The sequence below is a fragment of the Andrographis paniculata genome, unplaced genomic scaffold (genome assembly GCF_009805555.1).
Source record: "Andrographis paniculata isolate CXL003 unplaced genomic scaffold, ASM980555v1 Contig12END, whole genome shotgun sequence".
Lineage (NCBI taxonomy): Eukaryota > Viridiplantae > Streptophyta > Magnoliopsida > Lamiales > Acanthaceae > Andrographis > Andrographis paniculata.
Window position 1 is genome coordinate 1,740,765 of NW_026137402.1, and position 71,662 is coordinate 1,812,426.

Sequence of the window (71,662 nt, forward strand, 5' to 3'; positions counted from 1 at the left end):
CGTGCTTTAGCCTCGAGGTCATCAAAAAATCATCTGGCTCCACAGGCGATTGTGCATCTAGTTCCATTGCTTCTTGCTCCAGTTGGCTCGCAGTTGTGCGGTTGGCGGATGGGTTGGCTCTTGTTGCAGTGGCGGCTAGAGATCTTTATCTCCCAACCCCAACTGCTCAAGGATCGGCATATCATCCCTTTCTTGGGATAAATGTTGTTGAATAGGTAGGGTTGGTGGTGATAGTTGAGATGGTTGCGATTCAAGCTCCCTTACGATGATCCCTTCTCTTTCTATGTAACGTTTGTAGAGAGCTCTGCAGTATTTCTTGTTGTGCCTTTCTCTACTATTTTTTCTTTCTCTTTGGCTTTTGAAGAAGATGGATGCTTAACCACTCTCACTTCATCTGATTCTGTTCCTGAGCTATCACCCCTCTCCTTATTACTCAGCTTTCATAACGGAGAGGGTATGGCAAGTGACGATTCAACTTTCTTTGCTTTCTTCTTCTTTGGTTGGGTGGCTTGACCGGTGGCTGGTGTGTTTCTCTTCGATATTGTGGGAAATTTCATTGTGACCTGCCAGCGTCAGTGAAATTTGAATAGTGCTTGCGGGAACATATCAACGAGTCATTGCTCAACTAGGATTTCTATGCTTGCTGCCCAGCATGATTCGGTTATTAAATGGCCATGTCCCAGGTCAACAATAATTAGTCCATATAGGCTGTGATGTCGTAGTTGATTAACTGGCCGATGTTGATAGAGTGATTGCATAGAATTTTTGCTACTACAAATAGGTTTTTCGCACTATCAGTACAATGTGTGGTGCAGTAGATCTTTGTAGCCGCCTATTTAAGAAATGGTTTGTACTCATCCTTGATGACCTTTTAGGGTAACTTTTTGTTACTTCCAACAGTAGAGCTGCTAGCGAAGACTGAGAACAATCACTTCATATAGTCATCTATCGCATCTCCAATGATTTGCAAGAATCCAAGGACTTTCCGTAGGGTAAGTCTTCTCTCAGTGATAAGTGCTTTACGATCACCCTTGGACTCCCATCAACCCTGACTCATCTAAAAAATGTTGTCTATCCATTTCTCCACGTGCAAATTTGTATAAAATTCTCTAACTATCATGACGTTAGCGTACTTCACTGGATTTAGTAGCAGCTGCAACAAACTCTTTTCTAACACCCATCCAATGAGATCATCATTGTAGTGTTGTGCTTCAAATGCTTTTTCGATGATAAGGCTCTTTGATAAAAAAAAAAAAAAAGCTCGTGCTGAATGAATGCATCTATATTCACAAATTGCGTTTGGTCAAATGTATTGAATTATGATGCCAGCCTCGTAGCCTTGTCTGTTTCACTTCTAGTAAGCTCACCGTTGTGTGTTGCTATAGTTATTTTTCCTTAAACACTTCACTTTACTTTTTCAAAACCAAAATCATGCTCTCCTACCAATTTAAATTCTGACCACACGCGATTGAATTGTTCCTTTATGTAAATGACCAAAATATCTGGGGATAAGTAACACTGTGCAATTCACACAAGATACCTTTAAACTTCTACCCGCGGATGATAGTCCTCCAGAATCGACTTTTCTTTGCATGATATAGATCATTGGAGAGTCTCTCAATCGTTGCCCGGTTGTGAGTTGCGAACAAATAGTTCATTCACCTATAGTGTGCAGTAGGTGGCAGGGACTCAAGTAGCACAACCTTCTTCTCAAAGATTTGGTCAAGTTCTACAAAATCCTTCTGGAATTTCTTTTTCTTCTCCTCCTAAAAAATCCGCCTTAGGTCTTGGACGGAAATCACACATTTTTGGATGCCACAACTGGTAAGTCTTGCGAGTAGCCTAGTTGTCTTTGAATATGTTTTTCTATTATCAGAAACTCTGGTGTACACACCCCTACAAAATAATTGCAACAGAATGTCTCAATGTTATGATTTGATCCTAAACGGGTGGCGCTAATAACATTTTGGAAACACAATGCTAAGAATAAATTTTATATTTAAATATTACATCAATATCTATTTATATCACATGAAACAACTATTCAAATTTAAACTTTACTATTCAAAAATTCAAATCCAAAAATCAAATCCACAAACAAACATACTATTCGAAATGACTATAAGGGTGTGTTAATTTTATATTTAAATAATATTTTATTTAATATTATGTGAGAAAATGTTTGTTCACATTGTGTTTTTAGATGATACAATTCTTCATAAATATTATAAAAAATACAAGATATATATATCAATACAATATGTAATATATACACTTTATCCACTTAAAAACTCTAACAATTCAACACTAGATATTATTTTATATTACCGATATAATTTCTCATATTTAATATTAATTTATTTTTTTTTATCTAAAAACACTAAACGAACAAACACAATGTATATTTTAAGGCCTAAGATACGGTGCTAAACCGCCACTTTCAACACAGAGAAAAATCATTCAACAAGATCTATGGACGAAATCGATGGAGGCGAGCAAAATCTATTTGTCATTATTTCAACCTCAACCAATCCTTCAAAAAGTAAAGGAGATATCGAAGAAATTGAAGTTCTAGATATTTTATCTCATTCGCCAATAGTGGATGACAAAGTCGAATTATTTTCATAGTTTTTCAAGATCTGAATAATAGCCAAACTATTAGAATCTCGTTGGTATATGTTAAAAATTTGTGTATTAACAATTATTTTTGTATTAGAATATCCAAATTACTATTAATTAAAATAAATTAGCATTCCGTTAGGTGAGTTTAGCATTTATGCGTTCATGGGGAGCATTTCATACTATATTATATAACTTGATACAGAACTTAGTATTTTCTAAATTGTGTGACATTATTTTAATATTCAATTAATAATACATTGTTTGATAATTTTCAGCATCTAAAATAAACATGATTCAATGAATAACATATAATGGAACACATAAATTCAGAGAACGCTTACATTTTTATTGTGATTATGCACGTACTAGAAGGTTTGTAATTAGGATTAGATGCAAAAAGAAATTAAAAAAGAACTTGTATCATAAACAATCAGAGGCGGCTATTAGCAGGAGCAAAGTGAGCGACTGCTCAGGGCCCAAATTTGAGAAGGGCCTATATTTTTTAAAATTTTAATAATATTATTGTTAGATATATTAAATTTTTCAAATTTCAATTTTAATATGAATTTATATTTTTTCTTCTTCATGATTATCTAATTTAATTTTAATTATAAAATTATTGTTTGAACTTTTATCTCAAATCCAAACGTCGCGTTCACAATCTCACTTTCTCTTTTATTTTTCTTTTTTCCCTTCTCCAATCTAACGAGATATACAAACAATCACCAGCGACTAGCGTTCACAATTCCCCTCCTTCTTCTTCTTATTCTTCTTGTTTTTTCTTTTTCTTTTCTCCCTTAGTTCAGCGAACTGCGAGATAGATAGACCGCCGACAGCCACCAGCTGCACTGCTTTGGCGCCTTCCATTTTCTTTTTCCGGTATTGATTAATTTTAATTCTCTAATCTATTAATTCTAATTCTTCCAATTCAATTTTTGGGATAAATTGTTGGATTATGGATTGTAGGACTGCACACTGTACGCTACTTGTGCACGCGCCATGTTGTTTCTCCGGTGCAGAGGATTTCAATCCATGTTTTATTGTTCCTTATTTTTTACAATTTAAAAATAACAAAATAAATTATGTCTCCTAAAAAGAAGTATGAGTCTGGATATGAAAAATGCAAAAAGAAAAAAAGAATTGATGAGCTAATTCAATCTCAGAGTTGAGCAATTAATAAATTTGTTATAAGAGAACCACAATTGAATTCCGAAATGATTAATATGTTAGCAATAAAGGGTTCTAAAAGAGTTTTGTCTATTGTAAAAAGCACTAAAGATAAATTTGAAAGACAATTTTCTATCACATTCTACACTAGAGTATTGCCAAATAAGAAAAAATGCGATAGAGATTGGCTTGTATATTCAAAAGAACTTGATAAAAAAAAATTTTGTTGTTGTAAGTTGTTTAAGAAAGGTTGTGATAGAGGCTTATTGGCAAATGAGGGTTTTAGTGATTGGGTTCATCTTTATATTAGAATTAAAGAACATGAAATTAGTATAGAACACATTCAAAAGATGGTCACTTGGTATGAGTTGCATTAAGACTTCAAAAGAATAAAACCATTGATAAATAAAATCTAAAAGAACTTGAGAGAGATAAAGAATACTGGAAAAATGTTTTGTTAAGAATTATTTCAATTGTGAAGTTTTTTGCAAAACATAACATTGCATGGTTCTAATGAGAAATTATATGAAAATAACAATGAAAATTTCTTAGGATTAATTAAAATGGTAGCTGAGTTTGATCCTATTGATGACATTTATATTCATTATCCTAGTCACAACATTCAAAATGAGTTGATTCTTTTGCTTGCTTATGCAATTAAATTTGAAATTATTAAAGAATTAAAAATGGCTAAGTATTTTTCTGTAATACTTGATTGTACACCCGCTGTTAGCAATCAAGAACAAATGTCTTTTTTATTTGTAATAACAAATGTCTTTGATTTTAAGATATTTAGATATTTCTTCTAATTGTGTTTGCATAAAAGAATCATTTTTAGGATTTATTTAATGTGAATGATACAACTGGACAAGAACTTTTTTATATTTTTTTACATGAATTAAGTGTTCTTGAACTTGATGTAGATGATGTGCGTGGACAAAATTATGATAATTGATCGAATATGAAAGGAAAAAATCAAGGAGTGAAAATAAAACTTTTGGATTTGAATCCTAGAGCTCTTTATACTCTTTGTAGTGCTCATAGTCTTAATTTAATGTTGTGTGACATGACCAATAATTTTCGAAAAGTTAGGGATTTTTTTTTGTGTAATCCAACGCATCTATACTATATTTGCAAATTCTTAAAAAAGATGGCAAATTTTAATAAATAATGTGAAATATTTAACTCCTAAATCATTATCTTTTACTTGTTGGGAAAGTCGTGTTAATAGTGTAAAAGCAATTTTATTTCAAATTCCAGATTTTAGAGAAGCTTTGCTTGAAATTGCTGAAAGTAATGGTGATTCTAAAACAAGAAGTGAGACTAAATCTTTAGCTAATGACGAGCTAGGAGATTTTGAATTTATTGTTTTGATTGTAATTTGGTATAATTTGTTATATGTTGTTAGTTAATAAAAAATTACAATCAAAATACATGCTAGTTTGTGTTGCTAGTTTGTGTTGTCATTGAAAATGTTGAAAAATTGATTTTATTTTTTTGAGGAGTATAAAAATAATGATTTTACAAATGTTATTGATATTGGCACAGAAATTGCACTTGAAATGGATGTTGATCCAATTTCTCCTCAAAAGCGTCAAATTAAAAGAAAAAAAATTGATAAAAGTTTACTAAGTGCAGAACAATCTTTAAAATTATTTTTTTTTTAATTGTATTATTGATTAAACAATTGTTTCACTTGATAGAAGGTTTGAACAATATTTAAAATGTTTGGGTTTTTTTTTTTCTTATAAAAAATTGCATTTATTAGATGATATTAAAAGAAAAAAAATTGATAAAAGTTTACTAAGTGCAAAACAATCTTTAAAATTATTTTTTTTAATTGTATTATTGATTAAACAATTGTTTCACTTGATAGAAGGTTTGAACAATATTAAAAATGTGTTTGGGTTTTTTTTTTCCTTATAAAAAATTGCATTTATTAGATGATATTAACTTGAAGTCTTGTTGTACGAATTTTATAATAACTTAAAAATGGTGATATTTGTGATATTCACGAATATAATTTATATGGGGAGTTGAAATTGCTACAAGAGTGTTTACCTAAAAAAAAATTTGATGTTTTAGATATTATAAATTTTTTAAAATATGTTGATTGTTTTTCCAATGCAATTGTTGCATGTAGGATATTGTTAATCATCCCAGTGACCCTTGCAACCGCTGAAAGAAGTTTATCAAAATTAAAGTTGCTCAAGACTTACTTGCATAGTTTTATGTTCCAAGAAAGACTAAATGATCTAACTTTAGTAGCAATTGAAAATGAAATTTTGAACAAAGTAACTTATAAAGATTTGATTGACGAATTTGCTTCAAAGAATGCACGAAGGACAAGACTTCTTAAATAACAATCTTGTAAGTACTTAAAATTTAGTATTTTATAATTTGTTTTTATTATGTTATTTTTTAAATTCATTGATTTTTTTTTTTTTTTTTTTCAGTTGAATCCTCTTTTGATAAGCATGTCAAGTCGGCTATAATTTTTGGGAAGCTTGTTTAAATCTGGTTTATTCTTACTTCTTTTTAGCTTAGTTATATTATATTATACTCCCTCCGTTCGGAAAATTTAATCCACTTCTTTGTAAAAATACAAAGAAAATGGACTAAATTTCCCGGACGGAGGGATTATAATTTTTTGTGCAGAGATTTGTAATGAATGATGTATTTATAGTTTCTAATAATAATAATAATAATAATAATAATAATAATAATAATAATAATATTATTATTATTATTATTATTATAATTATTATAATAGTTGTTATTATTGGATTATTATTTTTATATTAGTTAAAATATTGGTATTCTTTACCAATAATACACTTTTGTTAATGAACATTTATTGAATATGTGATCAAAATAATTTTTTTTTTTTTTTATGGAGTTTGTTATTATAGTTGTCGGTGATATTATTTTAAAATACATTTAATTATATATTTATAGGGCCTATATTTTGTTTTTGCTCAGGGTCATAAAAAAGTTCGAGACGCCCTGTAAACAATACATAAAAAAAATTGTTGCAACAAAACATGGTACAAAGAAGACAACAATATAAAACCAGTTCAAATGCAGTTCATCCAGAAGAATACAACAAAATAAGAAATATCCAAACAATATGTCGTAATAATGAGACAAGAATATTGTAACTCAAACATACATCTTCAACTAGACCGACAAAGTGGAACACTACTTTGAATGTATTAGTCACAAAGTTAAAATAGTTAAACTATTAGCATTTTTTTTGCTTCAATATAGCATTTCGGTAACATGTATTACCATTCATTATTATATTAAAATACTCTAATTATTGATAATTAAAATAAAATAACATTATGTTCCATTAATTTCAATATCTACATGTGCACAAGAGCCGTTTTACCGTTTTTAAAGGTCACATTTACATTTTACGTCATTATGTTTAACATTGAAAATATTATTATATTTATATAATTTTTTTTACAAAATGTCCTTTTATTAGTATTATAAGACAGTAATAAAAATATTTTTACAATTTTTTTTAATTTGTATTAATATTCAAAGATCAACACGTAAAAAATAAAAGAGACTCTTAGAGCCGGACGAAAGTAGTACATTATTGAATGGAACTTTTGATGAGTAGAATACAAAATTCTTACGTTTTTTACATTATGTGAAAATATTTTAAATTTAAATATAAAGACATGTTTGTTTGATGTTTTTCTACCTCTAATATATATACATGATTCATAATTTGACATTTAATGGAATTCCTAATTTAAATTATGTATTAAAATATCTATACTATTGTTAATTATGTGAAAGTATTTCAATATGTATTAACTACTCATTAATTTATTAAAATATTCAAACTATTGTTAATTAATAAATTAACATCCCATTTCATTAATTTCAACATATACATATACATTAAGAATTAATTTATACTATAATATTCAACATGATAGTTGATTGGATTAAATACAGAATTTAAAATTTTTTATATCTTCAACTACCCCAATGTGCCAAAAAGGCAATTATATGCCAACTCATTTAAATAATCTATTTATTACTCTCTCTTTCTCATATAATTTTTTCATATTTTCTATTTTCGTCCGTTTCATATAATTTGTTCATTCTTTTTTCGGAAATATAATTATACACTTTAATCTCATTTTAAATTTTAAATTTTATAATTTTTTTAATCTTAATTAAACTATTTAGTTATATTAATCTTAATCCACAATTATTTTTATTATAAGATAATTATTTTTACTAATACACTTCTTAATTACTTTCTAACTACACTTTACCTAAATTATCGTATTTACAGTAATAGGCCCATAATATATGGGACGAAAGGAATATTAAGAAAAATTGGCAGTACCGATTCAACGGGAATTCAACCCCATATTTTAAAATACAAATATCAAATAGTAAAATAAAAAAAATTACAGTAAATTTAACTGGCCTAATTAATACCAATGACAAATCAAATCATATGTGACCCAAAGAAAGTTCAAAAGTTCAATTGATCAATTAATTTATTTTTTTGTATGTTGGGTGTGCTTGTTTGTTTGATTTCTAAAGATTTTGCTATTCATAACTTTTTTTTTTTTCTAAAATTAAATGAAATCTTTATTTTTTATTATATATATTATATTAAAATTTAATTTTTTATTTAAAATATAAAAACAGCACATTAAATAATTCAAATTCGAATTCAAATTAAAAAAAAAAAAAAAAAAAAAAAAAAAAAAAAAAAAACACACATGTTCAATGCCAATCAATTGAAGTTATCTATCTTTCTTGAAAATTATGGCATATCACCGCCGGAGATTAATAATAATAATAATAATAATAATAATAATAATAATAATAATAATGGGCTTTTGTAAGCCCAATATAAGATATAAGCCTTTGAGGTCCACTATTATGCAATGGCCTAATGTTTGGGCCGATAACAGCGTAACCTGAAAAATCCGTAAACATGACCAACGAGGGAATATTTGGTCGTGTGTAAGAACAGCTGAGTCTAGGGTTTCTCCGGTTCGTCGCCTCCTCCCATGGTAAGTGCTGCTTCTCCTTACGTTGCGATTTCAATTGCAAGCGTAATCTGTTGCGATGTGATTTGATAGCTTGTGAGTGTTGCTTTTCCTCTGTGCGTAATTTCTGCGGTGTTAATCTCAATGGTGTCTTTATTTGTTTTTCCAAGTTCTGTTTATATATATATATATATCCTCTGGAGCCTGTTGAATAGCGTGATTGCACATGTCGTGATTTTATTTATTTATTTTGTGTGCGAATGTAATGTGGTATACCTCGCCATGTAACCTGCATTGATTTGATTTATGTAGAGATGTTCATCTGCAGACAATCAGATGATTTTTGTACTACTTTATGTTGTCACTTTAACTATAGATGACAAACGCTTGGTTGTTGTGCTTTAGGTTATCTGTGCGATGATTATGGTTTTATCGTAACAGATGACTTGTAATTTTGTAAGATTGCTTTTCGAAATGTTTATAATAAATTCAAGCAAACCATATTTGTTAGGGTTAAATTCTTACTTGGAATATTTGCATCTGCAATTCATGCTGTAGGAAATATGAATAGGATCGAGGTTCTCATAAAAGACTTAAGATATGATCTCATGCAATGCGGTGTGATTGATTTATCCATATTTTTCAAAACCAAAAATTTCAAGGCAAATATCATTTCTATGTATAGCTCTTGTATAATATTTACTGTACCTTTAGTTTTCATAGTTAAGTATTCTATAATAATCGTTAGATCAATAGACATCTGAAGTGATCATAACTTCCCAAAAGATTAGTATATCACCTAAAACACTTAAGGTGCCTTAAACTAATTTAAATTAATCTATGTTTTTTGCAGGCCAAGAGAACCAACAAGAATGTGTTGGTATTGTTGGGAGTATGGTATGTTCTTTGTCCTTATAATTACTCAATTTTTACATGTTACTTAAACTGCTCTGCCTTTTCTGCTGTTTTCACCCTATCCTGAATGTAATATTTGAGCATGTTACATTTTTTGCCAAATCTCTTGTGGTTTTCGGCATCTCAAGGATGTAACTGTTTTTCATATATATTATTTGCAACATTTCATGTAAGCATGCTAAATTGTTCTAGAAGGAATGGGCCTATTAATTTTGCCTAATTATGAAGAATGGTCTATATATACACACATTGGTGGATACTCTAATTCTGAATTCTCTTATTTAACTTATTTCGTTTTTCTCCTCCGCAATGATTTGTTGCAGCCTGCAGCGCTTATGAATTTGATTGAAATTAGGGCGTGGCAGTGATGATAGATGTTAATCCCAGCTCATTTTGAGGCCTTTCCTGTGTGAGGTCAGGGAAATTTACATTTTTTTCTCACGTACATCGTCTGATCTTCACCCTACTTCTTTTCTGATTTTATTTTGGATTTGAGTTATTTTTATGTTTTTTGTTCTTCTTTGGTTTATTTTGGAAGTGTTCCTTGTGATGGTTGATTCGAAAAAATCATGCTAATTCTGATTGTTTTGTGATTAAGATTTAATTCACTTCTACCGAAGGAACACTGATGATTTTTCTTTTCTTGTTTTTTTTTGTTTTTCCCTATACATATAATACTCTTCTTTATTTTGATATCAATTTATCTGTTGCAGTTTTGATTTATTTTAAAAAAATTTCTTCAGATAGGAATTTGACTATTGTAGTTTTTTTGGTTGTGTTTGTTTTAGGATTTTTAGGAAATTTTACTATTCAATAAAATTTTTCTTGAAAATTAAAATCAAAATTCTATATTTATTTTAATATTATACTATTAATTCATTTTATTTTTCAAAACAATATACTCCTACCATTTCATAATAGTTGACATTTTTTATTTTAGTATATTTCATAATAGTTGACAAGATTATATTTTTAGTAAATTATCAATTTTAAATATATTTAATATATATAAAAATTAATTTAATTAAATTTCTAACCTCTCAAATATGTAGAATCTACTGAAAATTAATTTATTTTTATCTTTATCTTCAATAAATAAATATTTTTATTCATATTTAAATTTTTTCATTTTCTTAGAAAATTAGTTTATACTCCCTCTGTCCCACGACACGGTATTTAAGACGAGAATGTTTAATTAGTTAATAATAATTAATTATGATATTATTATATTTTTTTATAATTAATAATATTTATAATTTTAAAGTAAATTTAATATATATGATTAAAAAAAATTAAAATATATGTTTAAATATTTAAAAATTATATAGCAATATGAATATAATTTTGTAGAGAATAAAATTTTCTATAATATAAGTAAATAAAAAAATATTTTTGTTTATTTATAATTAACATAAATCAATTTTATAAAAGATGTATAGTTTTAAATATAGATAAAAATATTTATTTTTTTGAGGAGAGATGTAGAAATAAAGGGGTTTTAAGTGGGTCTTACGTCATTTATGATGTTGTATATTATGTAGTTAATTAAGTTGATTTATATTTGTTAAATATATTTTGAATTAATAATTTTTACCAAAAATAGAAATTTGTCAATTGTTATGGGACAGACAAAAATGGAAATAGTATCAAATGTGGTGGGACGGAGGGAGTATTAATAAACAAATAAATATATTTTTTATTTAATTGTAACATATATTGTTTTATTCTCCGTGAAAAGGTATCCATATTATATACTCTTTCCGTCCAAAAAAAATATTTTGTTGGAAGTGGGCACGAGAATTAAAGAATAATATTATTTAATTGAAAATAATATAAAGTAGAAGTTAAAAAACTAAAATACGGAATGATTTTAAAAGTAGGTTGCAGTAGTAATTAGAGGTAGTTTGAAAAAGTGGAATAATTTTGTTATAAAATGGAGACCACTGTTACTAAATAAAAAAAATATTTTTGAAAAAAAAAAGTAAGAAACAAGATAATTGTTTTGGGACAAACAAAAATAGAAAAACAAGACAACACTATTAAGACCGAAAGAGTATATTTTATTAGATATAATATTTAAAATATTTAAACTCATTTCAAATTTCTTTTAATTATATATATTGATTTTTATTTTTAAAATATCAACATCACTTTCATAATAAATAATAAAATAATATCATAACATACTATAATTTATATATTAAACTCATTTTTTTAAATACTTATTGTTTTGTGATAAAAAATTAACCCACTTGTTTTTTCTTAAGGAACATCACTATTTTTTTTTTTTTTTTTTCTGCTCTCTTCGTATACATATAATATCCTTTATTTTTATATCAATTTATCTCTTGCAGTTCCCATTTATTTTATTAGTTTAGATAAAATAAAAAATCTTGTTTAAATAGAAATTTGACAGTATTTGGCTGTGTTTGTTTTAGTATTTCTAGGGGATTTTACTATTCAATTAAAATTTTTTCGAAAAAAATATAAATTTTATTTTTAATATTATACTAATAATTTATTTTCTATTCAAAAGATTATATATAATATCTATTTCTAGCCAACCCAAAGTATGTAGATAAGTTTAACCGAAAGTATGGTCCAGAGAGGTATGAAGATTTTAATAGTCTCCAGTCCACCGTAAGACACATAATTATATGGGATTGAAAGTCATGGCTCTTGCTGTTCTTGGGAAAGAGCTCAAGAAGCCTTTGGAGGGGATAGTTTTTGAGTAATTGGGATGCCCTAAATTATATAACAGATAGAGTATGCTATGCTGCTTTTGATGTATTTTTATGTTCTATCCGGCCTATATACTATACAACCTAAAATCTTGCAAGATGCAGGGAGGTAATTTTTGTAGGTTTTGAAGTTGACCGATGATAAAGTGTAAGGTATGAATGCTATGATCTAATAATTTAAGTTTTATGCTTTTCTGCTTAAAAAGTATGTGCTATTGAGGGGTCGTTCTTGTTGGGTTTCGGCTCCCAACCATGTGAATTAAAGGCCCAAATTTAAAAGGTAATTAGTTTTAATTGGATGACTTAATTACCCCCGAAAATAATAATCAGCAACAGCAGCTGCGGACAGTGATATATCCGAAAAGAAAAACAGAACAGTCCCGAGTTGTTCTTCTCCCTGCGAAGTTTTGGAGACTGGATCAATCGGCATAGGAAACGTTGTCTGATCGGCTTGAAATTTTTACTGAAGTTAGGGGACATCTATATCTTCATTTTGTTCGGTGGAGATCTTTTTTCAACGGTCCGATTTTCAGATAAAAATTCGGCAATGAACCAGATTTTTGGCTCTGTTTTTGTTCGGTTTTTTCGTTGTTTGTGAGATCAAGATTTCGGTGACTCCCTGTTATTTAGGCCATATCTCGGGTTGTGATTTTGGATCTGATTTTTGTGATAGTGGAATTTTTGGGTGGGCTTAAGAGCCTCGTGGTTTTTCCTCTTTGCATTGGAGAGGTTTTCCACGTAAATCGGCTTATTAATGCTCCTGCGATATTTTAACAATTAGGGAATTTTATTGTTGCGTATTGCTATTATTCCCAACAGTTCTATGGATATATAGACATCTATTTTGCCAAAAACATTAAACGGAAATTGTAATGTATGTGTTTAATATATAAATTGTTTTGAGACATTAATTATTGGGCGGACTACCAATAGGGATGTATGGGGCGGGGTAGCCCCGGATCCGGTCTTAATGGGGCGAATTAGGGTAAAAAAATTTGGTTCGGGATGGGTTATAGATTTTGAGTTTTAGACTCTACTGGGTTCAGGTTTTACTAAAAATTCGCCCTTCTGGGACCCGAATCCGAACCCGGATATTTTATTAATTATTATAATTTATTTATATTTTTATACAATATAAATTATATTATTTATTTATTTAAAAAAATTAAATATAAAATAAAACTTTAATTCTAAATCAAATTTCATTTTGCATTTGTTTCTCATATAATTCTAATTATAATAGGGACTATTGTTGACCTCATTACTGCGGACTATCGTCGATATTTGATTTTTCTTATTTTTGAACTATAATTTTTTGATACTTTTACGCATATTTTTTTTAAGTATTAAATTATTTAAAAAAATATTTTATTCTTAAAAAAAAAAAACGGGTTTGTCGGGTTGGCTCCGAACCCAGAGGTTCAAGGAATGGGTCCTGGTGTGGGGTTGAAGTGGGACGGGACGGGTTTTGAGTCATAATATTTTCTAGTGAGGCAGGTGTCGGGGCCTGCAAAACTCGTCCCAAACCCGCCCCGCTGACATCCCCCGCTGCCAATTTATTTTGCGTTATTAAATATGCTTGTAGAGACTTGTTGGCTAATTTATTGGCAATAAGTGAATTCAATATTTAGTCGAGTTTGGATCCTATGCTGATGTATTAAATTAATTCAGCTTATGCTGAATTAATCTTAACCATTCATTTATTTTAGTTAAAAACAATAATTTAATTAATTTAACTTATCAATGACTAAGATTTAGTTTAGCAGTGCTGAATAATGAAATTTCAGCATGCTATCCAAGTTGTATTTAGTCTGTTCCCTTATGACCCCTTGTAAGCGTGCATTTTACAAATAAAGTCTAAAGGAATTTGGAAAGTCTGGTGCATGGAGGAGCTATAATAGTTTAATTGTTAAAGTTAAAAAATTATTTGAAATAATGATAAGAATACGAATGTGATAAAAAAAGAAAAGAAATGTCATCTTGCAGTCTTCTTTAACTATTGTATATTTAAAGGAATATGAGAGCCAGTTTTGAGCGAAACAATCTGAGCAATTGCTTAGAGCCTTTACTTCAAGAGGACTCAAAATTTTAAAATTATTATTAAATATTTTAAAATTTAAGTTATATGTTATCTCATATTTTTCTCAACAAATTGTCTCATCTCTAACCAAATTTTTTCTAAAAATTAATTCCATCTTCCCGGCTGTTTAGAATTTCTAAATATTTTTAAAGTCCATTATTATTATTAGATATGATAAAATTTATTATAATTTTTATCTCGTATTTTTCACTACAATTGCCAATTCAATTCTAATTCTAATAAACTATAACCATAAATTTTTTAAAAATTAATACCAAATCCAATTTTAATTCTAATAAATTTTAACTAAATTTTTCTAATATTAAACATATGTTCCTTACCTTTATTGAACAATTGGTTTTATAATAGTCAATATATTGTCAATTTTTATAATAATCAAGAACTAGACCCTACAGGCCACCATAGCAGTCTTATGAACACATATGTCATTGATTGTATATGTGATTAATATAAATTTTACTTTTGTAGAATTTATTATTATATATTTCGTTGGTAGTATATTTTTTTTTTTTTTAAAAAAATATTTGTATATAGGGCCTTTTATCTTTTTTTCGCTTAAGGTCCCAAAAATATCCGAGACGGTCCTGAGGAATATACAGTCGAGGATTCCGTTGAGCCCCCTCTAGCTTTGCGCGAAGCATAGGGAGGAATTTGTCCTGCTTCAGCAAAATTGAAAAATCACTTTACAAGAATGCTGTCGACAGGAGCGAAGGTATACTATTGAATTGTAGATACAGTATGGCAGCATTATTGTCCATTGTGTTAGACCTAATCATTGGTTGATATTGAATTAAATTTCTAAAATTTTACAACTGCACATCCCTGCTTGGCATTCTAGTGTGTGTTAGAAATAGAGGTTTCTACCTTAACCAGGGAAAAAATTGAACTCAAAATCATGGTATAATGAAAACTACCACAATACAACCACTACAAAAAAAATAGTATATTTGTAACGGAATTCCGTCCCTAAAGATCACGTAGCTAACGTAATTCCATCATTAATTCCGTCTCTAATATCATTAGTAACGGAAAAAGTAGATTTAAAGACAAAAAAATCTCGTTACAAAAATGATATTTTCTTGTAGTGAACCAAGGACATATATTTTACGTCCCTCAAAACTGTGAGCTTTAAATGTTGAAGGGAGTAGAAAGTGGTGGAATGCATTAACAATTTGTTCAAAATCTTACATGCCAAAAGAGAATATGGAGACATGGATCAAAAGCTCTCGTACTGATGTCTTAATAAGGCTATGCAGTTCCTAAGTACATAATCTAATTATGACATCGGACCTTTTTAGTTGTTGCTCTTCTCGGCGGTCATTCGGCTTTTTTTGTTGCTTTTGTTCCCAAGGCTTGGATTCAATACACTATCCTCCTTATCACCGAAGAGAAGACACTGCTATTTACGCACACTTGCTATAACATATAAAGGTATGAAATATCATGCATTTGTTAAAGTATTGATGTGATTGTATGAGGCATGTAAGAACACTAAGTCAAAGTTGCAAACTGAAATGTATGTAGAAGATTGATATTTTGTATGTCGTCCGTACTTGAGTTGAACCATTAAATGTTTTGTTAATTGAGTATTTTAAATTTGTTATTGTCAATACATCGACCTCAAATGACGGTCTATTTTTGAGTTCGTATTTAATTTTCATAAAGTTAATGTCATTGGATATATTTTTATGTTATCTTTCAAACACTGTAAACGGTGAGTCAATCTGAACTCAAACAAAAGAGTTGTAGCTAAAATAGTAGTTAAATGTCTATTGTATAGTCAAATGTGTTTCTTAAAAACGTCATAATATTTTTTATTTGAAATTTAAACAGAAAATCTCGCTTTCTCACTTATATTTTACTTTCATTATATTCCCAAACATCCCTAAAAAACCTGAGCCGCCGCCTTCTCCCCCACTCAAGTTTAAAGTGATTTGGGAGTAAATCTTCATACTTTTTTTTTTCTTTACCCCTAAAATTCGATTTTTTACTTCTGAGCATTATTTTTAATTATTTTTGTTATCTAAACCATAGGTCTACGATATTTAAAACATCTTTTGATTCCTTATGAATTTAGCTTCAATTTGACATATCATATGTGTTATTGTAAAGAAATTTAGATTTTATATGATTTTTGAAAATTACACACTCTATTTCTTAACGCAGTGTGTTCAATGCATTTTATGTAATGTTTGGGTGTTTTTTTTTCATGATATTTTTGTTTCATTTGGGATGTAGATATATATGTTAGCTTCAATTAAACATCAATTTTGTTTCATTTTGATGTAAAATGAGTTTTTATATAATTTTCTAAAGTTACATATTTTGGTTGTGTTCTTTTGTGGATTTTACGCAAGGTTTTTACTATTCATTTTTTTTTTCTCTTCAAAAAAATATCAAATTAAATAATTATTTTTTTTATATATTTTACTATAAATTTATTTTACATTTAAAACATTACATTATCATCTATTTATAACACATCAAACAACTATTTAAATTTAATTTTTTACTATTCAAATATTCAAACCCCAAAACTCAAACCCACAAATAAACACACCCAAATTTGTTTCTTTATGAAAGGTTTGTTTAGTGTATTTAATGAATTTTTTGCTCTTTCTGGAGTTTATTTTTGTGTTTTTGTTTGTTTAGAAATATAGATATATATATGTTAGATTTAGTTAGACACCAAATATGTCCTATTCATGGATTTTTAGTGATTTTGATAATAAAACTGCTATGTTTTTTTCGAATTGACCAGACTGTATGAGTTAAGATATATTTTAGATAAAATTCAAATGATTTTTGGTCTTTGAAAGGAAATTTAGAAAGTTAGTTTTGATTTGACACTAGTTTCATAATGTTTAGACTGACGATTATTTATGGTGAGTTTTGTAAGATCTGTGCAGAATTTGAGTAAGTTGATTAATTGTGTTTGGTGGTTATGTGAACTCCGATCAAACCAAGTTCTACGAGTCAGTGATATTTGAGTTGGTTAGTTTTTTCTAAGTGAGGTAAGGGGGTAAATTGTGCACGCCTTAAATGAATAGGCCATTTGACTAAGTGCCTTAATCGAATAGGTTATTATGATTATATTTTGTATGTGCTACATGGTGAAGTTGTTATGTATGATAGTATTAATTGCTGATGAATTGTCTGAGCCGTATATTTAACTATATTTAGCCGTTGATCAGCAAGTCGGTTGATAATTTATGTAAGCCATGGCGACTTATCTGTTGGTTGGCAAATCGCTTGATGAATTATATGAGTCTGCTAAACTGACAGTTGATTGTCAAGTCATTTGTGAATTTTGTAAGTAATAGATTTGGTTAGACTTAGTCATTAATTGACAAGTCAATTGATAAATTGCAAAAGCCATGAATTTGGTTAGACTTAGCCGTTGATTGACAGGTTGATTGATAAATTGTATAAGTTGTAGATTTGACTAGACTTAGCCGTTGATTGGCAAGTCGATTGATAAATTGTGTAAGTCGTAGATTTAACTAGACTTTGCCATTGATTGACAAGTCGATAGATAAATTATATAAGCCGTAAATTCGGCCAGACTTATCCATTGATTGACAGGTCGATTGATACATTGGGTAAGCCTTGAATTTGGCTAGACTTAGCCGTTGATTGATAAGTTTGTAATACCCTATAAAATAATTGTCTTCAGAACTTGCCAGAGTCCGTCGGATAATTTTTTTTTAGGGCTTAATTTATTTTGGGCTTTTGGTGTAAGGAATGATGAAATTGGATTAAAATTAAAGATGTTTGGGCCAAAAATTGGGCCAAGTGGATTAAAAAAAGTGAAATAAGGCTCATGTCTATATTTTTAAAAAAATAGAGAGAATAGCGAGAACAAGCTGTAGTAGGAGCAGGGTGTTCTTCTCTACCATCTCCAACCGCTGTCTAATTCTTCTTCTTCTTTCTTGGAAAGTTCGTCCACCAAAGCTTCTTCTCTTGCGTTCTTCTCTTAAGATAAGTGAGATTAATCTTAGATAATGATATCTTATAATTTCTAGACCCGTTTGTAGATTTCTTGTAATATTTTTCAAATTATTTTTAAATGAATGTATTCTAAATTATTAGGTTTTTGTATTTTCTCTTTAGAAAGTTTGTTAGGATGTTCTTTAGAATTTATATGGAATCTTTATGGTGATTTGAGTGGGAAAGTGAAGGATTTTGTGAAATGGGTTAGAAATCTAATTTTGCCCTAACCTAGTTTATGATTTTTTTAAAAGGATTTGTGATTATTTCTATTATTATAATTTTTTAAGTTAGATTATGCCTATTTGGATAGACATTGTCCAAAAAAATCATTTGGCAAAATAAAGTGAGATTTTAATGAACTTGTTGGATTTTTAATATTGAACTTCTTGTTTGGTTATTAAATGAAAATGTTGTTGGACGAAAATAAGATTTTAGGAGCAAATTTGAAAACCCTCTTTTAACTTTCTTTTATGTTGCAAAACATGATTATTTGATCGATGATTTTATTGATTGGTTGGTTAAATATTGAAAATTGAGAAGTTTTGAGTTGAAAGCTCTCTTTTTTTTTTTTTTGAAAAAAAAGAAAAGAATTGTCTAATGGAATGTTGAGTATTGAGTCAAATTGGTAATTGAAATTATCAGTCGAGTTTGATCAATTCGTCAATTGTTTAGGATGATAAGGCATATGCTTTCACTTCTCCTTGCAAACACGTGGGGGTATACGGTATTTTAGTATAACTAGTTAACCTCGAACTAGAACTCAAATGGGCTAGGTCATGGGATCAAGATGATAGGTTTCTTTTTTGGGTGATTCCGAGGTGCTTGTCATTCACGATGAAATTGTCTTTAGACCGTGATCCGTGACGGAGGGATGGATTGCGTAGAATCCGTTAGCGGTATGTTATATTGGAGACTAGAGGGTTTGGCCGTTTGGCGTCCCTCACAAACTAATAAATAAGTTGACTTATGTGTCCTTTGGGCTTCGAACCTTCATGTACCTATTGTCAAGCTTTTCTTGAGGGTTGTGACCATATATTTGCTATATGTAGTTATGTGATGAGTCAAGCGAAGTAATAAGATTGTAAAATCAAGTCAAGCCGGCCCTAATTAAGGTTTACTGAGGTTTTCTTCGTAATGTGTTCATCACAATTATTTGAGAATATAAGAGAGGTATAAGGGATGCATTAAAAAACTTGTGTGTGAGTTGTATTTATGTGATATGGGAATATTTCATCTAAATTATCTTCTTGACATGATTGTGGTATTCACCTGTGAATCATGACATATATCATATTAATTTACCTTTGATTAATTGTGCTTACTCAATCATTGTGTTGACTCTCTTTCTATAAACTTTTTGCAGGTGATGATGCTTTTGTTATGCCTAAATGATGCATCCACATCACATGATCCATTGGAGAAAACTAGGATTATCTCACCTCTTAGGATGCTTTTGAAATATAATACTAATGTTTTAAGAATGAAGACAATTTGAAATAATTTTTAGCTTACGCTTTTGACTCGATATGTGATAACTGGTGCGCTTTATTTTTTTAGTTTTTATTTAGTTGTTTGTGTTGGGTATTTTAGCTTTAGCGCTATAACGTGAAATTTTTTGGTTAACAAAGAGCCTTCTGATGTGGTTGGTGATATTTCTACTTGAGCCAACCAAGGTGTTACAGTTGGTATGAGAGCTTAGGCTAAAGGCTCATGCTTCTTGGTTAATAAAACTTGAAAGATTTCGGAATTTATAAAATAAATTAGATCGTGGGTTTAGTTGGACTTGGGTGCATTCATGGTATATATTGCATTTTATGTTTATTCATTGTGTTTATGTGTATTGGTTATTCTAGATGATTAGTTAAGGTTGGTTGAATCTTATTGGGTCTAATCTTGATTAGCAGATGCCCGATAAACATGTTCGTCGGTCCTCCTCAGTCCAATGAAGAAATTGAGAGTAGGTAATCCCAAAACTCTGAGCCTCTAATTCAGGATTCCGTTCGACCTTCAAACTCGACATTTGAGTTCTTTTGTCAATTCATGAGAAAGTTTGCTTAGCAACCCTAGAGTGTCATGGATACAGTGTTACGACATAGTCCTCCGACTTTTACTGGTCAGTCGGACCCGACTATTTTGGGAGAATGGTTGGATCGTTTGGAGATGATATTTAAGGTGGTGAAGACTATTATTGCCACATACTACTTAGAAGGATTGGACAAAAAGTGGTGGAATAATGAGAAAGTTTCACTTAGCAATTGGGTTACCATGGGAGATCTTTAAAGGGATGATACGGACGCACTTTTATCCCCACACCTTCAGAGAGCAAAGGAGGATGAATTTAGTGCTTTGGTGTAGGGTAATATGACATTGGAGGAGTACTTCATGCGATTTAATGAGTTGGCTGCCTATGCTCTGGATTTTCAAGCACGAATAGATTGTGGTGGGATGAAGATTTCTCTTCATAGTCCTTACAGTGTGGAAGTTGTGTATGAGGCAAGATGGTGTCCACCATCTCTATGCATGAGTTGACTCTTAAATATCACTTGTTCCATTGTGAGGTCCATGATGTTTTGAGGGATGAATATCAGCTTTTGAGCATTCCGGTGGTGAAGGAGTTTGCAGATATATTTCCTGATAAGATATCGGGGATGCCGCCTCACCATGAGATAAATTTCATGATTGAGATAGTTTCCGGCTGAACCGATGTCTAAGGCTCCCTATAGTATGGCACCAAAGGAGTTGGCCGAATTGAATGAGCAACTTCGAGAGCTGTTGGATAAGGGGTATATACGGCCAAGTAACTCTCCTTGGAGAGCACCCATTTTGTTTGTTAAGAAGAAGGACGATAGTCTTCAATTGTGCATTGATTATTGAGGACTGAATCAAGTTACCGTTCAGAATAAGTATCATCTTCCAAGGATTGACAACTTCTTTGATCACCTGAAAGGAGCAAGCATATTTTCGAAAATAGATTTGAGGTCGGGATACCATTAGCTTTGGATTTTAGATGAAGATATTCAAAAGACTGAATTTCGGTCTCGTTTTGGGCACTATGAGTTTATGATGATGTCATTCGGGTTGACGGCTGCTCCAGCTACCTTCATGGACTTGATGAATAAGTCTTCAAACCATATTTGGATAATTTTGTTATAGTCTTTATCGATGATATATTGGTGTATTCTTCCAGCAAGGAGGATCATGCGAATCTCCTCAGATTAGTACTGCAGATATTGAGGGAGCATAAGTTGTATGCTAAATTGTCGAAGTGTGAATTTTTGTTGAATGAAGTAGCATTCTTGGGGCATGTTATTTCTAGGGATGATGTTTCGGTCGACCCATCAAAGGTGAGTGCTATTGAAAATTGGCCCCGACAAAAGATGCAGACAGAGATTAGGAGCTTCTTGGGGTTGTCCGAATATTATCGGAGGTTTGTGCAAGACTTTGCAGGATTGGGAAGACCATTGACATCCTTGTTGAAGAAAAATGTCAAAGTGGTTTGCAATGACTTGTGCGAGCATACTTTTCAAAAATTGAAATGGAGGTTATTGGTTGCACCAGTGTTGGCGTTGCCGATAGATAGATGGAAGTTCGATGTATATTATTATTCTTCAAGACGAGGATTGAGGTGTGTGTTGATGCAAGATGGAATGGTGATCGCATATGCTTCGAGGCAGCTCAAACCGCATCAAGAGAACAATCCGACTCATGACTTGGAAATAGTAGCTGTAGTGTTTGCTCTCAAGATATAGCAGCATTATCTTTACATAGTTTATTGCAAAATTTACAACGATCATAAGAGTTTGAAATACATATTCACTCAAAGGGAGCTGAATATGAGGCACCGGAGATAGTTGGAGTTGGTGAAGGACTTTTGAAAATTTTATATCAGGAACGTAGGGCGAACGTCTGAGCCGGAAGTCACGTCATGACGTATGTTTGATAACATTACCTATGGAGTTGTGTCACGAGTTTGAGAAGCTACATATTGAGGTAGTGAGTCCTGAGGTGATTGAAGGATATATGAGTGCCTTGTCAGTTGAGCTCAAAATTTTGAGGGAGATTTAGGAAGCTTAAGTTGATGATGAGGGTGCAACAAGGTGAAGTAAGAGATTTTCATATTGGTCATGATGGAAGTCTAAGATTTCGAAACAAATGGTGTGTGCCAAAGGGGCGATTGGATATTAAGGGGAAAATACTTAAAGAGGCTCATAGTTCTACATATTCAGTGCATCCAGATTGTGATAAGATGTATAAAGATTTGAAGGAACATTTTTTGTGGCGCGCTATGAAAAGAGACATTGCGGACTATGTTGCCAAGTGTTTGAACTATCAAAAGATCAAGGCGGAGGATAAAAGACCTATAGATTTGATGAGATCCTTGGAGGTTCCGGAATTGAAATGAAACTCGATTGTGATGGATTTTGTGACTAGATTACCAAGTCGAGATCAGGCGTGGATGCCATTTGGGTGGTTGTTGATTAATTGACAAACAAAACAATTTTCATCCCAATAAGCATGACTTGAAGCATGCAAAAGTTGATAAATTTCCAACACGTAGTGAAGAGGTATTGAGTTCCGGAGGTGATTGTTTCGGATCGTGACCCTCGTTTATAGTCAGATTTTTGGTAGAAGCTCTAATAGGACTTCGGTACTCGGTTAAGGATGAGCATTCTTTCATCCGATGACCAATGGGCAAACTGAGCGCACTATTCAGATTTTAGAACATATGTTGCGAGCATGCGCGTTGGATTCTCATGGTCGATGGGAGGATCAGTTAACATTGGTAGAGTTCTCTTATAATAATAGCCATCAAACAACGATTGCGATTGCACCATTTGAGGCTATGCATGGGAGGAAGTGTAGAAAGCTATTGTGTTTGAATGACCTAAGTGAAAGGTGGGTATTGGGACCCGAGATGATCAAAGAGATGACGAATTAGATTCGTGACATTAAGGCTAAAATGAAAGTTGCCAAAGATCGCCAGAAGAGCTATGCCGACCTTGCTCGGAGAGATGGACATTTTGAGGTCAGTGATCATATTTTACTTAAGGTATCACTGCGAAGGGCGTGAGGAGATTTGGTATAAAGGAAAAATTGAGTTCGAGGTATGTGGGGCCTTATGAGATCATTGAAAGAATTGGAGAAGTTGTCTACAAGTTGGCTTTTCTAGAGACATTAAAAAGGGTTTCTGATGTTTTTCATGTTTCCCAGTTGAGGAGATATGTGGCAGATCTATCTCATATACTTCAATTGGAAGTTTTTTAGGTATATGAGGATTTAGTGAATGCAGAGCGATCCATTCAGATTGTGGCTTCGAAGTTAGATCGACACGGAACCATGATATAAAGATGAAGAAGGTAGTTTGGTCACCGCATAAGATTGAAAAATCAACATGGGAAACTAAGCAAGAAAAACGAGAAAAGTATCCGAAGTTGTTCGAGATAGCTCCTGGCATGTAGATTGATTTTGACGATGAAATGTCCTGAGAGGGGAAGGATGTAATACCCCAAAAAATAATAGTCGAAAGTTCACAGGAAATTGCTGGAGTTTGAGCCGAAGTCGGATTAATTTTATTTTTGGAGCTTAATTTATTTTGAGTTTTTGGTATAAAGAAAGATGAAATTGGATTAAAATTGAAGGTGTTTGGGCCAACTGTATTAAAATGAATGAAATATGACCCATGTCTATTTTTTTAAAAAAAAAATAGAGAGAAAAGAGAGAGCAGAGAACAGAAATGAGCAGCAACAACGTGTTTATCTCTCGCAGCTACAGCCGCAACTTCTTTTTCCTTGGCAAGTTCTTCCACCAAAGCTTATCTTCTTGGGTTCTTCTCTTAAGGTAAATGAGATTAATTTTAGATAAATGATATGTTATAATTTCTAGACCCACTTGTTGATTCGTTGCGATATTTTTCAAATTATTTTTTAATAGATCTGTTCTAAAATATTGGATTTTCTTATTTTCTCTTTAGAAAGTTTATTAGGATAATATGGAGTCTTTACGGTGATTTGAGTGGAAAAGTGAATGATTTTGTGAAATGGGTTAGAAATTCTAATTTTGCCCTAACCTAATTTATGATTTTTGGAAAAGAATTTGTGATTATTTTTAAATATTATGATTTCTTAAGTTAGATTACGAGGGTGTTTCGAAAAGAGCATTTTAGAGAGCTTTTAGCTTATTGATTAGCTTTTTAACTTATTGATTAACTTTTAACTGTTTGATAAGTCAAAAAACTAATTATGGGTGTGTTTACTTGTGAGTTTTTGGTTTTGAGTTTTTATTTTCAATAGTAAAATTTTGAATTAAAATAGTGGTTTGATGTGATATTTTGAATGTAAAATAAGATTCTAATGTAATAAAATAAATAAAAATTGGATGTTTGATTTGGTGGTTTTGAAGGGAAAAGAAAGTTAGAATTGTAAAATCAAAGGTAAAATCTTACAAGTAAACACAACCATGTGTTTGGTAAATTAGCTTTTTCAAATAGCTTATTGGGCCTAAAATGCTCATTTTTGAAACGCTGCCTATCCCAGCCGTAGACAAAAAGTTGTGTTATTTTTAATAAAAACAAAATTTGTACAAGTTGTATATAATTTGAATTTAAAGGGGGTCATATTCTCTAAATGAGTAATTTGATTCTCTTTCCGGGTCGATTTGTTTTCCAACCTGGACTTGGTTGGCTTCTTTGATCTGAAGAGATTTTGGTCTTCGGTTTGGCTTTGCCGGACTTTTGGAGGACATTGGTCTCCACGCGGGTGATTTGATCGTCGACTTTGAATTCGATGTCTTTTTGGACGATCCGAAAGAATTTGGTCTTCGGTTGGCTTTGCCGGACTTTGGAGGGCTTTGGTTTTCCGTGTAGACGATTTGATCGTCGACTTTGGATTTGATGTCTTTTTGGACGATCCGAAGGAATTTGGTCTTCAGTTGGCTTTGCCGGACTTTGGAGGGTTTTAGTCTTCGTGTGGGCGATTTGATCATCGACTTTGGATTTGATGTCTTTTTTGACGATCGAGACTTTGATCTTTAGTTTGGCTTTGCCGGCTTTTGGAGGGCTTTGGTCTCCGTGTGGGTGATTTGATTATCGGCTTTGGATTTGATGTCTTCTTTGGACGATCCAGACATTGATATTTGGTTTGGCTTTGCCGGCTTTTGGAGGGCTTTGGTCTCTGTGTGGGTAATTTGATTGTCGAATTTGGATTTGATGTCTTCTTTGGACGATCCAAAGCATTAATCTTTGAGAAGGTAGATTTGATGCTCCATAACGCTTTTTGGCGGCGTGTTCCTTTGACTTTTGGATTGAAGAGGGCAGGGTTGATGCTTTGGTGAAGAACGTGATGAAGATCTTGAAGCTTTGGGAGACACTTTGGAGACTTTCCCTTGCCTTTGACGAAGTCAATGGCTTTGGGAGCTTTGATTTTTCCTCCGGCTTGGGCATACGACAAAGAACGTTAACTTCATCGATTCATCAACCAATATTGGGTCATTTGTCCAAATCAGTGACTTTTCGATGAAGAACGCTTCGAAGGACACGAAAATCAATGAAGAACATTTGAAAGAGTCTAGAGAGACTTACCCTTGCATGAGTTTTCAAATGAACTTCGGTGTGTCAAATGAATTGGTCAAGGCCCCTATTTATAGGGGAGGGGTGGCCTCGTCTTCCTTTTTTAACGATGCCACGTGGCGCGTCATGATTGGCCAACAAAATTTTTTTATAATCTTTCATTTTCCATCCGATGTCGTTTTCCATTTTTTAAGGATTTGATTGTGCGTCTTCTTTTCTCGCCAAGATCTTTATATCATTTCCTTTCTTGAAAGATATTAATTTAAATATTTCATTTATTGACGAGATTAATTTTATTTTGCTGCTAAATTCATTATGACTCTATTTATGCACGTAATATTTATACGATATTTTCCATTTTAAGCAGATTTTTGCATTAATAGTTGATATTTCTTGTACAAAAATTAACATATATGCATATAATTAAATATCACACATTTATTATATCAGAATTTTATTTTCTTCCAATATATGAGATATTTAATTAATTTAGGCATTTATTTTTTAATGCCTACAAAATGCCCCTCGAGACTTGTTTAAACTGACACAAAGCGTTTGAAGCTTGAATAAGTCTCGAAATTTCAAGTCATTTTTTTTTTTAATTGAAATTCCATTTTTTATGGCTATCATTTTTTGTGTTTTTTTAGCAAATAATTTTTTTTTCGAATGCCTTTTTTTTCCCAGATTATTTTTTAGGGTTTTTCTTTTTCTTTGCCCAATTTATTTTTTAGGTTTTTTTTTTGACATAATTGACTGAACTCGGAGTTATATTAAAAGTTGCATACGTATCCGATAAAGGAATCAAATCGTAATGTAGTTCAAAACAAATTGAATTTGTTTGTTTGTGTTAAACATTTATTCTCGTGTTAAAGGAGTCTTGTAGAAAGTTTATCCTCGTTTCTAGGACATTGTATTTAGTTTATCCTCGTTTCTAGAAGATTATTGAAAGTTTATCCTCGTTTCTAGGAGATTGTAGAAAGTTTATTCTTATTTTTAGGAGATTGAAGAAAGTTTATCCTCATTTCCAAGAGGTTGAAGAAAGTTTATCCTCATTTCTAGAAGATTGAAGAAAGTTTATCCTCGTTTTCAGGACATTGAAAAAAGTTTATCCTTATTTTCAGGAGGTTGAAGAAAGTTTATCTCTGTTTCTAGGATATTGAAGAAAGTTTATCCTCGTTACCAGGAGGTTGAAGAAAGTTTATCCCCGATCCTAGGAGATTGAAGAAAGTTTATCTTCATTTCTAGGAGATTGAATAAAGTTTATCCTCATTTCTAGGAGATTGACGAAAGTTTATCCTTGTTTCCAAGAGGTTGAAGAAAGTTTATCCTCGTTTTTAGGAGATTAAAGAAAGTTTATCCTCGTTTCCAGGAAGTTGAAGAAAGTTTATATTCGTTTCTAGTAGATTGAAGAAACTTTATCTTCATTTCTAGTAGATTGAAGAAACTTTAACCTCGTTTGCAGGAGGTTGAAAAAAGTTTATCATCGTTTTTAGGAGATTGAAGAAAGTTTATTCTCATTTCCAAGTGGTTGAAGAAACTTATCCTCGTTTCTAGGAGGTTGAAGAAACTTTATCCTTGTTTCTAGAAGATTGAAGAAAGTTTATCCTTATTTCTATGAGATTAAAAGAAGTTTATTCTCGTTTCCAGGAGGTTGAAGAAAGTTTATCTTCGTTTCTAGGAGATTGAAAAAATTTTATCCTTGTTTCCAGGAGGTTGAAGAAAATTTATCCTTATTTCTAGGAGATTGAAGAAAGCTTATCCTCGTTTCCAGTTGCTTGAAGAAAAATTAATATAATGTGTTAATTGTGATTGAGTTTTATTTAGGACTTTCTGTTGGACATATTTGAATTTTTTTGATGTTGTAAGTATTTGATCTTTTATGCCTTATTATATATATATTATGTTTGGTAGTAAAAAAAGAAAGTTGTTTATGAATTCAAATAAACGAAACATGAAGCATAATTAAAAGAGATAGTTGCATGCTATTCTTTGCCACTCCAAGAAAGAATACTAAATAAGTAATGAAACTGAATGTTGAAGAAGAAAATAACATAATAAATATTTTATTGTGGAAGAATAGTGGAACATCCGAAACAACACGTCAAATATGGACTAGGTGCAATAAATTTATACAACACGTATTTTCATGTTTCATGCTACATGTTTCATTAACTTATTAATTAGTTAGTTTGCTACAATCCAGCCTCATTAGCTTAATATAAATAAAATCAAATTTTATTTATTTATTTTTCACTAATTTTTTATAATTTTATTTTACGTATATTTTAATTAGTTTTGTAAAGTTTAGTTTATTATTATTATTATTATTATTATTAGATGTCGTTGACAAAAAAATAGTTATGGAGGAGATTTTGGTAAAGGAAAAGACTCAGGAAGAGTAAATTGGACAACATCAGATCTTTATATATTTATTGGTTTGTGCATTGAATGATTTAGCAAAAATGAAGGAAAATTAGGTGCAATAATCTCACAAAAATGCCATGAAAAAAACTACAAGAAAGATTTCTACAAAATAACACATAAAAGTTGGGGAAAAAAAATTGAAAAACAAGTATGATTGGATGAGAACAAGATAGAGTCTTTGGAAAAAATTAAAAGGAAAATAAACTGGTTTAAAATGGGATCATGAAACAAAAAATAGTATGTGCGATTGATGAGTAGTGGAATATTAAAATTCAGGTTAGGATTTTATTTTATTTTATTTTATAAAATTTTCTAAAGCATAAATACCTTATTGTATATTGTTTATAAGAAAATGACAATTTTAAAACCTTGTGATAAGAAGGGATTGAGCCCGAATCTAAAATGGATTTTATTTTCACTCACTCACCAGCGACAAGAGAATATAAGTACACTCTTGAGTATGATTGCTCACAAGGTAAAGAAAAAAGAACTCATATATCCTCTTCACCACGTACTATTAATGTTGATTACTCAATATTTGGTGACACATCACATATTGATTTATCGTGTGATCATCATGATGATCTGATAAATAATAGTACTAGTTAGAACAATTCTATTGAGTGTGTGGGATAATATTTGGAAAGAATCTACCTCTACTTGCATCGGTATATCAAGTAATAATGGTACAAAAAACAAAGGAAATAGAAGTCTTGAAAGCAGTGACATTGAATGTGAAAAGATTGCAAAAACTAGTTCAAAATAGGAGGAAAAAAAGTTTATCAATGAAAAGCTTGACCAAATTTTCTAGTCAATTGCAACTATAAATGACTTATGACTTCATTGTTTTAATCATTAAGCGCTATGAATGCTCCTACATCCTTATTCTCTAATGATAAAGAAGTTATCAGTGTTACAGATACACTAGCAAAGTTGTGCACTTTCGAAAAATTAGTACCTGGTAGTCAAGAATTTAACTTTGTTGTGACGATGGTCGAAGATCCACAAAAGCGGTTAATTTTAGCTAATATGCCAAATGATGCGGCAATTGTTGGATGGAATAAATTTATGTACAGTGAGAGAAAGAGCGAGTAGAAATATCTTTACACTATTTTTTTTTTCTAATAAAATTTCTAAGAATGACTATTTGCAGTGTGATTTACTAGTATCTTTGCTTAGTAGGTTTTGAACATTGATTATTTAAGTTTGATAACTATTTTTTTCTAAGTTAATGAAATTATTATAACTTGTTTATATATTATAATACTCTATATATTTTTTATGATTTCTACTATTATATATTTTTGTTAAATTATACTTGTAGATATGGACCACATAATTCTCAAAGAATTACATCTACGACTCTTGCAACATAAAGACTTTTTTCTACAACTTTTTCAAGTAACAAAATTTCAAAATAGTTATTGGAATTTCATTGCATGAGCAATCGGTTGTCTTATGCATTATTATATTAATTACTTATACAAAGAACTATGTTTCACTTCATACTTTACCGGCGAAAGATGGATGAATGAATTATTAAGTGGACATGAAAAATGACGTTTTAATACTTTTAGAATGACTCAAGATACATTTCGATAAGTATGCTTTGATTTAGAAATAAGTATAGATTGAGAGCTTCAAACATAATTTCGATTTTGGAAAAAATTGGAAGTGACATTGAATGTGAAAATATTGCAAAAACTAGTTCACCTAAGAAAATAGGAGGATAAAAAGTTCATCAATGAAAAGCTTGACCAAATTTTATAGTTAATTGCAACAATAAATGACTTATGACTTCATTTTTTTAATCACTGAGTGTTATGAATGCTCCTACATCCTCATTCTCTAATGATAAAGAAGTTATCAGTGTTACAGATGCGCTAGCAAAGTTGTGCACTTTTGAAGAATTCACTACCAAAAAAACTGTTTTCTATTACGGCCGGAAAATCGTAACAAAAAGCCATATTTCGTGCAATTTGCGTATTTGCTACGCCTTTGTTACGACTTTTTTCCGTAATGTGTACTCGCGTAACGAATGTTTTTTGCCACGCCACTTTTCGTAACTATTACGATCGGTCAACGCTCCCTGAAGTATGGTATTTGTTACGATGTTTGTTACGAATTTTCTCTCGTAACGAAAGGTAGATCCTTCCGCGCGTGTGGCAGGACTTTTAGTTACGGTATTTGTTACGGAAGTTCCTCGCGTTACAAGTGTTTTCCATTGACCGGTTGTCAGAACTTGGTTTTTGTTACGACTATTTGTAACGGCATTGAACCCCGTAAAAAAAATATTACCTACTTATAGTCACGAAACCGTCTGTAACAACAAATATCCAAAGACCACTTTTTGTAACGATTTTCTGGCCTTTTGTTACGGAAAAATAGCGTATTGTGAAAAACAGGGGGTACGCTGCAATTGAAATTGTTCGTAACAAATGGACCTGCTGTGATGCGTATGATACGAAAATAAATTACGAATACAAAGATTGCTATAAACATCATCATCATTACGCCCCGCGCAAACATTAATTCATATTAAAATCTGAATTCCATACCTACCAACAAAGTAAAGCAACCCATAGAACAAGCCTACTAGTATCTACACATCAACAACCTGTTCCGCAAAACGTGCTTAACAGTTCAAACACAAGTAAACAACGCAATAAGCAAATACGGTTATCCATCAATCCCATTAGGCACATTTTTCACCATACGAATTCAAACCACAAAGGTCTACGCATCAATTCCAGACATAGTTCAACAAAAACTCAACACAATCCATCCAAAGACAGGTTCGACATTCAATCCATATGACAAACGGGGCAATTAACATGGGTGTATCGGTACCAACATTTCAAGCCCGGCGCATGAGCTGCAATTGCCAACACAGAGATTACTTTAAGTCATACTTCTTATAAATTTCGGAAGGCAATACAAGAAAGGTATTAAAGTAGATCCTTACGTCCTTGTAGCTCCACTCAATAGGATCTTCGCCGACGACATCGCGAAGGGTAGTCGCCCCAGAAATGGTCGGCAAAATAAGGGGTGTGTCCGGGACTGACGCGGATGTCACGAAGACCTTGACCAAGGAAAGTGTGTCACCTACAGCATTCACAAGAGCAATTTTTGATTACATTCAAGCATATATATCAACAGACGTTCGAACTGTATATATAACATGTCATAACACAGACATTATAAGTGTAATACTTTGGAACTAGAACAAGAGGAGTACGTACATTCAGACATGTCGTACAGTACATGGTATTACATTCATGAGTTAGGTAGCGAAGCACATTATACCCTAATTTCCTATGTAATTGCAGCTTGATCTTTAAACCAAACATCCTTCAATAAACATGGGTCGTCATAATAGCAGTTATTTTACCACCCCTACATTAACAGTCTACATCGCTTTGGAAATCCACGGATCGTATCATTGTATACTTCTACACTTAGTGAATCCATGCTAATACGCAATATGAGGCCTGAACAGTCACGAAAACCTACGATATCTCGCTGAGGCATATTAAAAGTTTAATTAAACATCCTCAAAGATACCGGACCAACCTGGCCCAGGGGGGCAGAGCAGAAGTCCCTCTGCAACAACTTTTTTCTCACCGGTGCGGGATAATAGAAGCACATGTGTGCCGACCTACAACAGACAGGGCATATGAGTTGGATAAGGTAGTACGCAGTCAAGAGTAGCCTAAATTAGACACTGCACTGATTTCTAAGAAACTCCAGGGCGTCACGGAATCATACCGTCATGCTTGGCTCGGACACAGGCCTGGGAATCTCAGGGACTGAATCAATACGAGATGTGCCCTATCATATAACATGCCGAGGATGGTAAATTCCTTCGCCATCCAAATCTCATGGGATACTCATACCAAACAGGTCAGGGATTATGAATACTTACTGCCTGGCCAGTAACCGCTCCGGAGTTTCTGTGCATGAATGCATACACATCAGCCTTGATGGTTTTGAACTCATCCATCATTGCCTTCAGCTCCTCCATTCCATTCTGTAGTTGTTCCCACCCATGCTGGAATGCTACACTGTCTGTTAAACCAGTTGACTCGCTGCGGGGATGAGCTGAACTTGCCGCACTGTCGACCTTTGACCGCTTCTTAATCTTTCCCCCAAGGGCCCGTCGGTACAGAGTCTCCCGCCCTTCAGGGGGAACCTTGTTTAGCTCATTCTGTAAATAAGTCTACAGGAAAGATTTAAGTGAGGCCGAACTTGCTCTTGTTGTTAGAGATGTAAATACTGACTGAATTGTAACTAAGTTGGGAACGAATTTATTCTACCAATATCTCCTCGGTTTCTTGGTCATCCTTTCCCTTGCCTTGTGTGCGACTGGAAATCCAAATCTCCAGATGTCGGGGTCCTTCCCCTTTGCCTTGATCTGCAGCAATACAAGGCCTTCTGTCATCGAAAACATAATGAAATACAGGAGAGGAAAATATGGGGATGGAGCATGACATGACTAATTACTTAATTGTAATAAAAGGTACCTCATCTGCCAGAGTCGTGAATGACTTCCGCCCAGTACGATGTGGAAAGCTTCTTTTCGCTACGTTCGACGCATTTTTCTTGGATTGAAGCTACGTCAAGCAAAGTTATTTAGTTCTCAGTCCATGCCCGTGCAGATTTAACGTATATTAATTTGGCATGTCCCTATGCGTACCTTCACCTTCTCGTCGCGCCAATACTCAACCAACTTCGGCCACTGATCGGGCACAATCCTGCTTGAGGGAACCTTCTTCAGTGCTTCTTCATCGTCCTCGATCGGATTGAAGTAAGTTGATTTGATGCTGTATTTCCAGTGCCTCCAAACTTCCCTTAGGTCAGCCAAGACCACTTTCTCCGCTGAGTCTGGTAATCCGCTGTTACTCTGGAATGCCGTTTCACACGGTTTCCACCAGGTCCGGAGAAGATGGTAGGGCCATATATAAGAATCTATATGAAATAAAAGAACTTTCAATTTAATGAAGTTTGCATCACCTGAACCTCCATCCATGCACCCTGTCTCTTCGTCTCCGGTATCTCAGCGAACGTGGGGTAATGTAGAGGAAGTCGAGCTCCGTTGCGTGCAATGACCCCAATGGCTGTCTTGTACTCGTTTACGTCGGGTCCGACGATGCTTTTACCATCCGGCGATGTGAATACAAGCATCCTGTGATCTTTTCCCCATCCACGCGGCATTCGTGCCGCCCCTCTCCCCTGCTTTTTCTTTGACGAACCAGCTGACACAAACAGGAGATTACATGTTCTAATAAGGATATTACATGCAAAATATGAAGTCACTAAATGTAATCGGTAATCTTTGAAGGCTAATTTCCAAACCGTCGTGCGATGTCATCTCGTCCAATGGTGCCATATTGCCCGCCTCTGTTCCTGTCATCAGAGTGGGGTCGGAGCCTGGCCCTTCATCCAAGAGTGGCATATCACTCTCTGCAGTCTCCATGTCCTGCGTCGGCGGAAGTGTCTCGTCATCTGCTTGTGTGGGGGGGATTGTATCATCGTCATCCTGTGTCAGTGCCGTCGGATCAAAAAGTGATGGAACATCCCTATCATCATGTTCCTGTTGGGGTTAACAGTGTCAGCCTATTGTAGTGTTATACTGAGAGTTCAAATAAGGACATGCTTTCGGCAAAGGAACCACATTACCTCCAAAGGGCCCTCTGAATCCTGAAGCACTGCCCTTCGAGTGGAAGATGTTGGCTTCATGCTTTGACCACGAGCATCGCGCTCTTTCTCCCACTCTGATGTGATGGACCGGAGTCGCTGGAGCAGTGGCGAGACCCGAGATCCCTTCCGTTTTGTCACTTTCTTTGTGGGATTGCAGATGGGCGATGGATTCCTGCTTGCGGGATGAGTTGCCTCTAGGGGGCTGTTACGTGCGGATGCCCGGGTAAAACGTCTTGCGGGAGAGACTGCCGGATCCGGTGACCCTCCAACGGCAGCACGTTGAGATTTGCCCATAACCTGCAAGACACCAGTGTTAGTTGGCAGTATGAAAACGTATATTAGGAGAAAATCAAAACACACTTATCACAACAAAGCTTATGAAGTGACATATTACGAGAAATTCACATAATAGTTACTGCAATTAATCAGGGTAAATTGCTTCAGCATACGCAAAGGGGGGTAAAGAGCTTATCCGCGTTGACATATTCGGAAAAAATCATAACATCCTGCGCGCGCATAATGGATGCAAAGTGCTTCAGCAAATCAAGCGAAAACAGGGCCTATGAACGATGGCATGCATGTCCGAAAGTGGTTACCTATTACGTACTTCAATCACCGACCCCCCCTCCCCACATAGATGACCATCTGTTGAGATGTGTAATTTATTCTGAACTGCGAACTCAAAAAGGTTGCGTGGTTGCCAAACCATCAAAAATGGGCCAATTAGGCTATATTCGCATACTACCAAAAATGCCCGCTTATTTGATTCTGCGCTAAGCACCATCATCTTCGGAGGATTCCTCCGAATCCGAAGGCGAAGTATCGGCATGGTCCATCTGCCCTGCATCTTCTACTACTTGCCCCTCAATACCTTCCCTTAGCCAGTAATCGGCTGCTCCTCTAACATTGCCTCCGTCATCTAAAGGTAACCCTGTGCTGAATCTATGATCGATCGTACTATACACGTCATACGTGTCTCGCCGTGACACCGGAACGACAACGCTCCAACCTTCATCAACCGGGTCTGCAATGTACCACACCTGAGAGGCTTGGGTCGCTAAGATGAAAGGCTCATCCGTGGGCAAGTTCTTGGGGTACATCAAATACTTAAAGTTCACACATTTATATTTGAACTCATCCTCTTTAACGCCCCTCTCCAGATCCACCCAGTCACATTTTAAAAGGAGATACTTCTGTTGATTGCTATAGTACACTTCCACAATGTCCGTAAGAATCCCGTAATATGCCACGGAACCTTCTCGTGGGTTATGGTCCCTAGCTGAGGCATAACTCACTGTATCTGCCGTAACCATAACACCTGCACACTGTGTCCTCTTCCTTGCATCCCGGTCTTGAACACGATAGCGTATTCCTGACACAATGCACGAAGAGTACCGTGTTGCATTGCATAATGGTCCACCCGCCAATGCACGGATCTCCGCTGAGATTGGGCACTCATCATTATTCGTCGGATCATCTACCTACATTTGATGTAAAGTAGTTCATGAACACTCGTGATTTCAATGTTTTTTGGGAGTGTAGTCAAGATACCACGTACGGACGATGTAGGCGGTACTCACATATGATTGAAACCAAGACGCAAATTGTTCGTTGTGCTGCTGGTGCACCTCACGTGGGGGTGCGCGAGTTCGACATGACCTAATAGTATCAAGGTGAATCCTACAGTGCAAAAATAAAAGTCGAAGATATTCAACACAGGTCGGATACGCATACAAGTATTGTTAAATTGATGTGAAAAAACCTTCGCAACGGACTGATTTCATCTATATTTCCTAGGATGTAGCAATGAATTTGGTGCATCGTATTGTAATCAAGATTGAACCTAGAACCAAACAATCCTTTCCCGTGTTGTGTCCCGTCCTCCTCCCCTCGAGCAGCCCGGTTCTCTTTGGTCTCTATGTCTCCGAGATATCTTGAGCAGAATGTCACGCATTCTTCCATGAGGTATCCACGTGCAATCGAACCCTCAGGTTGTGCCCTGTTCCGTACGTACCTCTTCAGAGTACCCAAGTACCGCTCAATGGGATACATCCACCGGTACTGCACCGGACCGGCCACCATAGCCTCCTCAGCCATCTCATAGAAGATGCAGTTTTGGAAGATACGTACCATCGCTGCAATCGCGGAATTAATGGAAAGTACCTTAACTTCTTCACTGGAGATCTATCTTTACCCTGTGTAAATCGCTTTTCCCCACACACAACACAAACCTCACGGTCAACATCTTCCCCGGTAAACAACATGCAATTGTTGATGCACGCATGGATAGTCTTGCATGTGAACCCCAAGTCCTTGGTCAGCTTATTAGCCTCATAGAAGTTCTTCGGAAGGACAACATCGTCTGGAAGTGCATCCCGTAACAGCTCTAACAGCAAATCAATAGAATTATTAGACCAGTGGCACAAAACCTTCAAGTGCAAAAGCCGTGCGATAAACGAGAGTCTACTCATCTTCTTGCACCCTGGTATGAGCTCTTTCTCTACATCTTCTAACATCTTTCTATACCCCTTACTGCCATGATGTATATGTTCATTTTCGTCATCCCTATGAGGTTCATTTCCACTGGGCCCCGGATCGGTGTGCTCTGTATATGCACACTCTCGCAATAGAAGTTCTAGTTCCTCCTCCCAACGCATTGGCATATTGTCGTTTGCAACAGCAGGGTTCACCTCTCCTTCTCCGTGGCAAGTCCAAACCTTGTAGGTTTGGTCGAATCCATAACGAATACAATGGAGCAAGACATCTCTACGAGATTTTGTTAAGCGATTTCCGCAAGATGTACAGGGGCAATAGATGCAAGATTCAGAGCTACGATCTTTAAATGCGAAATCTAAGAAAGCCCTGACCCCGTCCAAATATTGAGCGGAGATATGGTTCGCATCGTCTATCCAACTCCTATCCATCTAGCAATATAATATACATGCGATTCCATCAACAAAACATGCAACCAAAAACATATAAGTACAACATAACCTTCACCGATATAATAGGAAACATGGATGCTCTTCATGACGCTAGCATTATAATTTATCACAACATTAAGGCACATGGACCAAAATCAGCAGCCCTCACCACTTAAAAATCTTCCATAGATGCAATGTAAATAGTATTATATGGATATATTTCCCGTCACAAATGCTGGGCCGTCACAAATAGACACATCAGCAGCAAGAGAGAGTGAGAAAGAAGTGAAAAAGTTTCTGAAATTGACAAGACATGGAGAGCATGGGGGGGACATCCGTGTGTATGCTGCAACCACTATATCTATCTATCTATCTATCTATATGGGACTGGAAGATGGAGATTGAGATGGAAGACGTGTACTATAAGAATTTTGAGATAGATATACATATATATATAGAGGTACAGAAATGGCTCTCTACCCCAATTAGAGGGATACAAATAGGAATAGTACACAGCACCAAAGCCACAAGATTCACTGTATCTGTTTCCACCAAAACTGCATTTGCATCATCGTCTTCTCACATTACTACTCTCGCCCTCATCCTTTACTCTCTACTCTCTACTCCCTACTCTCAATGCAAAGTGTAAATAAGCCCTGGATTTTATCCTTAATTTATAGAAATGCTATAATGAATATATGTATGGGTGACTGTATGTGTATACGCATACTACAAATGCAGGATAACGAAATCTGATAGTAAATTACCTACGATCAGAAAACTGAACTGCAATTCAAGAAGCATGCAACTTGAGGTATTTCGCAATTCATAAATCTTGTTAAATGCTTCCCAACAGCCGAATTAAGTTTCCTGACGTAATGTATTACTTTGTATTCTGAACAAATTAGCAAGAGGATTGAGCTAATATGTTTTAATCTAACATTTAAGCTACCAGAACAAAGAAATACCTCATAAATTTAACATACAGTAAAGCATTGCACTTGGTGTTTAACTATAAATTAAAGATAAATATCAAAAAAATAAATTCAACCAAAAAAACTCTCCTTCTGGACAAAGGAATACAAATTCACCTCAAATGTAACACACGATAAAGCCCAAACAAATGGAGTTAAAATGTAAGACTATATCCATACCGAGATAGAGGCGAAGAACTTTGGAGTAATACCAAATCTTTCGGGAGAAAACTTAAAAACCTTACCTAGATGCCGGAGTAGATCCCTCGTTTCCGTTGATTTCACAATGCTCGTCGTCCTGCAGGTTCAGAGGAAGGAAACTCGATCGAGTTTTCTACAAGGGAGAAATGAGATTATGCCCTAATTTGTCGAAGATACCTCGCGTAATACAAAATCTTTTTCGAGCTACCTTCAAAACCTTACCTGGGTGAGGTGCGCCGGAGTAGATCCCAGGGACGGATCGATTTCACCTCGCGCGTCGTCGTCGGCAGCTACAGGAAATCGGATCGCGGGCGACTGTGAAAAGCGAACGAGGGAAATGAACCAGATGCCCTAATTTGTCTAAGTGTGGGATGATATAGCGTTTTTGTCCATTTTGATCGTTTCTGGAATGAAAGCGTCAATCCAGTATTTTACTTTTTTTTTTTTTTTAATTTAACTTTTCCAAAAATAAAAAATTAAATACCAGTAGTTACGAACACTTTACGTAACTAATGTTATTTTGACCAAATTCTACCATCTCATTATTTGTTACGATATTTTTTGCGTAACGACAGAACCTAAAACGTTGACCGGGTTTTTTTTTTTCGTCACGGATTTTGTCGTAACTAATATATCTATTTGTTACGATTTTATTGTTACGGACTCTCAACCCGTGGTGAATAGCCCTTTTTTTGGTAGTGATTAGTACCTGGTAGTCCGGAATTTAACTTTGCTGTGACGATGATCGAAGATCCACAAAAGCGGTTAATTTTAGCTAATATGCCAAATGATGCGGCAATTGTTGGATGGAATAAATTTATGTACAGTGAGAGAAAGAGCAAGTAGAAATATCTTTGCACTATTTTTTTTTTCTAATAAAATTTCTAAGAATGACTATTTGCAGTGTGATTTACTAGTATCTTTGCTTAGTAGGTTTTGAACATTGATTATTTAAGTTTGATAACTATTTTTTTTCTAAGTTGATGAAATTATTATAACTTGTTTATATATTATAATACTCTATATATTTTTGATGATTTCTACTATTATATATTTTTGTTAACTTATACTTGCAGATATGGACCACATAATTCTCAAAAAAATTACATCTACGACTCTTGCAACATAAAGACTTTTGTCTACAACTTTTTCAAGTAAAAAAATTTCAAAATAGTTATTGGAAATTCATTGCATGTGCAATTGGTTGTCTTATGCATTATTATATTAATTACTTATACAAAGAACCATGTTTCACTTCATACTTTACTGGCTAAAGATGAATGAATGAATTATTAAGTGGACATGAAAAATGACGTTTTAATACTTTTAGAATGACTCAAGATACACTTCGATAAGTTTGCTTTGATTTATAAAGTAAGTATAGATTGAGAGCTTCAAACAGAATGTCGATTTTGGAAAAAGTTGGAAGTGACATTGAATGTGAAATGATTGCAAAGACTAGTTCAACTAAGAGAATGGGAGGAAAAAGTGTTCATCAATGAAAAGCTTAACCAAACTTTATAGTCAATTATAAATATAAATGACTTGATGACTTCATTTTTTATTTTTTTTATTTTTTCAATCACTGAGCGCTATGAATGCTCCTACATCCTCATTTTCTAATGATAAAGTTGTGCATTTTACAAAAACAATTTAAGCATTCTAGAGAAACTATGAGTCCAATCTTTAAAGAAGTTTTAAAAGCTATTTGTGGTCTTTCAAGGGATATATTGAAGCCAAGAGATCCTGAATTCCACGAAATACCACCCTATATCATTCACAATACTCGATACATGCCACATTTCAAGGTATTTATAATATTTTAGTTTTTTTAATTTCTCTTTCAAAATTTTATGTTTCATTTGCAAATTTTTTGTATGTTGTTAGGATTGTATCAGAGCTATTGATGGCATACATATTACCGTCGTTGTTGCAGAAGAAATACAACTACGATATAGAAGGAGAAAAGGATCACCACCTATGAATGTTCTTGCCATATGTGATTTCAACTTATTATTTACTTGTGTTTTGACTGGTTGGGAAGGATCTTCACATGATGCACGGATATTTCTAGACACAATCAATGAATGTTTTTTTTTTAAAAAAAAATTGCTTTTGTTTGTTCATTTAGAAACAATTGTTTTAATATATAATTTTAGGAAAATATTATATGGCAGACAAAGGTTACCCAGAAAGAGATGGCTTTTTGACGCCATATTCGAAGATAAGGTACCATCAATCAGATTTTCATGGCAATGGTCCAAGGGGCTATCGAGAGACCTTCAATTACTATCATTCTTTATTAAGGAGGTGCATTGAAAGGGATTTTGGAGTTGTCAAGGTTCAATGGAAAATACTCAAAGAAATGCCGATATATTCGGTGGAAGTTCAAAAGTTAATCATTTGAATAGCTTTTACCTTGCATAATTATGTTAGGTTGAGTAAGATTTTGACCCAAAGGTACTGCATATTCCTTGTCCAAATCTTATTTCTTCGAAAGCTAAGAAAAAGCTATTGTAAGCATTTCCTCCACAAAAGCATAATATAAAAGTATGAGCACTACCACCAGTGAGCTGTTATGGATCTCATATTTGCTAAAAGCCTTAATCATCCTTATGGTTCAACCAATTCCCTTACACTGTGACAATAAATCAGCCTTGCACATTGCTCAAAATCCGGTTATTCATAAGAGAACCAAGCACATAGAGATTGCTTGTCATCTGGTCAAACACCATTACTTGACTGGGTCCATCTTACCAGTGCATGTTGGAAGCAGGCGGCAACTCGCTGACATCTTCATTAAAGCGCTTCCAAGATCTTTGTTCAATGATCTTCGCACCAAGCTCAGCATGGCTGCTTTTGGCTTGAGAGTGTGTGAACGTATTGAAAAAAATGATGGAAAAAAAAAAGGAAAGACGTCCATGAATTCTACTAAGGATGAATGCAAAAAATGAATCAAAGAAGAAAAATATGAATCGTTTTAAGCTCATATATATTGGGCTATATATACTTGCTTTTGTACATTAGTTATTTTAGTCTCTTAGGCCCATTTTCCTTAGCTCCATTTTGGGCTTGGTTATGTTAGTTTGTTAGATTGTTGGTTAGGTTATTAGTGGGGTGAGAAATCATACAGTTGAACGGCATAATATTATCTGTGTAGTTTTGTTCCTTTGGTGAGATACACAACACAATTTTCTCTCTAAATTGTCTCACAGGCAGCGGTGAGGAAACAGAGAATCCGGAAGTGCAACGGATTGGCAAATGATGAGAGCTTAACTTTAGAATAATGGTTTCATTTGTAACATGATGTCGCTACTTTGTTCTCATATTCAATTACGTTCTCACCGGTGTTCACATGGTAATGCTTTCTTCCTACTGTAGTGCTTGCGATTTTATAAAATTCTTTAAATTTCGAAGCGATGCACATGTGCTTCTGTTCGCAATTTTTTTTTTTCATTTTTTTATGTTTAACTTGTCGTTCGTTTATGTTGTTTACTAAATTTGGTGGAGAACACAAGCAGTGATAGCTTTGATTTATACTACGGTCTTTTCATGTACAATGAGAACGCCATGGAAGAGCTGGAGAGGTTGGATTTGGCATTTGAGGCATTGAAGAAAGAGCTATTTGGACACTTACACGAGGTTTTAAGGAAGCAGTTGTTTGGAAAGGCAGAGGAAGGAGGCTTTCAAAGGCCAAAGTTGGCTAAGCTACCCAAGAACGGGACACCATTGTTGCCATCACAATTTGAGGCTTACAACACCCAGAAAAACAACAAGGATGTCTACTTTCTGTAGATTAGGTATGGCTGCCATGAATTATCTACTTGACTTGGTGAAATCGATATTGCTTGTATCTGTGTTGGATAACAAAGAATGTGTAGATTTGTCAAAATCTCATTGCCTATTGTCAATAGATCGAAATGGTTGGATTCATAGTATGTGGGGAAGAACTATATGTTATGCTCTTCTATATTTACATCAATGAATATTAGTTTGATTAAGATGCATTAGATGGCACCTCCATTGATGACAAATTTGTTCTTTTTTATGATGCTTTCGTTGGAGCAGTATTAATTTATATAAGCGGTTAACATCGTAACAAATAATAGTTTTTGTTACGACAATTTCAGTGACCAAATATTTATTTTCTTGGTCAACGTTTTAGGTTCTTTAACTACGCAAAATAATCCGTAATAAAAACGGAGTTGGTAGACTTTGTTCAAAATAATAATTAGTTACGATTGTGCTTCATAACAAATGGTGTTTACATTTATTTTTTAAATTTAAAAGATATTTTGGATTTAAAAAAAAGGTAAAACGCTATAGCGCTTTTGGAAAACTAAGAACGATTTCATACCCACACACGCAGGCTTGCTTCTTCCCCTCCTCGGTGCCGAATAGATTTCACACTTAGCGAATTTCAGAAAGTTAGGGCACAACTCATTCTTCGACGCGATTTCTCAATCAGCAGACGCGACGTACTGGGTGAAGGTGGGATCGAGGAGGTTAATCGGCACCGGCGTCCAGGTAATATTTTTAAGTTATCTCGAGTAGTATGATGATCGATCCACGGATCTTCGTCGCGTCCTCTGTAAGGAGAAATCGATATAGGGCGTTGTAATATTCTTCTTCTTTCTCAGGTGGTATTGGGAATTTTATGGCTTGTGTGTGATATACAGAACTTGATTAGTTGGTAGGATAACGTATTCTTGTGTTAGAGAACTAGTAGGCGGATTGTTTAAGTTCCCTGTGAAGTTTGATTTATTAATGGTGTAATTTTATCATATGATTATTTTGGTTCTCGAATTTTGGTTTTTGGTCTGCTGGTTTGAAAGGGAAGAATCTCAACCTGCACCTGTTCGACTCTACCCTGGGATCAGTATGGGTTGAGGTGTTTGTGTTTCTGTCTTGTTGTTTAAGATGGGTGATGAGAGTATAAAAATGACAAAATAATACATGGCTAGAGTATAAAATTATTTATAATGAGAGTATATTGTATCGTGACTGACGAAGAAACTCTGGTATGAGTAGGGAAAGATAACAACGCGCACAGCCACGGGGCTGACAGCTGAGATGCACCCAGCCTGGCTCGCTGTCGTCTGCAGGTATTTCGTCACAATGCCAATCAGCTTCATTTTTGCATTACAATTATACTCATTGTTCCAGTTACAGTGAGTCGTCGTCTTTTATTTCAAATTTGTGCCGGAAAGGGAGGGTAAGAGGTGCTGATACTTTGCCTGGATCAGATCAGATCCTTTATTTGTTTATTTTATATATTATAACATAGTTAGATTCAATTCATCGTATTCACTCTCAAATTGATTGAGGGTGAGATGACAATTGTTTTCACGAGGCTGTTTTCTTCACTCTTCGGGAACAAGGAAGGTCGGATTCTTGTGTTGGGTCTCGACAATGCCGGAAAGACCACCATTCTTTGTATGCCTCATTTTTCGCTTCATACGATTCATGTTGTTGTGGTCACTTACTTGCCTTGGTGATGACTTTTAATTAATTCTCTTTAGCTATTGGTTTTCGCAGATCGACTTCAGATGGGCGAAGTAGTGTCTACTATTCCAAGTACTTACCTTGTTATCCTTACTTTAAGCAATTCGATACTGTTATTCTATGAACGTGGGTTGACTGACATTTAACGCGCTAATTTTTGGATATTTTGCGTTGTTTCTAATTGTTTTATGTTATTCTCTTCTCTTGAGCTTGTTTTGGTTGCTTCCTTGAGTTCATTAATTTGCTGCATCTATTTCATAAGCAGAATTTAATATGACAAATGGTGATATGCAAAATGTGTAGTCTGAAAATAGGATTAGGGAAACTTTGCTTTACTTGATTAATGAGTAGATGTCTTTTACATTTTATAGCTATTGGGTTCAATATGGAAACAGTGCAATATAACAACATAAAGTTCCAAGTTTTGGATTTAGGTGAGTTTATCATCCTTAATAGAATTGGGATTGTTTTCAAAGTTTTTTGGCTTTCAAGATCCTTGTTGTTTGACTTGGACTCGTGAATTTGTTTATTTTCATATGGGGTTCATCATTTTAATTTGTAATTTCTGAGTTTGGTTGTTATTGATTGTGTCATGTGTCGCCCTTGGTGATTTATGTTGAAATTATGAAAAGAAGGAGCCGAGGACTTCTTGGCTTTAGGTTTTCACTCTCATTAGAGCTCCAGAGCATGAAAAAAAATGATGTCCATGGATGAATTATTCACATTAATACACAGTGGAATGAATTTGTAACAACTATCAGCTATTAAATGTTGCCACTGGCTGTGGTTTCAAATGCTGCCATATATTATAAAAGATAATTGTAGGTTTATCTTAACTGAATTAGAGAATGTAGACTACAAGTCAACAATATCCTTCTAGTTAGCCCAAGATTTTTTTTTAAAAAGATATATATAATCACTTCACCAATGAGGGAGGAATATTGTTTTGTTATACTTGCAGTTTCGGCGTGTCTCATGAGCTAAATGATTGGAATGTAAATGTTTTAAATTTGCTTCCTTATTTTTTCTTGTTCATTCTTTCCATCAAGGAGCCGAAGGATTTTATAAGCTATGATTTACTTTATAGACATACGATTTGCTTATGAGGGTGGGTCGTGATTCTAGAGTATAATTAGGCATCTAGGCCATTAAGCTTAATGCAACTACAAAACACAGTTATAACTTTAACCTGTGGAAGTCATAAAATAACATTCAAGAAAATAACCATGGGAATGCTCTTTGTTATCACAATTTCATTTATGCTCAATGGTTTTGTGATTACTTAGTAGTTTCTCTTCCAACCAATTCTAAGAAGTCATTCTAAAGTTTTTTATTCGTAACATTGGTGGTTCTCCTTGTTGTGGCAGGTGGGCAGACCAGTATCATGTAACTATTTACTCATATTTGGAAAGTAATTACTTGTGATTTTTATTTCTATCGTCTATTTAGTTAATTTGTCCAATTTAATGGTTCTCTTTTCAATCACACAATACTGACATGTGTCTGTACCCTGTCTAATATTGCCTATTGGATTTGTGCAGTAATGACATTTTTTCGTTCTAAATCCATGTTAAAATCTCTCTCTAATGATTTTTTTTCATACTTTACTACTTTTCAATAGAATGTTTTATTTTTTATTCTGTATTTAAGAATTGATAGATTTAGTTAATTACTACCATGGATAAATAGTTTACCCAGGTGAAATTGTCAAAATAATATTCTGTTTTCAGGTAGGAATTGCTTTTATTGTTATTATTTCTTTAAAAAAAATTTAACTTTTTTCTTTTGTATGTATTTTAATACTTTATGTGGTGCTTGACAACATCAAGTTCACTTTATTTTAATACTTTATGTGGTGCTTTGCCAAATCCTTCAAATCTGGATAGATTGCTGGTACATTTTTTTGTTGATAGCCAAAGTGCTACATATTTTTATTACTAGATGATGCTACAGCGAGAATCCTTATTTCTATATAAAACATGAGTTGTGGTGAGTGAGTGCATCTTACAATAGACCTTACTCATCTTTGAACCAACCACATGATACACATATACTAAACGATAGTCTTATTTTCCGGTATCTTTTCCTTTTTATTTCTTATAAAACAAGCTCAGCTTTCTTTAGAACTTCCTAATCCCTTGAATCGAGCTAAGATGTTTTGCTTTGTTGTTTAGGCCATATTGGAGGTACTACTTTCCCAATACTCAAGCGATAATATATGTTAGTGATTCAAGTGATACATAGACTAGTGGTTGCCAAGGAAGAATTCCATGCAATATTGGAGGTCATATTTCCATTAATGTATTATCAGAAGAAAGTTCATCACCTATATATTTCAAAGGGGATGTTCTTGTTCCGTTTTACACCAAGGTTAATGGAAGATCAAATAAACTAAACTTTATGTTACTGGACAGATCTTAAGAATGTAATGAAAATAATTTTTATTTCATATGTCACAATCACATATTCATGGAAAACAACTTGCTTGTGATTGGCTTCAACAGGTATGCTGTCCCGATTATGGTACTTTTAGTTGTCAAAGGTTAACAATGTTCTCATTAATTGTGAAGCTTTAAATTTCAAGAACATAATCAGAATTAGAGTGATGTTTTTTTAATAAACACTTTAGTAGTTTTTGTAAAATATTGAATGGCCACTGTTTGCATAATTTTGTTGCACATGATCCTTTGAAGTTCTCTGAGTGTTCTTACAGTAAGTTCCTACCTAGGTGGCCCTAGAACTTGAACCAATACTTAACAGTTTGTTTACCTTTATTTTTGGTTTTTAATATTTTAGGCCTTGGCAGTTTTGTTTTCAACTTAAATAGAAATGAAAAAATGGTTCTTGTTTCTAGTTGTTTTAATTTTCCCTACGTCAGTTAAACTGTTTGTTTAAACTCCTAATGATCTTTGTTAATGATTGACTGTACTTTCCTTTTTCTTATATGGAATTACATTGGTCCCTTGCCAGGAGGAAGAGCTAAAAGGCGCCGTTGTCCTCTTGTTTGCTAACAAGCATGTGGAATTTTATACCATTCTTTCTGCTATATATATATAAACATTAACATTGCACTTAATTTACATACGATAAGCAGAAATTTCTTGATGCATTTGCATACTTGAAAAACTCTGTGTGTCGGTTGAAGTTGCTTGTTAATCCACTCACAAGTTAGATAAGTGTACTCTCTTATGGCTTAACATTATTTGACTTACAGGATCTTCCTAGAGCAATGGATGATGCTTCGATAACTGAGGCCTTAGAGTTGCACAAAATTAAGAATCAGTAATGGGCTATCTTCAAAACTTCCGCCATAAAGGGAGAAGGCCTCTTTGAGGACCTAGACTGGTAATTCATGGATATATAATGTGCTTTGGTACCTAATTCATGGATATAATACCATGTATTGTACGACATGTCTGAATATACATACTCGTATTGTTCTAGTTGCAAAGCTTTACACTTCTAATGTCTGTGTTATGGCATGTTATACATACAGTTTGAACGTCTGTTGATATCTATGGCTTAATATACTCAAAAATTGCACTTGTGGATGCTTAGGTGACACACTTTCCTTGGTCAAGATCTTCGTGACATCCGCCTCAGTCCCGGACACACCCTTTATTTTGCGGATCATTGCTGGGGCGACTACCCTTCGCGATGTCGTTGGTGAAGATCCTATTGAGTGGAACTACAAGGATGTACGGATCTACTTCCATACCTTTCTTGTATTGCCTTCCAAAATTTATAAGAAATACGACTTAAACTAATCTTTGTGTTGGCCATTGCAGCTCATGCGCCGCCCCTGAAGCGTATCTACCGATTCACCCATGTTAGTTGCCCCGTTTGTCTTATGGAATGTATGTCATACCTGTTTTTGGATGGATTGTGTTGAGGCTGTGTTGAGTTTTAATTCGTGTAGTGAAAGATGTGGTTATGGATTGATGGATATCCGTTCTTGCTTATTGTTAGGTTTGGTGTTTGAACTGTTAAGCCCGTTTTTCGGAACAGGATGTTGCTATGTAGTGCTTGCTAGACTTGTTTTATGGGTTCCTTTATTTTGTTGTTAGGTATGGAGATTGTCGAGTAAAATCTGTGGTGTCCATGTGCCTTAATGTTGGGATTCAGATTTTACTATGAATTAATGTTTGCAAGTATTGCCAATGATTATGTTTATAGCATTATGTTTTATGGGTTGCTTTACTTTAATTGCAGTGTAACACCTATTTTTCATAGCATGATATTTCTGCGTAACAAAAAGATGAAATACCGTGACAAAAAGTGGTCCTTGGATATTTTTTGTTTCAGGTTGTTCCGTGACTATAGGAAAGTATATTTTTTATTACGGGTTAAATGTCGTTACAAATATTCGTAACAAAAACCAAATATGACAAGCGATCACAGGAACGTTTTTGTAACGCAACGACCTTTCGTAACAAATATCGTAACTAAAATCTCTGACACACGCGCGGAAGGATTGACATTTGGTTGCGAGAGGAAATTCGTAACAAACAGCGTAACAAAAACCCTGCATTAGGGAGCGTTGACCGACAGTAATAGTTACGACAAAAGGTGTGGCAAAAAACATTCGTTACGCGAGTACACATTACGGAAAAAAGTCGTAACAAAGGCGTAGCAAATACGCAAATTGAACGAAAAATGACATTTTGTTACGATTTTCCGACCGTAGTAGAAAACCGTTTTTTTAGTTGTGTGGCACCTCCATTGATGCCAAATTTGTTCTTTTTGATGATGCTTTCGTTGGAGCAGTATTAATTTATATAAGCGGTTAAAAGGGCATTCATGAGAAAATAGAAAATAGTATTGGTGAGAATTTTTTGTTCAATTGCATTATGTTTAGCTACTGGTGACCAAAAATCGCATTTACAATAAAATATATGTAAAATACAATATTTTTAAAAAAGTATAGAAATATTACTTCCTTCTTTTTTATTTTTAATTTTTTTTTTGTTATTTGCTAAATTTTTGCAATTTTTTTTATAACAAACAATTTTATTTACTGATGATTTATTATTTATATTTTATCAAATAATAGTAATATTTTTTCCTTATTTTTTCAACTTACTATATTCTTTTTTTATCTAACTCTTTGATAAATTTTTCATAATACTATATTATAATTTTTACTTAAATATCTTTTTAGCCTCCGTTCTAATTCAATAGTGTGTAATTATCCCGAATAGAGTGAATATATTATAAATTTATTTTTCATTTGATGTAGTTTATTCAATTTTTTATTAAAATATTATATTAATATTTATATTACACTAAATAATTATTTGAATTCAAAATTCTATTGTATTCCCTACGTCCCAACTCAAATTACATTTTTTTTTACCATTTTTATTTGTCTTACTCAAAAGTATTTATTTTCTATTTTAGTAAAAGTAATCATACATTGATACCAAAATACCATTAATTTTTACTTAAACTACAAATATATAATTACACATACATTTACTTTTTACATAGTCAAAAGCAAAATTCTCATAACTTCTAAAACACTTCCACTAACTAACAAAATAGTATTATTTCTTAATCTAATATAAAATCCAAATGAATAAATTCATCCAGAAGGAGTATTAAATAACATAAAAAAAAATAACAACACTTAAATATACTCCCTCCATCCCGACTAATTTGTCCCATTTAAATTAGGCACAGAGTTATAGGTATTGTGTAATTAGTGAGTAATTAAGAAGTGTATTAGTAAAAATAATTATGATTTAATAAAAAAAATTAGATTAAGATTAAGATAACTGAATAATTTAATTAAAATAAAAAATTATAAATTATGAATTTTTAAATGTGATTAAAGTGTATAATTGTATTTCCGAAAAAGAAAATGACAAATTATGTGGGACGGACGAAAATAAAAGTAATAGACAAATTAAATGAGACGGAGGGAGTAATATACTCACAAATAATTATTACAATAATAATTATATTATTATATACTAAGTTGTGTGACCTATAAAATATTGTTATAAAAAATAAAAAATTCAAAAAATTGCACTTGATGTGGGGTTTACCCAAGCCAATTTATATAACTCACTTAAAGTTACTTTACAAAAGTGTGCTAACGAGTTTTGCATTTTGTATGTTGAACCTTCTTAAGATTTTTTTCACATGTTTTGCCAGCGAGACACTCTTCCTCCCACTATCTTGGTTCGAGTTATTCACATGCCTAAAATTTGTTTTGCCTCTCAATGATCATTCATCGAGCATATTTCGGCCAATTGCTGTTTCAACTTTGCAATCTCTCGAGCATAAGGTCTTGCTAATAACATGTCATCGACATATAAAAAAATATACTACTTCCGTCCGGCTCTAAGGATCTCATTTACCTTTTGTGTTATTGTATTTAACATTAAAAATATTCTTATATGTATAATTGTTTTGTAAAAAAATTATTTTAATAGTATTATAAGACACTAATAGAAGTATATTTGTCATTTTTCCTTGATTTGTAATATGTTTTCATATAATAATTAATATTTAAATATCAACACGCAAAAAATAAATGAAATCCTTAGAGCCGAACGGATGTAGTATTATATATGAACCCTCAAACCTCTTAAAGTAGCAACAATTGTCAACATTGTATTTTCTGAAACTAATCTCATGCATGAATCCGTCAAACTTTCGATACTACTATCTCGATACTTGCTAAAGGCCATATAATATATTTCTCAACTTGCATACTAGACTCTCTTGTCCTTTAACTTCATATCCTTCTGCATCCATCATATAGATGTCATCATCCAGATCACCATGAAAAAAAGTTGTCTTGATATCTAACTATTCCAGCACCAAGTTCTCGGATACTATCATTTGCAAGACCAATATGATTGTTGTCAGTTTCACAACAGGAATGAACACATCAGTGTAGTCAATGTTATATCTCTCTTCACATGGACGGAATCAAGAAGGGGCTAGGAGGGGCACTTGACCCCCCAAGCCTTAAAAAATATATATAAATTTTAATATAAAAAGTAAATTTTTGAAATTTAATATATAAATTTTGCCCGCCATTACAATTCTCCATAATTCATATAAAATATACTTCAAATGAAAATACTAAACAAACGGACTCACAACTTTTTATCTAAAATATTAATCTTGTACCATCTTTTTTTTTCTTTAGTGTTTTTTTTTTTCAAACACAATTTTTTTTTTTTTTTTTTTTAGTTCAAATAAGAAACAACCGTAAAAAATGCTAACGAGACAACTTTGCCCCCTCGGAGTTTTGAACCTGGTTCCATCACCGTCTCTTTATATCCCTTCACTACCAATTTGGCCTTGTATCGCTTACTCTCATATGCTTCTTCTTTAATTCTATAAACTCACTTGTTATGCAGTGTTTTCTTAGTCTTCAGAAGATCAGTCAACTCTCATATCTAGTTGGTAATGATAGAGTTCCGCTTATCATCTATAGCAAGTTTTCACTTCTCAGCTTCTTGACTAGCTTTGGCTTTTCATAACATTCTGGTCTCCCTGTCAATCAAAAAGTAAACGTAAACCTTAGAGGTAAACATAGAGAGTATTTATTAAATATATTTTATATTAGTAAATTTTATCAAATATATAACGTTGTCATTTGTTACGAGATAGACTAAAATAAAAATGATATTATTTGTTATGGGATGAGAGGAGTACTAGAGATGTCAAATGGGGCGGGTTAACCCTGGACCCGCCCCGGACCCGGTCTTAATGGGGCTGATTCGGGTCTAAAAAATTTAGTTCGGGGCGGGTTGTGAATTTTGAGTTTTAGATCCGGCCGGGTTCGGGGCGGGTTACAGGTTTTACTATAAACCCGTCCCACCCCGGACCCGGACCCGAACCCGGATATTTTAATAATTATTATAATTTATTTATATTTTTATACAATATAAATTATATTATTTATTTATTGAAAAAAGTTTAAATATAAAATAGAACATTAATTCTAAATCAAATTTATCTTCGCATTTGTTTCTCCTACAATTCTCTTTATAATCGGAACTACTGCTGACTGTCATCACTACGGACTATTGTCAATATTTGATTGTTCTTATTTTTAGAACTATAACTTTTTGGTACTTTGACGCATACTTTTTTAGCATTAAATTATTTTTTTAAAAAATCTATTTTATTCTTTTCTTAAAAAAAAAAACGAGTTTGTCAGGTTGGCCCCGAACCCTCCTGGGCCCGGATTGAAGCGGCACGGGACGGCTCTTGGGTCCTAATAATTTCTAACGAGGCGGGTCCCGGGACTTGCAAAATCCGTTCCGAACCAAAAAAAAAAAATTGGTTTATATTAATATGCAAATAACGATGTGGCATTGACGTGGAGATTTCTGTAGGGGAAAAAACCCCGATGCAGATGCCCTAATGATCATATTTCATCTTTATGATATTTCACCTTAATATCATGGGAGTCTCAAGATGAAGTTGTAGTCTTGGGTTAATAAAAGAAGATTGTTTTAAAAAATGTGGGTCATATCATTAATTATATATTCCCTGCATCAAAGTAAAAAGTATATATTTATTTTTTATACAGATTTTAAGAAATAATGATATTTTAATTATAGTGGTTAGTTAAAAAATAATGTAATGACAATTTACTCTTATTCTTTGAGTGTAAAAATAATCTGTGTTTTTTTTTTATTATTATTTGAATATTATTTATAATGTAATAATTTTTTTTAAAAAAAAAATAATGAATTTGTTTTGTTTAATATGTTAATTTGAGATATTTTTTTAATGTAAAATATAAAAAATTATATTTAAAATATAAAAAATAATATTTTATATTCAATATTGATTTTTTTATTAAAGAATATAATATATTATAATGGAAATAATATCAAAAATAATTTTTATTGGACAAATAAATCGAATATATTTTTGTTGAAAATACTATATTGTATCTAATCGCATATACTATATATTTGGATATATTTGGAGACGAAATCATTGCGCTATGCCTCAGCACTTTGGGTTTGCTCTTTTTTTTTTTTTTTTTTCATTTTTGAATGTGGGGCCCACATAAACAATAATATATAATATTTTATTTTATTTTTTTACATTCTATCGTTTTTTTTAATTTTTAATACAGTGGGTTCCACCATTTACTAATAATATATAATTTAATTTAATTTGTTTTAATGCGATTATATTTAATTAGTTAATAATAATACAATCCTGACTACAGTGTCTCTTCTACTTTAAACATGAGAATTTATGTAGACACTAATATAATTAGTAAATAATTAAGAATGTATTAGTAAAAATAATTACTGTATAATAAAAATAATTTTTTATATTTCTATTGATTATATAGACACGAGCATAATTAGTAAATAATTAAGAATGTATTCATGAAATAATTATAGTATAACAAAAATAATTTTATATTAAAATTAAGATAACTATTTATTGTAATTAAAATTATATATTATAAAATTTAAAATGATATTAAAATATATAATTATTTTTTTAAAAAAGTGACAGAATAGGTGAGAAAATAAAAATAAAAATAAAAATAAAAATAAAAATGGACAAGGTAAATGGGAGAAAAGGGAGTATTATTTTATTATATTTTTTATATAAGAAATATTATTAGTGATTTTTAAAATAGAAATTAAATATAATTAGATATATATAATATGCATTTAAATATTTTAAAAATGATAACTCAATATAAATATACTATATAATATGTATATCATTTTATAATAAAATTTATATAGTACAAATGAATAAATATAAATGATTAATAAAAACTAATTTTTATTAAAGATAAAGAGTTCTAAATATAAATAAAAATATTTATTTATTAATGAGTGGAATAAAAATAAATGGATTTTGAGTATCTTATGATATAGATATTATATATTATAAAGTCAATTAAATTGATTTATATTTGTTAAATATATTTTAAATTAGTAAATATTACTAAATATAGAACAATTTCATTTGTTATAAAATATATAAAATAGAAATGATATTATTTGTATATAGCGGAGAGAGTACTATTTAATTTTTTGGTATACGATCCACTTTTCATCTTTTTTTTCCTTTTTGTGTTGGGGGCCTTATTCTTCATTTTAATTATTTTATTTGTTTATTTTTTAAAAAAAATCTATACATATCTCATATCTTTTTTTATTCTAATCATTTAATGACATTTCACTTTTAATACTACATGAGACTCGAGATGAAAATGAAGAGGTGAAAATCACATCAAAAAAAAATAATTCAGATTATTCTTTTAAAATGTGGGTTGCGATAGTATGTATTATATTCATTTCGTCCTATAAATGGTAGTTTGTTTAGGCATTGAGACTAAGAAAATAATGAAATTTTAATATTAAAGTGATGTATGTAAAAAATAAAGTGATAGTATTATGATAAATTTATTAAAATGATCGATAAAAAAAAATAGTTGAATAATTTTTTTAAAAAAAGGGCAATTTAGTTATTATTTGTTAAAATAAGAGTAATAAAATTATAAATGCATAAAATTATTTATTATAAATGGATTGTATATAAGTTTAGCAGATAAAAAAAAAAAAGAACGGTCACATGATTTTGACGGACAAATAGAGTATTATGTTATATATTATTTGTTTGATATTCTTTTGTGTATCAAATTTTATAATTTTGATTGCCACGTGTTAATTTAGAATTGACCATTCAAATTTTATACATACATATAATTAAAGTGACTGATGTTATGCTGAAATTATATTAAAGCAGTATTACAAGAAAAAATCATTTTTGCAACAAAATTTTTTTGTCTCTAAATCTACTTTTTCCGTTACTAATGACATTAGAGACGGAATTAGGAATGAAATTACGTTAATTACGTGAACTTTAGGGACGGAATTCCGTTATAAATATATAATTTTTTTGTAGTGCAAATACGTTTAATTCTTTTAATGAACTCGCGAACAAGAATGTGTACATTATTAATATGAGTGGTCCATTCAATCAATTTAATTTATATTCAACTTCGGATTTTCACACATTACCAGATTCACACTCTATTTATATTTATATTTTCTTTGTTTGATTATATAGTATAATTATTTTTATGACTTAGAATACCCTTAATAATCTTATTATAAATTATGGCAATATAATTTATTTTATACATTTTTTCTTTCTAATTATAATAATATAATATACTTCGTCCGTCTAGCTAGAAAACATATATATTTTTATTTTGGGTTGCCCAAATATAAAGTAACTATTTCATTAAATATCCAACATTTTTTTACAAATATTTTTATTTTATCATTACATCAGTACTTTTATACCAAAAACTAAAGGCAAAATTGTCTTTACATTACTTTTAACTATCTCCTACAATTAAAATATTATTAATTTTTAAACTCCGCACCAAGAATAAATGTATAATTATTAGTTTGATAGGATGGAGAGAGTATAACAATATATTAAATAATATATTTAATCAAATAAAGTAAAATTATAAATTAATCAAATAAAGTAAAATTTTAAATTAATTATATTTTTTCTGCAATTGGGCCTAGTCCACAAGCCCCCACGGCCCTAAGGCCCAATCTTGATTTTTTTTTTCTATATATATGCCCAATCTCAAGCCCAAGTCAAAACCCAAACCAATATCATGTCCAATCAAATCTCAATTGAACAATAAATGGGACTAAGTACATATAAGGATGTTGTGGTTTGTTTATTCTTCCCATGTGGGACAAGACCAATATTTTACTCTTCTCTTTTTTCACACACCAACAATCCCCTACATGAAAGATGAAAGAATGTTTACTCGATGAAATAAGAGCGAATTCTGCACAGGACAAATAGGTTTTCATTTGAACTTTCCTTGAGCAGTACGTAGGTTTACCAATTTTTCAGTGGACACATTATCATTGAACTGTTCAATTTCTTAGTAAATAAACTACGTACCGACACAGAATCCACATTCCTAGTTCGGTTCTCATTATTTGGTCAAGTTTGGCCACAGAACCCGTCCTGTTCAGCAGGAGTTTCTAAAGAACTGAGCATGTACAGTTCTCCTTGGAAGAAGCTTCACTTTTCTCTCACATAGGTTATTTCTCTAAGTTTTCCAATTGACACAACACTTTGCTTAGTGATCATTAAAACAGTTATCTGTTATCCTCCTTACTCTGTCACTGTTTGTTGACAAGAATGGGTTGAGGCTTTTAGCTACCAAAGTGACAAGTATAAGTCTTATAAGCAGGTTGTCCCATTGAACCTAGTTCTTAGGATCTTTAATATTTCTAGGTTGGGTTTTTCTTTATAAGACTTATATTTCGGCAGGCTTAACCCCCACTCCTCTAGTCAATTTGTACACTGCATCGCAATTTAACCCTTTGGTTAGCGGATCCGCTAGGTTATCTTTTGACGCAACATGGTCTATCAGAATAACCTTAGTTGTGATTAGTTGCCTTATGGAATTATGTCGACGGCGAATGTGTCGACTCTTTCCATTATACATTGTACTCTCTACTTTTTCAATAGCAGATTTACTCTCGCAGGAAAGGGTTATGACAGAGACAGGTTTGTCCCACTCTAGAATGTCCTCGAGAAAGTGGCGAATCTATTCCGCCTCTTCTCTAGCTTTATCCAATGCAATGAACTCATATTCTATTGTGGATTTGGCAATAATTGTTTGTTTTGAGGATTTTCAAGAGATTGCTGCACCCGCTAGTGTAAACACATATCCATTAGTTGATCTTGAATTGAGAGTATCAAATATCCAGTTTGCGTTTGAGTAGTCTTCTACTACAATTAGGTGTCTGCTCTAGTGCAACCCGTAATCTCGAGTGTACCTAAGTACCTAAGTACAAGAACTATGGCTTTCTAATGCACGTGACTAGGATTACTTGTATACGTACTCAGCTTGCTTATAGCATAGGTTATGTCGAGTCTAGTGCAGCTCATCAGGAACATCAATGGTGTGTTTGTTTGGGGGTTTGGATTATGGATTTGGATTTTTGAGGATTTTGAAGTATGAATTTTTAAAGTGTGTTTGTTTGGGGGTTTGAATTTTGTAATGATTATATTGAAAAAAATTATTATTTTATTGATTGAATTGAAATTTTGATGTGATATTTTGAGATGATATAATATTTAATATTATTAAATTAGTTTAAAAGTTAAATATAAATATTGATTTGATGGGTTAATATTAAATTGTATTATAATTTAAAAAAATAAATATTTTATTAATATTGTAGGAACATATTTATTTTATACAAAAATAAAAAAAAAAAAATTTTTTAATTGAAGAAACGATTTCAATTATTTCATTTCTAATTCTTCCTGGGCCGATAAGACAACTCTGTCTGACAAGATATTTGTACAGGTGTAGGGTGAAAGGAATTAGGGGAGTAGGGTTTGAAGTAGGATTTTTAAACCCCAAAATGCACATATCTCTACAGTATAAATCGGAGGAAATTCGCGAACCGAACACAACCCAAGTTTCCAATTATCTGAGCGTATTCGATTTGGGATACACTATCTCCACGATTCTTGGATGAATTAATACTTATGTCCAGTGGAGTTTTCGCTATTCCTATATCATGCTTACTGAATTTTTCGAGGATTTTGTCTACATAATGAGTTTGACTCAAAATTAGACCATTTTCGGTTATGTTGATCTTAATTCCTAAGATTACATCAGCGAGACCCATGTCCTTCATGTTAAATCTAGAATTTAACATGACTTTGGTAGACTTAACGATATATTTGTTGTTACCAATGATAAGTATATCATCTATGTAAATGCATATTATCACATAACCTGACTCAGTGGTCTTTACGTATATACATTTATCACATTCATTGATTCTGAAATCACTATCTGTTATGGTATGATCAAATTTCACATGTCATTTCTTTGGAGCATGTTTAAGTCTATACAGTGATTTCAAAAAGTTTACAGACTTTCTTTTCCTTTCCTGAAATTGTAAACCCTTCCGGTTGTTCCATGTAGATCTCTTCATCAAGATCTCCATTTAAGAAGGCCTTTTTTACATCCATTTGATGTACCTCAAGATTCCGCAGAGCGTCTATCGCAAAGATCATCCTAATGGATGTTATCCTCGTGATAGGAGAATATGTGTCAAAGTAATCTAGGTCTTCTCGTTGTCTGTAGCATTTGATTACAAGTCTAGCCTTGTATTTGTCTATTGTACCGTCTGATTTTAATTTTATCTTGAATATCCACTTTGATCCAAAAAGTTTCAAACCAGGTGGGAGATCAACAAGTTCCCAAGTGTGATTATGAAGAATATAATCAATTTTACTTTTTACAGCTTCTTGCCACAGAGGCGCTTCAGCAGATCCCATCGCCTCAGCATATGTTTGAAGCTCGTTTTCAAGGAGGTAAGTAAAATATTTATTTCCAAATGACTTTTCTAACTCGTGCTCGTTTGTTTCTTTTGAGCTCAGGTTCCTGACCTGGTTCGGATTCAGATTCATAAATTCCATTCGATTTTAGTCCACAGTTTCGTGTTCTCGGTTGACCGAACTAGGTTCAGTGCTTGCCTTTGCAGGGAACACATTTTCAAAGAATGATGTATTCTTTGATTCCATTATCGTAATCTTTGGAATATCCGAATTGAATACCAAGAATTGATAGGCAGTATTGTTATGTGCATATCCTATGAAAATAGAGTCCATTGTCTTGGGACCGATTCTCACACGTTGGGAGCTGGCACCACTACGTTAGCTAGACACCCTCACACTCGAAGGTGTTTGTAAGATGGTTTTCGACATTTCCAAAGCTCATAAGGGGTCTTCTCCATCTTTCTCCGAATTATTGAGTTAACTAGATAATTATTGCTTAAAATTGCCTCCCCACACATGTTTTGGGGTAATCCACAACTTAACAACATCGCATTCTATTTCTTTTAATGTGCAATTTTTGAATTCAACAACGCCGTTTGATTGAGGTGAGTAAAGTGGAGTTACTTCGTGAATTATTCTATTTTGTGCACAAAAATCACCGAACAGAGTTTCATATTCTCCATCTTCGTCACTTCGAATTCATTTAATCCGTTTGTTAAGTTGGTTTTCCACTTCATTTTTGTACAAAAAAAATTTACTTAATGCCTCGTCTTTGCTCTTAAGCAAGTAAACATAACAATATTTTGTACAATCATCAATAAATGTGATAAAATATTTATTACCACCACGCGTTTGTACACTTTTCAGATTGCATACATCACTATGATTCAATTCGAGTGGTTCAGTTTCACGATGAATAGTTTGGAAAGACGATCTAGTTTGTTTTGCTTCAACATAAATTTCACATTTGTGTATATTTCATTCGAATTTCGGAATGTGGTTCAGGTTAATTAATCAACGAATTGAATCATAATTAACATGACCCAATCGACTATGCCATAAAGTAGAGGACTAAAAAATTTAAGCAACAGACTTATTATTATTATTATTATTATTATTATTATTATTATTATTATTATTATTATTATTATTATTATTATTTTCAATGACAGTCATAATACAACATTCAAGAAGTCCATCCTCCACATAACCTTTACCCACATACACTCCTACTTTATGCAAAACAAAATTATCACAATTCATATTAATATTAAAGGCGTGTTTCATCAAAAATGTCCCCGAGACCAGGTTTTTCGTCATCACTGGCACGCAGAGGACATTGGTTAGCGTCACAGCTCTTCCAGACATCATCTTCAGAAACATCTTTCCTCTTCCCTTGACATCAGCATGAGCAGCATTCCCCATGTACATCGTTTCTCCTTCGATATGCTTGAATGATGAGAACTGATTCCTGTCCATGCAGATATGGTGTGTTGCTCCCGTGTTGAGCCACCACTGTTTCTTGTTTAATCCCACCAGATTTGCCTCAGAGACAACACATGTCAGGTCGAATGGCTTTTCATCTTTAGTAACGACGTGTGCTTGATTCGTCTCTTTTTTACTTTTCGGCGCCTTGAAGTCTATCGAACGGTGTCCGACATTTCCGCAATTAAAACAGTTACCTTTGAAGGTACTTCTTTTCCTTTTTAACGCTGCGAGATGGCTTCAGCTTCTCGTTTCCCTTGTCCGTTGGCTTCCAGTTCTTTCCAAGCTGCTAATTGTTCCTCGGAGCTGTCTTAGAACGAGAGCCTTGGCCTTTGTGCTCGACGACATTGGCCTTTCTGCCGAGTATCAGATGTCCTTTGCTTTCCAGGTTCGATCTATACTCATCTTCAGTTTGAAGACGATTAATCAATCTCACCATATCCATTTCCTTGTGTTCGTGTTTTAAGTAAATTTTGAAATCACCCCAACTATGTGGAAATTTTTCAATTATCGTCGCCACTTGGAAAACTTCACTCAGCTCCATCCCCTCGGCCTGGAACTCATGCAAAATCAGCTAAAACGCATCAAGCTGTTTTGTAACGCTTTTTCCATCGACCATTTTGAAATCCAGAAACCGTCCGACGATAAATTTCTTTGCACCAGTATCCTCGGTTATGTACTTTTTCTCCAGCGTCTCCCACAGTTGCTTAGCCATTAACGCATACCGATAGACACCCTACAGGGTGTCGCTCAAGCCGTTTAGTACATAATTTTTGCACATAAAGTCTGAACGGTTCCAGACATTCAGAATTTGTGCTTTTTGTTCTTCCAGGGATCCTTCAGGCACAAAAGGTGCATCCCCCGTCAACCAATCTGCCAAATTCAGCGTGGTCAGATAAAACAACATCTTCTGCTGCTATATTTTAAAATTCTTCCCATTGAATTTTTCTAGCTTATCGGCTGCCGCAACAACAGGCTACCTGAAAGTTGCAGCAACAGACTGCATTACATGGTCCATAACAATAATAGGTTGTATACCCTCCAACTCGTCTAGTTGTTGTTGGGCAGAGGCAATGAGACCCTGCACAAGTCCTACAGCCATACGTTACGGACGAGGTAGAACAGAAGCAAGCTATTTTAGTCGGGCATCAACAGGATGTCGTTTATGTAATTCAACAACAGGCTGGTTGGAGGTTGCAGCAATAGGCTACGCCCCCTCCATCGCGGCCTTGAAGGCTTGTTCGTACGTTGCCTTCGCAGCCTTTTCCACAGAAGCAGCCTCATGGCCGCCTCGCACGCTTCATGCCTGGCAGCAGCTATTTCAGTGGCGTCACCAGTTGTGTGGGGTGGTTGCGATTCTGGAACGGAGGGAGTGTGCGATTCGCTGGAGTTCACCTCTTTGTTCTCATCCTCGTATGCACCAATTTGAAAGTCATCGTTTTGATTTCTTTCACCTCCATCGCGCACAACGTTGATCATTCCTTCGTCATCAGGTACGTTCTGGGCAGCCGTAATTTGATCGAGAATCAAGGGAATTCTGTCAGCCATCTAAGATTTTCACACGGGAAATTTGCTTCAAGATTGTTATTCGAAAATATTATTGAAAATCGAGATGCTCAATTCGAAATCAGATAACATATCTGATTAAGAACAAATTTGAGTTTTGCGTTGCACACGATCTCCTTAAAGCAAATTCGGCCCGCCATCGGTTGCTTCCCAAGATAAAACGAATAAATTAGGGATTGACGATCCCACCACGAACCGAACAAAGAAAATCTTAGGAAGTTTTTGGAGGAAATTGAAAAGAAAAACATAAAAATGAGAGAGTAAAAGTGTAGTGTACTTTAGGAATTGATTCATGTTATATGAATTGTTGGCTAAGTTCTTTAATTTAAGAAGAGGATGATTGAAAATATCACGTGACCACTAAAACCGTAACCGCCTCCACACGTTGCAATGTTTGTTGCAAACAATTTTGCTTTATTCGATTAAATTTAAAACTGTCAAAATAAATTAATCAGATAAAGTAAAATTTTAAATTAATTGGATTTTCTGCGATTGACCCTGACCGACGAGACACCATGGCCTCAAGGCCCAATCTAGACTATATATATGCCCAATCTCAAGCCCAAGTCAAAGCCCAAACCCAAGTCAATATCATATCTAATCCAATCCCAATTGAACAATAAATGTGACTAAGTACATATAAGGAGATGGTGGTTATTCTTCCCAAGTGGGACAAGACCAATATTTTACTCTTCTCCTTTTTCACACTCACATTGCTTGCTACATATAGCAAGTTTAATGTGACGTGCCTTGTCAGTCTAGTTCGCATGCTATTGAGTTTGACCGAGAATTTACTCAGAACATACTTGCCAGCGACTGCAGATTCCTCAATTATAAAAAAGAAAAACTTGTTATTACCTATCATAATCTTGCATAGTATACGCACCCTTAAACGATTTGGGATGAAGATAATATAAAATATTTAGAGTGACTTTACAGGTAAAGTTTTGATTTTGAATTTTGATTTTGAGTAATAAAATTTTTAAATTAAAATTATTATTTAATGTAATATAAATATGTGTTGATGCAATATTTTAAATATAAATATAAATTTATATGTAATAAAATAAATAAAAAAATAAAAAATAAATATTTGATTTAATATTTTTAAATAAAAAAATTTAGAAATAATAAAATAAAGTTAAAACCTGCCAAGTAATTTGTTTTTTCAAATACATACTTTTATTTTTTCCGTGTTGATTTTAAATTGCAGTATATTTATGGGCCTCTTTAGAATGTGAAGTAGCCCAAGATATAAAAATCCCAATTGTTCTCCAAAGGTCCAGTAACTGTGATCTAAATTTCATTTGGAGGGCCTTCATTAGGAGGTAAGATCGATAGCGGTTTGGTTCAATCAAGCGCATTTCTCTACACAATCAGAGTCCGAACACTTAACAATGTCTGATTTCCTAATTTGAGAACTCATAGATTGTTATTTGAACTATTGGCGGCATGCGTATGTTTGCATGTTGCCGCTGTTCAGCCCTTCTGCAGGAACTGGTTGAACTCTAAAAATGGATCGGCTAGTTTAATGCGAAATTATTGAATTATATATATGCGCGGTTGCTTGCTTGTGAGATTTTCTTTTGGGTTATAGTGTATGTATGCGGAGAATTTTGAATTTTGTTGTTTGATATGATTTATGAACTCATAGATTGTTCTTTGAACTGCCGGCATGCGTATGTTGTATGTTGGCGCTGTTAAATCCTTTTGCAAGAACTGATTGAACTCTAAAAATCGTGCGGATAGTTTAATGCGAAAGGATTGAATTATGTATATGCGCGGTTGCTTGCTTGTGAGAATATTATTTATTTAATTTTTAGTTGTAGCGTATGTATGTGGAAAATTTGGTTGTTTGATATGATTAAAGATTCTGTCCAGATGACAGTTTTTGTTATTTAATTATGGAGTTATGATGAAGCAGGATATGCCATGGCTGACAGTAGTTGAGTTGTTTCACATGGTGCAATTAATATCCTGGAAGACACTGGGTTTTCATTACCAGGACCAATAGCTCAATGCTTGATTTGTCTTCATTCTTTTATGGTTATTCTGCTACGTGTATTCATTCGGATGGCATTGCCTGTATTTGGTCATCATTAATTTTCCTGTTTGCATACTGAAATATGTATATATGTGTATCCATATACATATATATGTGTAAATTCGTTCTGACTTATGATCTGTATGGCTATTCAGTTACCTAATCTGTTTATTGAAATGCAAGAAAAGAGTTTCATCTTGGAAAAAGGAAAGAAATGTAAGCATCTGATTTCAACTCAACTGAGACAATAAATACATAGATGCTAAGTTCAAGCAACAGGACAAACAATAGACTGGGATTCACTTCCCCAATTCATTGCTGACATTGTTTCTGTTTTGCACACAACTTTCTCTCATGGAGACTGGAGAAATTTTTATTGTGATATATGGGATTTTAGCAACTGGTGACAATGCGCACTACACACTATGTGGATCATGGATGAGGATCCGTAATAGGAGGACAAGGTTTCTTTTTCATTGGTGGTGATAGGTGAACAGGAACTGGTGGATGAAATGGTTTTACTATGGGGGGCTCCGGCTCATTAGGAGGGTTGTGCACTGGTGGCACAGGCTTGATAGGAGGGTAGTGCACTGGTGGCTCTGTATTTTTGGGTGGGCATGGCTTCTTAGGATAATTATGAACTGGTGGCTTTGGCTTATAGACTGGAACCGGTGGAGGGAGTGGTTCCACTGGTGGTTCAGGAACAGGCTGTTTTGGTGGCTGATGAACAGGTGGCTTTGGCTTGTAGACTGGAACATGTGGTGGAAGAGGGTGTTTAGGTGGTTGGTGTGCAGGTGGCTTCGGTTTATATACTGGAACAGGTGGAGGGAGTGGCTCCACTGGTGGCTCCGGGCATGGCTTCTTAGGAGGCTTATGAGCTGGTGGTTTTGGCTTATAGTAAACAGGTGGAGGGAGGGGGTGCACTGGTGGCTCATTGTTAGGTGGCTGTGGTTGGGTGGGTGTGCATGGCTTCTTAGGAGGATTGTTAACTGGTGGAGTGTGAACTGGTGGTTTTGACTTATAGTGAACAGGTGGAGGGAGGGGGTGCACTGGTGGCTCATTGTTAGGTGGCTGAGGTTGGGTGGGTGGGCATGGCTTCTTAGGAGGATTGTTAATTGGTGGAGTGTGAACTGGTGGTATGTAGGTGGGGACTGAAGGTGGAGGTAGTGGCACAACAGGGGGTGTAAGAGCAGGAACTTGAGGTGGTGGTAGAGGCGCTTTGATTGGTGGCTGTGGTGTAACAACAGGTGGGGTGTATCCAGGATCTTGGGGTGAAGGAACTGGTGTAGGATTGTTAACAGGTGGAGGAAGAAACCATGGATGACCCAAGTTTCTAAACCAGGGATGGTTGGGGTTGAAAAAGGGCCAGAAGAATTTGGAATTGCACAATGCAGCAGAGAACTGTAAGACTTGAGCGGGTGCAAAAGTGTTTTGTGCCTTGAACACAATATGTGATGCCTCAAGGCCATTCTGTGCAGGTGCAGGGCATGGTGATGGTATAGCTGCAGCATTATTGTGGAGCTTGGCATAGCAATTCTCTGTGAGTTTTTCTCCATTTTCATGCACAATATCTCGCGGAAGAGAAATCTTGAATTCGGCGTGTTCATCAAGATCACCGGCGCCAACTCTTTTCATGTCCCCATTTTTGAGCTTGCAGTCAATTGTCACATGAAGTCCTACAATGCTTAGTAGTTTTAATCAACCAAGTCTTATATGAAAATACATTTTATGTTCACGACTTGACTATTCTTAAAATTGCACTTGTTCTCTGAATATTTGAAGTACCTGAAAATGACTGACTGTTCTTAAAATTGTATTTCTCGCAGTCGGCACATCCTGCCTTTCCGAGAACTTGGAATGACGGTTCATCTGCATTACAGAATCCTGCAACAACCAACAAAGACAACAAGAAGAAACTAAGGGAATGAACCCTCATTGGACTCAATTTATTCAGAGCTTGTTGGACAACTCTCGAAAATAGAACAACTGAAAAGGTATTTTTTACTCAAAATGTATATCTACACTTTAAATTTCTTTAATTTGTAGATATGCTTTTGATATAATTTTGAATGTGTTGAAAAGCAAGGCAAGTTTGTGCTCTATATATAATGAGTCTAGTTGGTAAACTTGAAGTGATATTTGATAGGTGAATCGTACCGACAGAGACAAATCTTAAATGTTAGCACATGAGGTTAGGCCCCATTGATCATTTACTCAAGCAAAAACCCTAATAACAGATGGACAGAAAATCTGCAGTTAGGAGGAAAATAGTGGATGCTAAAAGGCTTAGCATCAAGGGATATTCATATGCTTTATCTTCATTCAATATGCTTCAACTGCACCAATTTTATCTCAAACTTTACAATTTCAACTCTAGTTCTCTGGGCAATTTAGATTGACTTAAAAAATAAGTAAAAGTCAAAAGTAAAACCATTTCGATTTTGTGTTTGAATGGATTATTATAAAAAAAGCTTTTCATAATTTTTTTTTGGATGTAATAGAGTTAAAAGTATTTTTAATAATCAAAGGACATGCTAATATAATTGCATCTTTCTATAAAAAAATTATAATTATTTTTAAATTTTATTAATTATATTTTAAATTAAAATATAAAAAATATATTTTTTAAAATATGGTTTTTATATTTTAAAATATTAATTGAAGAATAATATATAAATTAAAAATAAAATTACAATTTAATATTAAATTATTTGTATTTTACAATTTATTATAAAATTTTATAAATTATATTTAATAATTTTAGTATAATTAAAAAAGTTTATATACTATTCTTTAAATTTAATATCTCAATTATAATTTTAAATTTCAATTCAAGTATAATATATTATTTAAAAATAATAATATAAGTACATTTTTTAAATTTTATTAAAATATAATATATAAATTAATTATTTTTTATATTATCTTGTAGTATTTTATTTATTATTATTAAGGATAAAATAATAATTTTAACTGAAAATTATTTTCGCTTATATCAGAAGCTACCTTCGTAAAACACTTTTCAGCTTTTGGACAAAAGTCGATGCAAAATATGCAAAATGTTTTTTTTTCTTTTTAAAAAAAAGTCGAAGCTCATGCTAAAAGTTAATCCAAATGGAGTCTAATTTAAATTAATTAAAAGATAGGTAGCTATTTAAAGAATCCCACATGACATGCAGAACCATGCTTTACCTTGATTCCATTGCTTCCCTCTGTAATTACAGAGAAAGAGGAACCAAAAGATATATATCAGTATATTGCATTTTTGTTAGTGTAATTAATTGAATCCATATGGTGAAATCGTGATGATCCGTAACACTAGGTGGTTCACAAATATGGAGTAATTTTTAGAGCTATGCATGAGATTGGATCCCATCAGCCATAAGGTGATGATGAAGCAGGAGATGCTAGTTACCATTGAATCTATTTTGTTTTGTTAATGGCACAAGGCTAAAAAATTGTTAACAACCATTATGAGAATAAATACGATATATATATATATGCTAAATACTCCAAAAAATGTGCTATTTTTTTTCCTTTTTTTCTTTATCTGTATGTGTGTTTGTTTTGGGATTTTGATATTGTGTTTTAATTTGAATAGTAAATTTTTGAATTTAAGTAGTTATTTAATGTGATATAAATAGGAATTGATATAATATTTCGAATGTAAAATTAATTATTAATCTAATATAAAAAATAAATAAATATTTGATTTGATATTTTGTGAAAAAAAAAAATTATGAATAGTATAAATTAAATCAAATCACTCGAACAAACACACCCATTATTATTTATTTAGTAAAAAATCATAATACGGTTTTTTTTATTATAAAAGAAAAAAAGGAATACATCCACGTTAAAACTGGTGTCAAAAAGTTTTAGTACATTTTTTGGAAACGGATGAAGTAACATTTATAAGTAGTCTTCAATTTTTAACTATATAAGATAAGAATGGTGAATTGATGGCTTACAAAAACATTGAACATGAACAGGAACTATAAGTATAGACTGTAAATCAAAGAAGAGAAATAAAATGAGTTCTTAATTGGAATAAAAAAAAAAAAAGAAAAAAAATAAAATCCTATATAGGAGGACATTTCAAAATAAATAGAAAACTATAAAAGTAGAGTAATCATAGAAGTTGATAATAGAGATAAAGAAGCAATAAATAGATAAAAACCTTTTTTTATTTTTGCCTTCTGAAACATAAAATTGAAACAATGGAATGCAAAAGATGTTGTATCTCAGGCCTCATCATAGATGTCTTAGTGAAATCGAGTGCTGCAATGTTATGATAGTTCTAGGCAAGTGCCATGCAGTGCATGCACTACTTGTACACACGATGCAATTTACAACGTTATCTCACCTCTTTTGTTTCTTCTTTTTGGATGTTCATCTTTTTTTTTTTTTTTTTTGTTGATCGAATCCCCGTTTACGATAAGGACCTGTTTACTACAGGTGATTAAACAGTATCAGCGTTATGAATTACAGTATAAAGACTTCAAATCAAATATGGTAAACATAGCCTAATAATGTTCATCTGTATTAGCAGCACCTGTGATTCATTTAGTACTTGAATCAACCCTTCTTGTTCACCGGTTTTGTAGTACTCGAAGAGTTTGATTTTGAAAAGGAAGAAAGTGTAGTGATATCTGAATTTTCCACTCAAGAGAGAATGAACATACACAAACACAGAGTTTCAGGCAACAGTACAAGAAGCATTCTATTTCAATGCAGCTTTCTCACTTGGAACACGGGGAAGTCTTATTATTTGACAGATGAAATTTATCAGCTAATAGTATGCACTCTTTTGAAAATTAAACACCACAGGCTACGATATTTCTTATTTCTTGATGAAGAGGAAGTGGCTCTACTAAGGGTGGCTAGGAGTTGGTATCCATGGATGCTTGTAAAATGGATGTGGTGTATAGCTTGGAACAGGTGGTGGGAGTGGCTGCACTGGTGGCTCGTTGGCTGGAGGGAGCGGCTCCACCGGTGTCTCATTAGCAGGTGGAGTTAGTGGCTCATTAGGCGGGCATGGTTTCTTTGGAGAATGGTTAGGTGGTGGCAATTCCGGTGGTGGCAATTCCGGTGGTGGCAATTCTGGCGGTGGCTTAGTAGGTGGACCTGAATGCTTTGGTGTATGGTTAGGCGGTGGCAATTCTGGTGGTGGCAATTCTGGCGGTGGCAGTTCTGGTGGTGGCAATTCCGGTGGTGGCAATTCTGGTGGTGGCAATTCCGGTGGTGGCTTAGTAGGTGGACCTGAATGCTTTGGTGTATGGTTAGGCGGTGGCAATTCTGGTGGTGGCAATTCTGGCGGTGGCAATTCTGGTGGTGGCTTAGTAGGTGGACCTGAATGCTTTGGTGGCAATTCGGGCGGTGTCTCAGTAGGTGGGCATGGTTGCTTTGGAGGAAGGTTAGTCGGTGGCAATTCCACTGGCGGCGGAGGAAGTGGCTCTACCGGTGGCTCGTTGACAGGTGGCACTTCCATTGGCGGCGGAGGGAGCGGTTCTTCTATCGGTGGTGGTGTGCTCACCGGAACTTCTGGTGGAGGAGTGTAAACCGGCGGGGTGTAGACAGGGGTAGGAGTAGTAAACCATGGATGACTAAACCAGGGATGGTTGGGGTTGAAAAATGGCCAAAAGAATTTGGAAGTGCACAAAGTAACCGAGAATTGCAGCGTTTTGGAAGGTGCGAAAGTGAGTGGAGACTTGAACACAATTTCGGAGGCCTCCGGGCATGGAAGCGCCGCCGCGTTGTGGAGCTGTGCGTAGCATTGCTGCTTTAGCTTCTGCCCACTCTCATGCACCATCTCTCCCGGTATTGAGACATTGAACTTGCCATGTTCATCGAGCTCACTGATTGCAACTCTTTTCATTTCTCCTCCTCCTCCTGTCTTCAGCTTGCACTCGATTGACACACGAAGGCCTGCAATGCAATGCATAAATGGTAAGTTCAAGATTAACTTGAATACTGCTATATATGTTTTAGATTATTATTAAAGGACCTGCAAATGCTTGGTTGGTTTTAAAATTATTCTTCTTGCAGTCAGCACATTCTGCAGTGCCAACAACATGGTATGATGATGATGATGATGTCCTGACAGTGGTCTTACAGAAGCTGACAGAAGCAAACAAAGATAGGAAAAAAAGCTGCCTTATTATAACAAGGTAATGAACCCTCATTTTCAGTAAGTGAATTTGATAAGAAACTTAAAATAATAGTAGTATCTTGAATGAGTCGAAGAACATAGGAAGATTGTTCTATATATAGCATGATTCCATGTGGTGAAAATTTGAAGGGATATTTTGATAAGGGGTCGGTTAGGGTGTGTTTGTTTGGTAGGTTGAATTTTTAGTAGTAAAATTTTAAATTAAAATAATATTGTTTGATGTAACATTTTGAATATAAAATTAATTTTTAATATAATATAAAAAAATAAAAATAAATACTTAATATGATTTGTTTAGGGGAATTTTTTTTTTGTAATAGTAAAAATCCTTAAAATCTCCCAAACTAACACACCCTAAATATACATTGGTAACATATAAGAAATAAATAGACAACATAAGTTTATGTTAATATAATACTACATCCGTCCGGCTCTAAGGGTCACATTTATTTTTTGTTGTATTGATCTTTGAATATTAATTATTATCTAAAAACTTAGTACAAATTAAGAGAAAATGACAAAAATACTTATATTAGTGTTTTATAATACTTTTATAATAATATTTGTGCAAAACATTATACAAATATAAAAATATTCTTAATGTTATACAATGATGCAAAAGGTAAATGAGACCAGAGCCGGACAGAGAGAGTAATATATACTAATAGGGTATGACAATAGTCTGAGTAACACATATCGCTATTGATCTAAACAAATTATATACCTTAGTAGAGCACACAGAAAGAATACACAATTATATTTCCGATAATATAATACAATGCAATATATGAATTGACAATATCATATGTTAAAGACAATATAATATAAAATATATAAGTATTAACACATGTTAATGATATACACAACACATAATGTTTCTACAAAGACCATGTAGTATTGTGTGTCATTACAAAATGCTTAAGACTAATGCATTTAAGGAAATTGTAGTGACAGATGAGGTATTAAATGTAGGAAGGTCCCATGATAATATTTTATTTACTCTAAATTTGGAGGGCAAGAGCCAAGAAGAAAGACATGAATTAGTAGCAAAAATGTGTGGCTAAATCAATAATACAATAATATCATGAGATATTTTGTATATCTTCTTTCATTTAATAGATTTCAACTACCCTAGTCTTTTCATATATACTTGGTCCATTTTCTTCCCATTGTTAAGAAGTTTAGATTGCATTCTATATTTGGAAGTTTAATTTTATTGTTGAATAATTAAATATTACTACCTCCGTCTCATATGTCGTGTCTGCTACACTGTAGATACGATATTTATTTTAGAAGGGGTGTAATTAGTAGATAATTAAGAATGTATTAGTGAAAATAATTATCCTAAATTAAGACTAAAATAACTAATTAGTTTAATTAAAATTTTTAAAAAAATAAAATTAAAAAGTTTAAAATGAGATTAAAGTGTGTAATTATTTTTTTTTAAAAAAAGAAAGTGACATGGTATGTGGGACGGGCAGAAACGGCAACGTGGATATGGTATGTGGGATGGAGGGAGTATTTGATTATAAGTTGGATTATGGTGAAATATATATATATATATATTTGTTAAATATAATTAATATACATTAGTTTATATATTTGCGTATTATGTCTAGGTCATGTTCAGGGTAATATATTAATAATATATCAACTATACATATGAAAAAATAATTTCTAACAATATAATTATATTTAAAATAATTTTTGAGTTTAACTTATTCATTATTTTATTATGATATTTTTGAAAAAAAAAATACATACATTTTAATATATGTCGGCATGACAATTTTAAATTAAAATTTAAGAATTGTAAAAAAGTTGAATTTTTTGGATCCCAATTTTACCAGGTATAGTTTCGGTTGGATCCGGTATAATCTGTTTCAATTTGGGTTTTGGATCTAACATTATATATTCGGAATGAATCTCAGTTCCGACTGAACCCGACTAATTGTCATCTCTAAAATTTTATAATTCAAATAAAATTTATAATTAATAATAATTTTAAATAATGAATTAATTAATTTATTTAAAAAATATTGTACCATAAAAAATAATATACTATAATTTAAATAATAATTAATTTAAAAATTATTTAATTTTATTTTATATAAATATATTTATAATATATAATATTATCTTTTTATAAGAGGATATAAAAATAAAA

The 71,662-nt window shown here is 33.1% G+C and overlaps 6 protein-coding genes, 2 long non-coding RNA genes, 2 other non-coding genes and 1 pseudogene across 12 annotated transcripts; 6 read left to right on the forward strand and 5 right to left on the reverse strand.

The window, feature by feature from the left end:
• Positions 1-8,730: 8,730 nt before the first annotated feature.
• Positions 8,731-13,258, forward strand: LOC127254662 (uncharacterized). Its single transcript, XR_007839468.1, has 3 exons — positions 8,731-8,849; positions 9,679-9,722; positions 10,064-13,258. It is a non-coding gene; the product is annotated as an uncharacterized LOC127254662 (long non-coding RNA).
• On the forward strand, positions 10,098-10,203 carry LOC127257231 (small nucleolar RNA snoR69Y). Its single transcript, XR_007839951.1, has one exon. It is a non-coding gene; the product is annotated as a small nucleolar RNA snoR69Y (small nucleolar RNA).
• On the forward strand, positions 10,280-10,365 carry LOC127257236 (small nucleolar RNA snoR53Y). Its single transcript, XR_007839952.1, has one exon. It is a non-coding gene; the product is annotated as a small nucleolar RNA snoR53Y (small nucleolar RNA).
• Positions 13,259-21,299: 8,041 nt separating the features above from the next.
• On the forward strand, positions 21,300-22,324 carry LOC127252653 (uncharacterized mitochondrial protein AtMg00860-like). The gene is made up of 2 exons (XM_051276936.1): positions 21,300-21,358; positions 21,763-22,324. Exons 1-2 carry the CDS (start codon positions 21,300-21,302, stop codon positions 22,322-22,324), a joined length of 621 nt encoding a protein of 206 aa, XP_051132893.1.
• An 8,775-nt stretch (positions 22,325-31,099) lies between these two features.
• Positions 31,100-34,781, reverse strand: LOC127252663 (uncharacterized). Its single transcript, XM_051276946.1, has 12 exons — positions 34,713-34,781; positions 34,243-34,560; positions 33,919-34,156; positions 33,577-33,818; positions 33,260-33,466; positions 33,087-33,176; positions 32,918-32,977; positions 32,489-32,770; positions 32,332-32,394; positions 32,137-32,221; positions 31,529-31,668; positions 31,100-31,438 (listed from the first exon to the last, which is right to left on the reverse strand). The coding sequence occupies exons 1-12, from the start codon at positions 34,779-34,781 to the stop codon at positions 31,421-31,423; spliced, it is 1,812 nt and encodes a 603-aa protein (XP_051132903.1). The 3' UTR covers positions 31,100-31,420.
• On the reverse strand, positions 34,521-36,158 carry LOC127252029 (uncharacterized). Of its 3 annotated transcripts, none has more exons than XR_007839017.1 (2): positions 34,860-36,158; positions 34,521-34,560 (listed from the first exon to the last, which is right to left on the reverse strand). XR_007839017.1 is itself a non-coding variant. In XM_051276032.1 (2 exons), exon 2 carries the CDS (start codon positions 35,574-35,576, stop codon positions 35,037-35,039), a length of 540 nt encoding a protein of 179 aa, XP_051131989.1. In that variant the 5' UTR covers positions 35,577-35,744; positions 35,844-36,158; the 3' UTR covers positions 34,776-35,036. The 3 variants fall into 3 exon arrangements, 1 of the variants encoding a protein (XP_051131989.1); XR_007839018.1 differs by lacking the exon at positions 34,521-34,560 and adding an exon at positions 34,724-34,769; XM_051276032.1 differs by lacking the exon at positions 34,521-34,560 and having other exon boundaries at positions 34,776-35,744; positions 35,844-36,158.
• Positions 36,159-36,281: 123 nt separating this feature from the next.
• Positions 36,282-38,597, reverse strand: LOC127252673 (uncharacterized). The gene is made up of 2 exons (XM_051276956.1): positions 38,407-38,597; positions 36,282-37,187 (listed from the first exon to the last, which is right to left on the reverse strand). Exon 2 carries the CDS (start codon positions 37,185-37,187, stop codon positions 36,282-36,284), a length of 906 nt encoding a protein of 301 aa, XP_051132913.1. The 5' UTR covers positions 38,407-38,597.
• Positions 38,598-41,906: 3,309 nt separating this feature from the next.
• LOC127255172 (uncharacterized) lies at positions 41,907-43,488 on the forward strand. The gene is made up of 3 exons (XR_007839581.1): positions 41,907-42,162; positions 42,732-42,889; positions 43,394-43,488. It is a non-coding gene; the product is annotated as an uncharacterized LOC127255172 (long non-coding RNA).
• A 207-nt stretch (positions 43,489-43,695) lies between these two features.
• On the forward strand, positions 43,696-47,216 carry LOC127255169 (ADP-ribosylation factor 1-like; annotated as a pseudogene).
• Positions 47,217-63,520: 16,304 nt separating this feature from the next.
• On the reverse strand, positions 63,521-65,385 carry LOC127252111 (proline-rich protein 4-like). Its single transcript, XM_051276151.1, has 2 exons — positions 65,109-65,385; positions 63,521-64,999 (listed from the first exon to the last, which is right to left on the reverse strand). Exons 1-2 carry the CDS (start codon positions 65,257-65,259, stop codon positions 63,756-63,758), a joined length of 1,395 nt encoding a protein of 464 aa, XP_051132108.1. The 5' UTR covers positions 65,260-65,385; the 3' UTR covers positions 63,521-63,755.
• Positions 65,386-67,969: 2,584 nt separating this feature from the next.
• Positions 67,970-69,572, reverse strand: LOC127251786 (early nodulin-75-like). The gene is made up of 2 exons (XM_051275661.1): positions 69,331-69,572; positions 67,970-69,251 (listed from the first exon to the last, which is right to left on the reverse strand). Exons 1-2 carry the CDS (start codon positions 69,506-69,508, stop codon positions 68,197-68,199), a joined length of 1,233 nt encoding a protein of 410 aa, XP_051131618.1. The 5' UTR covers positions 69,509-69,572; the 3' UTR covers positions 67,970-68,196.
• Positions 69,573-71,662: the final 2,090 nt, after the last annotated feature.

What these genes read in the sequence shown, in the direction of transcription:
- LOC127252653 (XM_051276936.1), top strand. Translation starts at nt 21,300, where the DNA reads ATGGCACCAAAGGAGTTGGCCGAATTGAATGAGCAACTTCGAGAGCTG. An exon ending in CGAGAGCTGTTGGATAAGGG is followed by an intron (nt 21,359 to 21,762) that starts GTATATACGGCC and finishes GTATTCTTCCAG; the next exon opens with CAAGGAGGATCATGCGAATC.
- LOC127252663 (XM_051276946.1), bottom strand. Translation starts at nt 34,781, where the DNA reads ATGCGCGCGCAGGATGTTATGATTTTTTCCGAATATGTCAACGCGGAT. An exon ending in ATTCAGAGGGCCCTTTGGAG is followed by an intron (nt 34,157 to 34,242) that starts GTAATGTGGTTC and finishes TAACCCCAACAG; the next exon opens with GAACATGATGATAGGGATGT. An exon ending in GGCGCGACGAGAAGGTGAAG is followed by an intron (nt 33,177 to 33,259) that starts GTACGCATAGGG and finishes TGCTTGACGTAG; the next exon opens with CTTCAATCCAAGAAAAATGC.
- LOC127252029 (XM_051276032.1), bottom strand. Translation starts at nt 35,576, where the DNA reads ATGGTTACGGCAGATACAGTGAGTTATGCCTCAGCTAGGGACCATAAC.
- LOC127252673 (XM_051276956.1), bottom strand. Translation starts at nt 37,187, where the DNA reads ATGGATAGGAGTTGGATAGACGATGCGAACCATATCTCCGCTCAATAT.
- LOC127252111 (XM_051276151.1), bottom strand. Translation starts at nt 65,259, where the DNA reads ATGAGGGTTCATTCCCTTAGTTTCTTCTTGTTGTCTTTGTTGGTTGTT. An exon ending in GAACAGTCAGTCATTTTCAG is followed by an intron (nt 65,000 to 65,108) that starts GTACTTCAAATA and finishes TAAGCATTGTAG; the next exon opens with GACTTCATGTGACAATTGAC.
- LOC127251786 (XM_051275661.1), bottom strand. Translation starts at nt 69,508, where the DNA reads ATGAGGGTTCATTACCTTGTTATAATAAGGCAGCTTTTTTTCCTATCT. An exon ending in AACCAACCAAGCATTTGCAG is followed by an intron (nt 69,252 to 69,330) that starts GTCCTTTAATAA and finishes ATTGCATTGCAG; the next exon opens with GCCTTCGTGTGTCAATCGAG.